General features: G+C 35.1%; 3 long non-coding RNA genes across 7 annotated transcripts in view; 2 read left to right on the forward strand and 1 right to left on the reverse strand.

Annotated features, from left to right (window-relative positions):
- Positions 1-1,518: 1,518 nt before the first annotated feature.
- On the reverse strand, positions 1,519-25,172 carry LOC127149123 (uncharacterized). Its single transcript, XR_007820521.1, has 4 exons — positions 25,086-25,172; positions 5,868-6,098; positions 5,670-5,738; positions 1,519-1,776 (listed from the first exon to the last, which is right to left on the reverse strand). It is a non-coding gene; the product is annotated as an uncharacterized LOC127149123 (long non-coding RNA).
- Positions 25,173-63,322: 38,150 nt separating this feature from the next.
- On the forward strand, positions 63,323-65,728 carry LOC127149124 (uncharacterized). The gene is made up of 2 exons (XR_007820522.1): positions 63,323-64,195; positions 65,525-65,728. It is a non-coding gene; the product is annotated as an uncharacterized LOC127149124 (long non-coding RNA).
- A 750-nt stretch (positions 65,729-66,478) lies between these two features.
- LOC127149125 (uncharacterized) overlaps positions 66,479-69,640 on the forward strand; it is a 4,385-nt gene continuing 1,223 nt past the window's right edge. The window contains exons 1-2 of one of the 5 annotated variants that reach the window (XR_007820527.1): positions 66,490-68,054; positions 68,330-69,640. The exon at positions 68,330-69,640 is cut by the window's right edge and continues 819 nt beyond it. This is a non-coding gene — a long non-coding RNA (uncharacterized LOC127149125). The other 4 variants (XR_007820526.1, XR_007820524.1, XR_007820523.1 and 1 more) reach the window with 4 other exon arrangements.

Raw genomic sequence — 69,640 nt, forward strand, 5'->3', positions numbered from 1 at the left:
AGGACAGACGGGCCTTGGCTCTATTCATTGACCACGCTTCGTCTTCTAGTCAGTTGAGATAATTAGAAAGATCGATAATGTAAACCCGAGATTCTCTTTGGATTCTTTGCTATTGTCATACAATATAAGAAGTTGAATTTGAGTTGTTGAATAAGAAAATGGAAAAACTTTTGGTTCAAGTTGTGTTAATCAATTTGGAATAAAAAAAAAATGAAATGAAAAGAAATCAAAGGAAAAAGAAAAAAAAAGTGAAATTATATATATATATATATATATTTGTTTTTAAGAAGAGAAAAACTAAAAGGAAGAAGGAAAGTGGAAAAATATCATTTGGTAATTTTTTTTTCTCATTCATCTTCTCGACACCAAAAGGATTCTTCCCCCCATTTCTTATCATTTTTTGAATTATTCAACTTTATCTTTATGTTGAGAGAAGATTTTTAAACATTGAAAGCAAATATTCAACAATTTGAAGGTTGAAAAGGATGGGGAACATCAAGCTCAATTCAATTTCTGGACAGATTGAATTCACAGAGACATCTTTTAGTTTTTATATCGATTTGAACTCCTAAAAATTAATTAGAAGGTGAGGTTTGTTTTTTTTTTTGGAAATTTCATTCGATTCCTAACAAGTTTTGTGAAGGAAGCATGAGCAAATTCTAATTTTAGATCGATATTTTTCGAATAGGCATTCAGGTCATAAATTTGGGTACGAATTCGTGAAGGCTCTGGTTTTTCAAGTTTACCAGATTGTATAGAGGGAGTTATAAGCTCTATTAGGTATGGTTGAAAAGCATATGAAATTTCCTACAACTTTTATGAAGAAATTGTAAGCTAAATATGATTAGAAGTAAGTTTAATTTCAGGAGCAAATCAAGGGATAACAGAAGACTCAATTTTTAAACTCTTTCTATTTCGGGAAAATTCTATAGCAATCTATTAGGAATCACATTTTTCATCCTTTAATAAGTTGTAGAGGAGTTAAAAATGAAGAGTTTGTTATAAAGTACATTAATGTTGGTGAAGTATTGAGAAAGTTATGAATGTTTGAAGTTAAGCCCTTAAATCTGGAAAATTATGGAAAAATAGAAGAAATACTCTTTTATGCCTAAGTTTAAAATAGTTGAATGTCATCGTTTGTGTGTCATCAAAAGTTAGTATAAGGATACCAAATTATATAAAGTTTTGACGCTCAGTTTTGGTTTGTTTGACAGGCAAAGATGAAATAAGTCGAGTCTATACACTAGGGAACTAGCCTAAGGTTGTGAGCAACAAAACAAATTTCAAAACAGATTTCTAAATTGTTATCTATAATTATATTTCTATGAATAGTACATGATTTCTATGAACGATTTTAAGCATAAGTTCAAGCTTAAGTTTTATGATGAAATTTATATATGAGCACTTATTATCAACTTTCTGAAAAGTAGCTGAAAACATATCATTTTAAGCAAGTATTGTTTTTTAGATTTTCAGTTTTCTATGAACAATCTAATTAAGCTTGAGCTTTACGAAAGATAAAGATATAAGGTATGTTTTAATGTTTTCGTATGATTTTTTTATGTTTCTATTAACTACATGATTGAGATGTTGAGCCCGAGGCTATGTAGTACCGTGTGCACACAATTAGATTCTATTGTTAACGTTGAGTGTACTCCGTAACAATGATGCTGTCGTGAGTGCTAGGCAGGCCCCACTACGAAAAAGATGATGGAAGTCTCGGGCGAGCTCCACTACATCGTACCGTTAGTAAACGTTAGTTGTACTGGGCGTGCCCTACACAACGTAGATATGTCATGTTAGTTAAAATGTTTTGATATACTTAACATCTTTTGCTAGATTTCAATGACGTACATGCTAAGTATTTGAGAAAGCTATTATTATTATTATACGTTTATATTTACGGCTTGATTAAACATATTTATATTTGTAAAGTTTTCACGTGCTCTTATCTTTAAATTTATAGTTTTAAATTGAGTCACCCATAGAGCTTTATAGCTTATCTTTCAAAAATGTTTTTCCCACTTTCCAAGTAGAGATCGAGCTCCTAATGCCTGATAGTCCGCCTTAGTCTATTGAAGCTTCAATATCGATTCCAATACGTGGTTAGAGTTGTACACAGAGTTTGTTGTGTTATGTTGTATATGTCTTTGTACGATATAGATACTCTATAGTTTGTGTAAGCTCTAGGAGTTGCGGTTGTGTAAACCTTTGTTAGTTAAGGTGTCTCCATTAGGTTTACTTGCAAAATCAGTTATTTCTGGGCTACACTTCATGTATGCATATGATTAGTCTAGGTTTCTTTGTGTTGTGTTGCATGTATAATAGTTTATATACTAGATTAGCAAGTTTATCACGTTCAAGAGTTCAACAGAGTCGGTAGATATCGTTAGAGGAGAGCGATATCGATCGGCTTCACGTTGTCTTTTGGTCTAAGCTAACAAGTAGTTTGGGAGGGGGTATGGTAGATAACAGGTAAGGGGCTTGTCTTCTTTCTTCATTTATTGATTGACTTATAGTATAGATCTCAGCCTTTGGAATGCGGGAGAAACAAATACCCCATTCCATTAACTACTTCAGTTAGGAAAGGAAAGTATCGCTAACACTGCCTAGGCGTCTAGCAGGAGACTGCTAATTACCCTGTACCTTCCACCAATCCAAAAGAGTGCACATTGACCTAAGAACCCGGTATATAATGAAATGAAAGAAGGAATCAATTTTTCTCTTTTCCTTTTCGAATTAGAAGGATAATCAGCCTTGGTCTTACCTAGGATTAGGAGTAGAAGTCGGAGTGAGAAGCTAACATAAAACTAAGTAGCAGAGATACCGATTGGGTGGGGTGGGGATGAAGATGACCGTATCGTACCAAAGGAAGCGAGTCCAGGGTGAGTGGAATTAGAGAAGAGTAGATAAGAGAGGCGGAAAGAATCCAATATAATTAGCCTTTCTAAACTCGATGTGGGCATTTGAAGGTCCTTTCTTTGTCCTCTAACCCTCATTACATCCTTATCAGAAAGAACCTTTACCTTTTTGTATCAATCAGAAGAGGATTAACTTTCTTATCGACTTATATCTTATCTTTTCAAGAATCAGTAGAGATTTCACTATTAGATTACTCCGTTGCAGAGAAAGAGAAGTGAAGATAAAGTAATTATCTGAATATCAGATTACCCTCCTCGAAAGAAGATAAAAATCTATTCAAGCTAAGAAAAAGAGAAAGGCAAAGAAAATCAATACATTCATATTAAAAAAACATATTAGATAAAGAGGCCTAAGCTCAATAAACCCCTTCAATCCTATTATATCGGACATAAAATAAGATAGAGAAAATAGAAGAAAAATTCTTATTGATAGAGATGACTACTTATATTTTGTAATATCAACTTCTTACTTGATTTCATAGAGAGCTGGACAAATCAAAAAATGGATCCTTCCTAGCTCATCGAGCAGCATACCGAACTTCTAAAGATATCTCATAAAGAGCTCGAAATACGGGTGGAATTCATTTACATCTTTGCACTGAGAAGTTGTAGTTTCCATTCTCAGAATTAGTCCTCTTCATGGGAAAGTTCCACTTAGAAATTGAAATAGGTTAATCAACTAGTCTACTTTTCGTATAAGCTATCACAATGAGAAGTTTTGGTGAGAAAGGATCGAGAAGTGGGATATACAGCAAGGTTAATCCTTTCTTTCATGAAGATAATTTCTCATTAGTGATAGTCTATTTACATAGTGGAAGAGGTAGGCGTCTTCTACGAATTGCATTTCAATGCTAACCTTTTTAGAATTTCAGAAACCCACGGGTTAAGTAGTATTTTAGGGCTTTCCTTCTGAAAGGATATTATACCATCAATGAGAGAGAAGAGATGAAAGTCAAGGTATTAGGCTTTGAAGATAGGGAATGAATCAGACAAATAACCTCTACTCCTCTTCTTATTTAGTAGCTCAACTTGCATTTCTTAATGGTCGCTTTGCTTCGCGCCTAATCCACCTCCCTCTCTTGCTCCAAACTACTAAATAAACTACGATTTTTGAGTTTGTTGGTTGGTTCTTCCTTTCCCTCTCCCGCTCAAATCCGCTCAAATCCAAACAAAACTAGAACAAACTACGAGTTTTTATTGTTGTTTTCCTTCTCCTTAAATTAGCTTAGTAGTCACTTCAACAGTTATGCTTCAAGCATTAGGATAGAAGGAATGAAAGAACTTGCTTTCTTTCCTAAACAGACTAACTCACTGTCTTCTTTAAGATCCCTAACTTAGCTTGAAGGATGGATTGCACCTCTTCAAGGGTGGGTCTAATTCTGATCTTGATACAAGGTGGACTTCTACTTAGACGGGGTCTGTGAACTACTAGTACACTCCAACTGAATGCGTATAAGGGAAGGCAGTCTCTCATAATCCATCAAGTTCTTTTAGGCCATCCACCTATTTCCCGCCCTATTCTTGCAAAGAAAAAATTGAGACTACTTGTAAACCCGATATTTTTCTTTGAATTTTTTTTAATATCAAAGGAATAAAAGAAATTGGAAATTAAGTATATAATTAATGGCTTGTTTTTTATAAAAATAAAAAGGAATAAAAAAAAGAAGAGAAAAGAAAGGAGATAAAGGAAGAAAAATTCCATTTTTCTTTTCTTCTTCTTTTTCCCTCCACCACCAAATTTCCCTCATTCATTTCTTCGCCATTTTCTTCAACATTTCTGCACCAAATTTCAGAGGAGATTTCAAAGGGTAGAAGGCTGAGAAAGGAAGAAGAAGAAGTTCAAAGATGTATGTTGAAGAAGAGAAGGAGTTTGCAAGACAAACTTCTCTATAGTTTATTAAACACATCTTTGGTGTTCTGATTAGTTTGAGCGACAAAAAAAGAATTACGAGGTGAGGTTTAAATTTACTGAAAGCTAATTCATTTTCAAACAAATTTTGTGAAGAAAGCTTGAGCAAATTCTGATGTTCATTAGGTGAATTTTGATAGAGAAGACAGGCCAGATTGTTTTGACGTGAAATCAGAAAATCTCTAGTTTTTTTGTATTTCAGGGTGTACCAGTAGAGTTAGGATCTCTATTTTATATGGTTGGAAAGCTTATTTAATTTACTACAACTCTTATGAAGAAATCATTAACCAAAAATGACTAACAATACGTTAAATTGTAGGGACAAGTTAAAGGGGTTGTGGTATATGCGATTGTTGGAGTGGTTCTGTTTCGAGGGATATCTAAGATTATACACAGGGAATCATAATTTCATGTCTTTAGATAAGTTTTAGAGGGCCTCAAAATGAATATTTTGACATAAAGAAATCTTATTTTGAATAAGTATCGAAAGAGTTATGATCATTTGAATATCATGCTGTGAATTTGAAATTTTTTTAGAAATGTGTGGAATATGGTTTTATTTCTTAAAGTTAGACTTTCTTAAGCATCATCTTTAGTGAGCCATATCAAGCATAACATTTGAAGATCATAATATTTAGGTTTCTAATACTCAGTTTTGGTTGTTTGACAAGCCAAGAGGAGATAGGTCAGGTTTACACACTGGGAAACTAGTCTAAGACTGTGAGTGACAAAAACAAGTTTTGAAAATGATTATTTAAAAAAAAAAACTGTTTCTTATAACTGAATGTTTAACATGCTTGACTACAAGTTTATAAATGATATTTGATTTCTATGTTTACCTTTCGAGTATGAGTTTCGAGCTTAGATTTCGTAATGGAATCCACATGCTAGCACGTAATTAATGAGTTCTGAAAAGCAATTAAAATGACATTTGTTTAAGTAAAGCATAGTTTAAGCAAGAATTATTTTAAGATTTTCTTTTTTTCCACAAACAAGCTGAGTAAGTTTGAGTTTATGCAAGATTAAGATAAACATACATGTTTTAATGTTTTCATATGCTTTATGATATTTCCATTGACTACATGATTGAGATCTTGAGCCTGAGAGGATATCGTGTGCACACAGGTTACATTTTGTTGTTGACGTTGAGTATACTTTATGCAACTCGTGAGTGTTGGGTAAGCCCCACTACGACAAAGACGATGTGACTGCTGGATGGGTCCCACTACATCGTAGAACTAGTAAACGTCGGTTGTACTAGGCATGCCCTACATAACGTAATGAAGTCATGTTAGTTAAATAGTTTATAAATGGGAAATGTCTTGCTAGATTTTATAGATATACGTATTAAATGTTTAAAGGAGTTGTTTTATGAAAATATTTACAGTTAACGCTTTGCTTGTTAGATTTATAAGTTTTCAATTATTATCATGAGTTATGAATTACAATTTTAAAGTATTGTCACTCACTAGACTTTATAGCTTATCCTTCCAAAATGTTTTACCCATTTTCTAGGTAGAGATCGAGTTCCCAATGCCTGATAGACTGCCTTAGTCTGCTGAAGCTTGGATATCGATTGCCAGTACGTGGTTAGAGTTATGCATAGAGTTTGTTGTGTTATGATGTATATATCTTTGTATGATATAGATACTCTAAAGTTTGGGTAAGTTTATGAGCTGCTATTGTGTAAACCTTTGTGGGTTATGTTTTGGTTAGGGTGCCTCCATGTTTACTTGCGCAATCAGTTATTTTCGACCTACACTTCATGTATGTTTATGATTAGTCTTGTTTCCGCTGTATTGTGTTGCATGTATAATAGTTTCTATACTAGATTAGCAAGTTTATCACGTTAATGAATTCAGAAGAGTCTATGGATATCGGTAGAGAAAAGTATTGTCGATCGACTTCACGTTGTCTTTCGGTCTAAGCTAGAAAGTAGTCCGGGTGGGGGTGGAACACTACTACTGCTACTAGTACTAGAAAGGGTTCTAGTGAAGCTAAGCAAGTTATTGAGGGGTTTACTTGTCGTAAAGAGCGAACGATACAAGAAGTACGATTTTTGCTTTTTCCCATTTCAGGGTTGCAATGGTATAGAGAAGGTTATGCTGGAAGTTAGGGGTTGTGTACGGTATGGTGGTTTCAGTAATAATCAAAGCAGTACAGTTCTAGCAAGCATGTCAGCCAATTAGTGCTGCAGTTCTGTTCCTCAAGGTGGTTCACCCGATAAAGGCATAGGCGATACAGTGATAAAAAGTCCTTCCTTCAATCCCTCAATCATGTCTTCATTTAATATTATTTAGTGCCTTTAGTCAGTTAGAAAAGAGTACGAATACCAGCTCTAGTAGTAATACCAATACCAGCAGCATGGCATTCAGTAAACAAACTACTCTTCCTTGTTGGGAGAGGGGGATTTCGCCTTATTGATGGAAAGCATATGAATTCAGCGGAAACAGGATCAGATAATTACTCTAATTGCAATTAATTAACAAAATAACCCTAAACCGAAAAAAGTTAAAATTTGGGTTTTTAGGAAAAACTTACGCTTGAAGCTCCGATTGATGTTTGAACCACCACTAGGGTTGACCTACTATCCTCTGGACTCAGAACCGGGTTGTGAGACCCGTTGAATGAAGGAAAATGGGAGAGAGAAAGAAAGATGGAAAAATATGGAAATGGGTTGGGTTTGATATATATTTTTTTAGGAAAAACCAGCCTAATTATACTCTTTAGAAAATAAGCCAACAACAAGTTTCCCTTGAGGCCCTAAGAGCCCAATTTATAGAGGCTTTTCATGCAAGGTTGCATGCAAACACATGGCCAACAATACATAACCCACTAACCATTAGTGGACTCAATGTCTTTATAGTTTGTTAACACCTAGCCCATTATAGTTAGTGGGTTTATTCAACAAAATGTTGGATTTTCCCACTAACTTTAGTCAAAGGGTAAAGTTCTCATTTGGTCAAAGTCAAACTTTGACTTTTTAAACCAAAAAGTCAACATTTTGACTTTTTACAATTTAGTCTGTCTTGACTAATTTTGACCTTTCGAGCATGAATCCGCATTTATTTTCTCAAGATTCAAATCACATTGGAATATATTATCGATCAAAGTTTGATTTTTCAAAGTCAAAAGTCAACATTTTGACTTTTTACAACTTTGACTATTTCCATCTTTTTCGAGCTTTCGGGTATGAATCCACATTCATATCTTTAATATTTAAATCCCATTTAAGCATAAAGCTCTATTAGTAATGTAAAACCGACAGCTATATCACATATACTTGTCGGTCTCTCTCTCCTTTCCTAGTTCAAATAATTCGACTCATTCCATTATACTGTTCTAATCTTAAATCCAATACTTGTTTTGTTGCTCAGCTGCTTTACCAAGTTTTGAAAGAATGAGATTTTCTGCTTTCTCATCTAGTCATCCCAGATCTCTTGGAAGAGGGCTGGGAACAAAACCCTTAATCGAAGGAGTCAGGATGAGAATCTCACATGGTGTCGTTCCTGCTTGTTCTCTTTGTCCAACTTGTTACTCAATTGACATAGTAAACCTCTCGCATGATTCTTTCAATGATGTCTTCAATCAAGCCAAGAAAGATACGTCGTCAAAAGATCGGGTTACATAATGGATATATGAAGGAAGATTAAGAAAGAGGATCAAACTTGATCAGTTCAGGCTATGTGAGTCGTCTATCTTCATCTTCACAGCTGGAAATGCGCAGAAAAGGGCATTTCTTTCTCTATTGAATCAGTTTAATGTGGAAATGTCAATATTTTCAATTCATTCCAAAATCTCGTCCTTATTAGTGTATGGTGTCTCGTACAAAGTGAAAGGAAAGCTGAGCTTGCTCCAAACCACGAGATCAAAGAGAGTGCCCAGTCATCACCATTCTACTCCATTCTGGGTCTACTTCGACTACAACTTGATCTCCGGTGCAATCAGACCAAGTGCGAGATTGGATCGAGAAAAGAAGCAGGAAGGTCAGCCCTTGATTGTTAGATAGGCACCGACATAATCTCATAGTTCATAGCTTCTTCTTTGCATCAGTTACCTTTCATTTCAAGGCTTGGGCGCTTTAGTCAACAAGTTATCAAACCGACCCCAAAGCCTATTCTTCCTTATAAGGGTTAGATCGCAGTTGGCCATTTTATGGGTCTCTTTGAGCCTAAAAGATTAGCCTCGTATTCTGCAACGTTATTGGAATAAGGAAAGTCGAGCTTATAAGTGTAAGTATGGATTTCATCTCCATGTTCAAGAACAATCATAACTCATCCTTTGCCATTCATGGAGGAACCATCAAAGTCTAGGGTGGCGATCACTGTTGGTAACTTGGGCACACTTAGCCGCTGCTGGGACGAGACAATCTATAGTGGTCGCATGGGCTCCACCAATAGTGGTCGCTTCTTTGTCCTCTATTGCATGAGCCTTTTATGTGTCATCTTCCCAAGATGCATGGCCATCAAATTCATATGATAAGGACACATATCCTAAATGCTACTTATACACAGAATTCTTTCACTTTGATCAAATTCATTTCTTGCTCTTTCTTTTTCTTTTTCTATGTCTTTCATAGTTGCCTCTTTGATTTCACTTGTTTCCCCAACTTCGGAAGGTATTTGTTCACTGATCGGTAGGTCATTTCCCCTTGGGAATTGAGCCAAGAAATCCACGACTGCTCGACCTTTGATTGTTGCTGGTGTAACGCACACTATATCATACTGAGGTAATGCTTGCTTCCAGTCTTCTTGAGAGTGTTGGGCGAGTAAGCAAGTAACAGATAGGGTGTGACTTGTTCATGAGGTGAATGAAATGTGCAAGAAGATAATGATGCAACCTTTGAGAAGCGTAAATGAGGGTTCAACATAACTTCTCTATCTAAGGGTACCTTTTCTCTGGCCCTTTCAGAATTGACTAATATAAGAAAGATCTTGCTCAATCCCTTCATTATCAAGTTGGGCAAGGAGGCCATCGATTGATTGCTTCATCAGTCATTGCCAAGTACAAGCATATAGGTCTACCAGCTACGGGCGTGCGCATTATTGGCAAGTGCATGAGTTGCTGCTGTAGCTTCTTTCAGGCAACTATACATGTCAGGGTCCATGAAAATGGCAGATTCTTCCTTAACATAGGCATAAAAGTCGTAAGGTTTGCAGCTAAATTGGGTATGAACCTTTGGATGTCAGACAATTTGCCCATGAAGCTTTTGAGTTGCTTGACTAAAGTCGGCCTTGGCATCTCGGATATGGCTTTGAGTCTAGAAGCATCAACTTTGACCCCTCTGTTATGAACTAGAAAACCTAGAAACTTCCCAGCAGAAAGACCGAATGCACACTTAGCCAGATTCATGCAAAGGTTAGTAGCCCGACATTGGCAAGCCCTAAGGAAATTTTGGTTTTACCATGAAAATGTGGTTGAAGCGTAGACACAAGAATAGCCAGCATTTTCCATTGATGAAGAACTTCTAGCTATCTTTACTTGAGAAATGAATAAGACCTATCTTTGGTTACTACATTTTGTGCTGAGTAAGAGCTTGGAAAACGTCAAGTTAAGACGTTGCGCGCTAGTAGTGAATCTTCAGAGAAATGAAACTCTAAGTCGATCAATAGGTCTGTCTTCCCAAGAAGAGTTCAAGGACTTCATGGTTCGTCAGATGCTTTACCGGACGAGTTAGCGCTTCACTGATTAGTTCATACTATATCTAACTACTGAACCTAGTTGCTTATCTTGTTCTAGTGACTTACTGTACGAGGTACAACTGAAACTTCCACTACAACTCTATCCATCGAAAAATATCCTATATGATAAAGGGATGGCATGAAATTAGGAAATAGCAGCAGATCTTAGTTAGAAAGAGGGGTTAGGGAATGGGTAAACTTTGTAAACCCGAGATTCTTTTTGGATTTTTTTTAAATATAAAAGGAATAAAAAAAAGAAAATTAATTATATAATATTTTTATATAATTAATGTTTTTATTAAAAAAAAAGGATAAAAGAAAAGATAAAAGGAAAGATAGAGGATAAAAAAATACTTTTTTTCTTCTTCTTCTCTTTCGGTCATGTTGTCCTCCACTGTCAAAACAACCTCTTCACCATTTTATTATCTAAACTTTCAGAGCTTTCTTTTGAGAGAAGATTTAGAGAGAACCTGAGGAAGAAGAAGAAGATTTCTTAGTTCTAAGATTGAGGAAGAAGGGGAAAAAACTCAAAGGAAGTTTCAATCATGGTAGATTTTGACCCACTCTGCAAACTTATGGTTTTTTATTCGGTTTGATCTTCTCAAGAAGAACTAAGAGGTGAGATTTGAATTTCCTAAAAGCTAATTCATTTTTAAACAATTTTTGTGAAGGATGTTTGAGTCAATTTTGTTGTTAATTGGGTGATATTTGACAGAGAAGGCAGAGTAGGTGTTTTCCACGAGAAATCAGATATCCTCTGGTTTTGTGAGTTTTTCCGTGTGTATACATTGAGTTAAAACCTCTAATGGATATGATTAGAAAGATTATTCAATTTCTTATAACTTATATAAATATGCTAAGAGCCATTATGACTGAAAGTGTGTTAAATTACAAGGACAAGTTGAAGGTCTGTAGAGTGCGCGATGTTGGAGTGGTTTTGTTTTGTGGTATTTCTGAACTTTTCGACTGGGAATTTGGGTTACATATCTTCCTTTAGGTAGGTTATAGAGGACATCAAAATAAAGATTTTGACATAAAGAACTCTCATTTTGGTTAAGTATTGAGGGAGTTATGGTCATTTGAAGTTTGTGTTAGAAATCTAGAAAATGCAGAGAGTTGTTCAAATAGGATTTTATTTCTTAAGCTTTGTTTTCGTGAGCGTCATCTTTAGTGCGACATGTTAAGTCTATCTTTAGAAAACTAGAATATTTAAGGTTTTAATACTCGATTTGGTTGTTAACAGACCGAGAAGAATTAAACCGAGCTTGCAGACCAAGGATCTAACTCAAGACAGTGAGTGACAAAACATATTTCAAATATATTTCTAAACTATTATTTATGACTATATTTTTATGAATAGTACAAGATTTCTATAAACAGTTTCTAAACTGTTATTTATGATTATATTTCTATAGATAGTACATGATTTCTATAAACGGTTTTGAGCATAAGTTCAAGTAGAAAGTTTTATGATGAAATTTATATATGAGCACGTTATTATCAAATTTCTGAAAAGTTCAAGTAGCAAAACAATGAGAGTGCTGGGTGGGCCCCACTACATCATAGAGCTTGTAAACGTTGGTTGTACTAGACGTGTCCTACACAACGTAGATTTGTCATGTTAGTTAAAATGTTTTGATATACTTGATATGCCTTGCTAGATTTCAATGACGTACATGCTAAGTATTTAAGAATGTTATTCTTACTATTATACATTTATATTTACGACTTGTATAAACAAATTTATGTATGTAAGCTTTCATGTGCTTCTATCTTTAAATATATAGTTTTAAACTGAGTCACTCACTGAGCTTTATAGCTTACCCTTTCAAATTTTTTTACCTACTTTCCAGGTAGAGTTCGAGTTCCCAGTGCCTGATAGACTGCCTTAGTCTGCTGAAGCTCTAATATTGATTCCAGTACGTGGTTAGAGTTGTAAATAGAGTCTTTTATGTTATGTTGTATATGTCTTTGTACGATATAGATACTCTACAGTTTGTCTAAGCTCTAGGAGTTGCGGTTGTGTAAACCTTTGTTGGTTATGTTTTGGTTAAGGTGTCTCTATTAGGTTTACTTGCGAAATCAGTTATTTCTGGGCTACACTTCATGTATGTATATGATTAGTCTAGGTTCCACTGTGTTGTGTTGCATGTATAATAGTTTATATATTAGATTAGCAAGTTTATCACGTTCAAAAGTTAAGTAGAGTCGACAGATATCATTAGAGGAGAGTGTGTCAGTCGGCTTCATGCCGTCTTTCAGGCTAAGCTAGTAGGTAGTTCGAAAGGAGGTGTGACGTAGCTTGTGTCGATTGAGGGAAAGGTCGTGGCATTGCATGTTAGCGCACCGAAGTGAGAGATTCTATGTACTAAAGTAGCAGGTATATGTAGAAAAGGGAGCGAGCGCTTGGATAATCCATCAACTTAGCTAGCAAAGGTTCTAGGTATCCCACCTGCCTTAGAAGATAGGTTTAGTCGTTGCGTTTGGAGAGCTAAAAATCCAAAAAATATTATATTTGTGATCCAACTTAGACTGATGTGATGCCAACGCTCGAGAGCCCTCACCCTCAAATGGTTAGGACCCTTCTCGAATGCCTAACATGAATATGAAATTTAGGAGTATGCCTTTTTTACTAAGTAGGTATCTTTTCCTCAGAGCAGTCAAAGTGTGCAGGCGAGGAAGTTGGGGTAGTATTTACAGAGCAATCGGGCCAAGGTTTCCTCAGTAAGCAGGCTGTGCAAAGAAGATGTTGCGAACATAGCGAATTTTTGAGCATCGGTTTTGTCCAAAACCCCATCACATGGTCTTTATTAACGAAAGAAAATTGAAATTTTGACTATTATCATCAAATAAGAAAGAGAAAAGCTTCAAGACTGCTACTCTTGCAGCAAAAAACTGAGGTTAAGGATCAAATTGGTGAATGCAATCACCATCCAAGTTGGAACTCAAGGCCCAAATCTTATAGGATTTCTCTTTTCTCACTATGTGGGTCATTGGTGGTCTGCTGATTAAAACTCTCTCTCTATCTATAATCTAAAGTGCAACTTGACCTGGTCGGAGAAATGTATACCCTTTGGTCTCTCCCCCTCATGAGCAGCCACCCGCACTTACATGCCATGAACTAAAGGAGGGGTCTTGCATACTTACACAGAGATGGGAATTGGGCCTTTTCTTGAGAATGATTCTAGGCCTTTGTCAGAGGGTCCCAAAGTGGGAAGCAAGTTTTCTTAGGCCTTTCTTAGAGGAGGAAGAAGGCTTTTTAGCTTGAAGAAGAGAAGAAGGAATTCTTTCCTACAGGGGGGAAGGTTGGATTTCTCTTTTCTCACTATGTGGGTCATTGGTGGTCTGCTGATTAAAACTCTCTCTCTATCTATAATCTAAAGTGCAACTTGACCTGGTCGGAGAAATGTATACCCTTTGGTCTCTCCCCCTCATGAGCAGCCACCCGCACTTACATGCCATGAACTAAAGGAGGGGTCTTGCATACTTACACAGAGATGGGAATTGGGCCTTTTCTTGAGAATGATTCTAGGCCTTTGTCAGAGGGTCCCAAAGTGGGAAGCAAGTTTTCTTAGGCCTTTCTTAGAGGAGGAAGAAGGCTTTTTAGCTTGAAGAAGAGAAGAAGGAATTCTTTCCTACAGGGGGGAAGGTTGGAGATATTCTTTCCCAACGGTGGTGGGTATTGACCTCGTGACAACTGTTTTTTCTTTATAGTAATAGAAAGAGGTTCCGAAAGTAGGCATTTCATAAGACAATCTAAAGTCATACAAGAAAGAGGAGAGTCTTCGATTTAATTCATGAAAAAAAGGGAGAAATTGTGGCTGAAGCTTTCCCCTTTCTGATCTGGGCTTGGTAGGTGGAGATAATAAGGGCTTTTCAGGCAAGCCAATTTTGGAGTTGTCTTGTGATAATGAAAGCAACCAGTAAAAAGCATTAAGGCTGCAAAGACTAATGCACCAATTGTGGTACAATAGAGCTGTAATTCATTAGTTCTTCAGATACTCGCTTCATCTGAAAAAATTTAAAGGTTATTTGTATTCCTCGAAAACCCCCGCCTACATCACCATGAAATCTTTCTTGGCCCACTATTGACCTAACCACTTAGGCATTATGGCCAATGTGAGTAGGTCAAGCAAGACCTTAAAAAGAGTGAAAAAGAGGTGCAAAAGGGCCTATTAAGACTTTCTTTTGTAGAGCTCTAGTCATTTAAGGAAATCAAAGATGATCGACTAAGGGTTGGAAAATGGAGTCTGTACTCAGACTCAGGGGAAGAAAACTTGGCTTGGGAGGACATATGCAATGAGTTCAACAATCAAGATAGTTACAACATCAAGGTTGATGTAACCAAGTATGACTTAGAAAGAACCCAACAACAATCGTGTAGTGGAGTTTCTTTAAGTACATTACTAGATAGATTAAGGAAAAAGGGCATCTTAAATGACAACCAGACCCCTGGACTGGACATGATAGTGAAAAACCTCTTGCCAGAGTATCAAAAGCATATGTTATGTATGCCCAATACCTACTCGACTTCAAAGCTCTCATAGAGATCGGTTAGAGAATTTAGGATTCCATCTAATCAGGCTTCGATGCATGAATCCTTCCCTCAATGAGCCAGTCTACTACGATCGACCAAGGTAACCTATTAGCCGCGCTACGGTGGAATCAATACCATCAAGGTCAAAAGGAAATCCTTTCCCACTACATGCCCATGGAGCAGAAAGAATTGCATTTTGATGGAAAATGAGTGCACATTCGGAAGAGAAAGAGAAAGCCTATGGATGGGGTTGAACGAATAAGATCCCTATTTTCGAATATTATCTATAATTCCATTCTTATATTGTATTAAATAGTTTCTTTCTTTCTTCTTCTTAGTTGTTAGAAGATCGAGAAACCTCTGCCCATTAGTTCAATGCCATGATAGGACTACGGTCCTGTGAAGCCAATAAGTGGTAGGGTCAGAACTCTGACAATCGGTTTCTTTAGGAAAGAATATCTATCAATTACGGTTTAGAGTAATTTTCACTTCACTGATTAATATGTATAAACCATAATCATTGACTTGTTCATTGAGGTGGTGCAAAGGAGCGAGACGGAGTTCACGAAGTCGAGAAAAAGAGCTCGACCCCTATGTTGAGAGGCCTAGTAGTGGCCTCATCCCTCTCTTAAACTCAGAGCTACTTTCATTGAATTCTTGGATTGATTTATGGGGTCGACTGACTTTGTCCTATTGTTCAGGCATGGCACAGAGCTTCTCTTTGAGATCTAATTCTTCTGATGTTCTTTCTTCTATCGTATAAGGGGTCCTATCTGTCTTATCATCTTTACGGGAATGATATCCTGAGTGTTGAGAATTGCTATAGATTCTGAGACTTTGTAGGGGTGGGGAAAGCCTTAGGAGGTGGCCTCTTTCTTTTCTTGCACTCGAACTTGGTTGTGCTATGACTTGAATCCGTATATCTGTTTCATCCTCTGGTTTCGAAAGAACCACTACGTGGAGTCGGGCGTCTAATTCGCGAGGAGATAAATGAACTACATGGTTGCCTTTTCCTCTTCGGAGGGATGAAAAGGGGTTTGCATTCAGTTTCGCAAATCAAATCATAGTTATTCTCACTTTCGTGGACATCTCATTCAAAGAGAGTCAAATAAAAGCCTTTAAGAGTCGCAAATGTGAGACCGTAGAGTAAGAGTCAAAGAATGAGGATAAAAGCCTTGATTTAGCGATTCGATCGAAGAACAATAACTGAAATGGAATTTCTCGCTAGAAGAACTAGTATGTAGGCGGAGAGATCTGATGGTGCTACTTCCCTGTATTCCTTGAGATTGAAAACTGCCTATCCTAAAAGAAAGCTCCAGATGAGTCATAAATCCATATAAAGCTGAAAGGTGCGAATTAGCTAAACTAAGAAGGAAAGATTCGACTAAAAAGGTAAGGCGGAGTAGGGGCAACAAATTTGAGAAAGTGAGGCTCGATTAAATTAAACTAGAGAGGACCAAAAAGTTTTCAAAGGAGAGGATCAAAGAATTTGAGACTGTAAGGAGATGAGTTAAAAAAATTTGAGTAACAGGCGCAAAGCAACTCGACTAAGAAGGAGAGGAGAGCAAAAATGAAATTCCACACTCCAAAGGAAGAGTTCTTTCTTTTCTTATGGCAAAGCAGTTATTAATAGATTGAATGAAGGAGTAGAAAAAGGCACTCTACTCTCCTACAATAATTAGTTATTAATAGATTGATCTTACTTCCCCCACCCGCTGACTTCTTCCTTTCTTCTTGATCTCTCTCTTTTGATAACCTTTCCTCTTTAAGAGTTAATCTGCATACAACAAGATGGAGCTAACTCCCTTTTTCAAAATCCCATTTTTCAACCTTTTGGCAAAGGCCAGATGGAATTGACAACTCTTTCACTTCTTTTGCTCAACTGGAGAGTTTACATATCAAATCAAAACCTATACAATCGAGCATAAGCCTTCCACCCCTTTCAGCCTCAGAGGTAATAGTTACTAATTCTAGTTGTTCTCAACCTGCATCATGGGTTTTCAGAGTGTGAAATCGTACATTTCCAGCCCAAAAGACTGGTTTTTAGGAAAATGATCCTGGTCCCCCTTTCTAGATGATAAAGGATGACTTTGAACTTGTTTCGTCCTTGAGTACCTTTATCTCTTCCTAGTAGAGTTTCTGAGCAAAGGGAGACTTCATTCCCCGCTGCTATTTAATGGAACCTCCCTAGTGAGATGAGTTTGGAGCAATGAAAGTGCCCACTCCATCAAATTATAGGATGTTAGCACCGGTGGGTGGGGTTGGTTGGCTTCTTCTGAAATTACCTGAATAGAAGGGTTCTGCTCATTCAACATTTAATCATGTAGTGGGAAATCTTAGATGGGGAACCAAAAACACACCTTTTTTTTCATCTCACCTATGTCCCAAACCACAGAATGAGCTTTTTCACATTTGACCTCCCTCTGGGAGTGGATGGGTGGGTGGTTCATATTCTCATTCAAAGGAGAAAGGGAATTAGTCTATCTTAGGATCTGAATTCATTAGGTTATCTTAATTGGACAAGTTCATGGTGAAAGACCAGTCTTGGTAAGGGAAAGAGTCTGATTCTGATCAAGGATAGTTGGCTAACTCTAAGAAGCAGCTATCACAAAGCGAACCATAGGCGCTCGGTAGAAAGGGGGAAACATGGCCCAATTTCAAAGGAAAAGGATCAAATAGCGGAGTAGGGATCTCAACAGCTTTGGAATGAGTAACTTCACTGATGATTAAGCTTCAACATCGGACATTCCCTAGTGGATAGTCAGATTCATATAACAATGTATCAAAGTCAGAAGACTATAAAAGAGAGGAACCTACTAAAAGGGCTTAAAGGAAACGGAAGGATAAAAGGTTTTCAATTCAAGGAAGAAAAAGGTATAAGGAAGACAAAGGAGACAAGACTCCTAACCTCTAATTTATGGGAGTCTTCAGAGCTTACTAAGACAGAGAAATCCTATCCTAGATCAAAGAACCTACTATTTGGAAGAAAGACTAAAGAAAGAGAAAGCCTATGGCTTGCATAGTAGGACTCCAAAGGAAACTTCAGTAAATAAGTGGAACAACATCAAAAAAGAATATGATTCTCTTTCTAGTACGTAGAAGGGTTTATATTCAAGTAAGGAAGATGGAGCGGGAACTCTAATTCTTCTTATTATCTTGTTTTTTGATTCCTTGAAATTCAAGAACTTCTTCTCCTAAATTTCTTCCGCCTCATCTTCTTAGTTGAGTTGTTTCGCACCTTTCAGTCGAGCCTTTGATTTCATCTTTAGGCTTTCTTTTCTTAGAGTTTGAATGAATATGGAACCTATAGCTCAAATCGCCTCAATGAACAAGCGGTCGAGCCGTCCGAAGGACTAGTCTTTTAGTGACTTTATTCGTAAATTCTTTGCGTTTTTATTTTTACTGGGCCTCTTTCTTTAGACAGCTGTGAGGGCATTAAGGCATGAGAGATCCATTAAGTGATCTTGGTGATATGATAGCACAATATACCTACCATGTATGAAAGTGACCAGTATAGCATCCCTTGATTCATTCCTAAAACCTTAAGTCCTTATGCCTCTCCCTTGTAAACTCAATCTATTCAAACTGCAATGTAGGCCTGCAATCCGACTTGTGGGTCAAGCATGTGTGTCCTACCTCTTGTTGACTTTCCGATGTGAGCACTTCAAAAAGAGAAAGCCTAGAAGTTCATGCTTTTCATTGATAACCACGTAACGAATAAAAAGGAAAAGGTTTGAAGACTACTCCTTCGGAGGCTCAAGAATTTGAGAGGTTCAAAGAATATTTTTCTTTCTTGAAGAACTATACAGAGGAAAACCTATCTGTAGGACGGAATAAAAAGGTAAAGGAAGAGGATAAAGGCATAGGAAGAAGAAGAAGAGAAGACTACTTCGCTACTGAATATGGAATAAAAAGCCTAGGATTATGAATTCCACTCAAATTGATGGCCCGCTCTGTATTCATTTCATTGGCTTTGTTCATTAAGGTCGATCCATAACAATCAATTCCATAAATCAATCCATCTAAAGAAAGCACTACGTGAGAAGGAATTGCATTTTGATGCATCTAGATCCCTTATAATTGAATTGATTCTTTAAGTAGGTTTAGTAGCTTTGTTGAAAAGCAATTCTTCATAATATAATGTATTCACAATCAATGAGAGACCTAATGTTAATATGGATTGCTTTCGTTGCACTCTTAATCCAAATAAGGAATAAGGAAGGAGTTTCGCTTTCAAATTCTTCTCAAATTCTTTAATCCTTATTGTTTGGAGTCGAGTTATTTCTAAATATAAGGACTCCTTCACAGTTATTTCGCTTCGCGCTTACTCCACCTCTCTCTCCTTCTGTGGACCCTTCCTTACCTCCTTAGCTAAATAACCTACTATCCGTCCGAATGACTTTGAAATCCATATAAATCTATGAAAAAAGCTGTTGAAGGAAAAATCCTTCTGAGTACCAGTGTTTTCATGAATACCTTCTCTTCAGCAAGTAAGGAAGCAAGAGAACTAACCCAACAAAGAAGGAAGGACCAAGAACAAAAAGAAAATAGAAATGACAAAATCTAAGTACAAACCAAACTGGAGCTTGGATTATTGTATCAGAAGGACCACTTGACTTTTATTGATTATCTTATGAGAAGTTAGAAGAAGGAACTACATCTTCCTTTCGATATCATGCTCAAATACATTGCTTCAAGTCTCTTTTGTTCTATACTTATTTGCTTCGTCTGAAATCCACCTTTCTACCAAGAATTTTTTTCAGCACTTGATAAAGGAATGCTCCTTCTAATAAGACTTGAAAATAGATCTATTTTGGGCTGAGCAGTAATCAGTGGTCTGGTGTGAATTCTCGCATAAGCAGTTTGTCCAAGTTTAGGCACATAGTCGCTTGGAGTTGCTAATTCGCTTGCTTAGGTTGGTCAAAAGCAATGGGGCAGGGGCAAGATCAATAGGTCAAGTTTGTTATCTTCTGGGTTGCACCATCAATAGCTTATCAATCACCGTCTTGTCCAAGATCCCTTCCAGGTCGGTAGGCAATAGCGGCACTCGTTCTTTCTTGATTTTCTTTATCAATACACTAGCATGATTCTTTCCAAAAGTGGTTACATGAAGTAGTTTCATTCATCGCCTATTAGATTCACCCAAAAATCTTTTAGTGAATCAAGTTGATTCTTTTAGGCTAGTACCAACCAGAAAGTTCAATCAAAATCGAATGTTTCTTCGCTCGCAACTCATATTGCATTGAGCCTCTCCTCGCAAATTCTTTCCGCCTCTCCTTACAAATTATTTCTACCTCTCCTTCTTAGTCGAGCTGCTTCGCATCTTTCAGTTGCCTCAAATTCTTGAGCCTCTAGACCCTTCAGACTGATCGATGTTCTTGGCTGGAGATTTGTGGTTTGAATTTCAAGGTTTTTTATTAGAAAAATAAAGAAAAAGGTAATAAGGAAGAATAAAAATAAGTTTGAGCAATCCGATAATAAGGTAATTCAACCCCAGGTCATAAGCGAAGGAGAAGTACGAGGCATCTTGCCCATGAAATCAGAACTTCTCCTACCTTCCATAAACCTGGATGCACAAATGTGATATTTTAGGGTTTGATTCTTTATTCAATGACTAGACATTCGATTGATCCATCCACACGAACTTCTCGTGCCAAAAGAGATGAAATCAGTTCAAGTTGAAGTGCCAAAGAGCGGAACTGCTTTTCTGAGTTTTCGAGGGAAAGGAGAAAAGTGAAGAATTCATTCTCATGTGGTGCCCCATCCAACTACTAGGATGCCCCGTATTGAGTCATAAAAGAGTTGGACCATTTACTTAGTTTTAGATTCATAATAAGTGGTTACGGTTACAGTCACTCTTCTTCATGCATTCTATTCAACATAACGAATATAACACGTATATAGAATCAACGAGAATTCAACTTTTATCTTATATATTAGCCGACTTGTTTATGGAGCGGAGCCTATAAGAAAGCTCCGAAAAAGTTGAGAAGAATTTAAGTTCTTTAAGTTACTAGTAATCCACGGAGTGGGTTTTCTTCTTGGTATAAAAAAAGAAGCTTGCTTTTCTTGTTAGTGGATCTGACTTCAAACCTTAAACTTTCTTTTCTTATGTGAGAATTCCACTTTCACTTTCTAGGATTTTTCTACTGGTCTCCTCTCTTGTTGTCGAGCTATTATCCATCCCTTCCTTCCCTCTATAACTAAGATCTTTCACTCTTTCCCCTATCATTCGATCGAAAAACTCAAGATTGAATTATGAGAAAATGAATTGTCAGTTTCATTCTGAATTGAGAAATGACTTTTTTTAATTCGAATGAAGAAAGCTAGCTAGGCATTCATTCCCAACTAGTACATTCACTCATTCACATCGAACTCAAATGCATTATCAAATAAGAAAGCATGTGATTTCACTCATTCTAATCCCAATTCATTATATAAATTTAGGCAATACGAAGGAGACAATCTAGGTCTGAGTCACTCATTACCCTACTACATGGTTTCAGAGTCTGAGATTAGATGTTTTTGTGTACAAGAAGTCCTTTCCTTTCTTAAATGGGTTAATGCGAGAAGAGGTGTCAGGCTTCTTTCTCAATTTACGAACATAGTAGAAATCCTAGGATTTCTTGTACAAAGTAAGGCTAAAAGCCTTGATCTAGCTCAAGAGCTTTTCGAGCGAACAAGAAGAAGAGCCACAGCAAGGGATGCCATGGTAGGGATGCTACAACCTCGGAGTGAGGTGGAAGAGCTACTAACGGGGTACTTTCTCTCGTCGATTACCTTCTTTCTTCTTAGAGATCAGATTCAAGTGGAGACTTTCTGCCTTGTGTGTGCCTCCTTGGTTAACTTTCCTTTGTCTCTTCGTTTGGGGAATGGTGTGATCTTTCTATAAGAAATTAGATTGAAAAGAAAGAACAAGAGAAAGGAGACTGAAAAACTAAACTCGCTCGACCCAAGGATGTGAACCCACAATCACCCACACGTGATCTCATTCCTGAGGGACATGATTCTTCCTTTCTTTTCATTGTCCTTCATGAGTTTCAAAGGGCATGAAAGGCCTTTCATCCAGTAAGGCCAATTGACTTCTGTCTTGGTACTTACTAGCCTCTTTCTTTTGACCTTCTCCTTTAATCCATGGTACTCATTTATTAGCTAAAAGATGAACATTCTTTGAGCCTTGTCCATTGACTCATTCATTGATATTGATTCAAAGAAAGAGAGAATGAGAACTCATATTTCATTAAGCCTTGTTCATTTTTTTCTTTCTAGTTCTAAAGAAAATCTATTGAATTGAGAAAAAGAGACAAAAAAATGATAGGTAGTTCTATATTTGTTTTCCAGTAATAGCATAAGAAGAAGTTCATATAGAGAAATCAAAAGCTCTAGATGAGGGGTCCAAGGCAAACAAAGAGGTTGCGAGAGCTACTTGTCGGTCGGTTGAGTGAGGTTTCAATTGTTTTTTAGTTCTAAAATCGAGAATGTTAAGGCCTAACTTAAACGAGAAATCCTTTTTTCTAATAAATAGGTTGATTAAGCTATCCCAAAATAAGTGAATACGAAAAGATAAGAAAGATAAAGAAGGAGAGGCGAGAAAAAGAAAGAGTAGGAAAGAAAAAGCCTAGTGGAGAAGGCTCGAAGAATTTGAGTTGAACCTCTGCTTTCATTAGTGTCCATTGTTGAGTCAGCAGGAGAGGAATCAGTTCTCGTCCCTATCGAGGTTGCAACTTTTAGTTGAAATAATATTAAAGATGAATGAGTAGATCTCGAACTTAAAGAGAGAAACTGAGTGCATGAGAAAGAGTGGTGATCAAGATCCTAGGCTTTCTTCATTTGGATGGGAATGAGGAAGTCACTGGGGAAGCTGAAGTTGGTATCGTCCCCATGTTGAAGTCGCTTAGTTGGCATTGGGAGAGGAGTTCCTTTTCGTGTACAAAGGCTTTTCTTTCATCTCTTTTGACCTGCAGTTCTAGGGTTTGAATCCATGAATGAGATCAAATGAGGCAAGGACGTGGCTGATAACCCTTTTCCCTTTAACTTAGATGTCTGAGTTTATCCATGAAAGGCCTAGCTAGTTTCCTTTCCAAATAGGTTGATTCTTGGATTTCTTTATCCTTATTATATTAGACTTTTGACTGAACTTAACGAAGAGTTCCCGGGCATTAAATCTATGAATGAGTTATATGGGCATTCCATGGCGAATGATAGCAACTCAACTTCCCACCGTGGTAGTCTGCGTTTGTAGAAAGTCTTTGGCCTTAGCTCCTCAAATTCTTATATTTCTATCTTTGCCCAAGACGACGGGGAGTGGCTGATGTCCTCAAAATGGTTTAGTTTTAAAACAAAATAGGAGTCGCCACCAATCCTTTTTATGGTGTGATTGGACACCATAATATAATAAACACTTTTTAAATAAAATCATTAAAAAATTGTTTACAAAAACTAGAGTTGAGTTCGGAGTCATTTGTGTGTGAGGAAGGTATTAGTACCTCACAACACCAGTTTAGAAAATAGTGGCCAAATTTTAAATCTTGAATTGAAATATTCTTTAATTTCTTTTAAAACTAATGTCTTATTTTACCCCTCATTACTCCAATATTTGAAGCAATGATCTCATAAAATAAGTGTGGAGAGTATTCCATCAATTAGACTATATTGAAGAATATCTTCTCACCTCAAGAAAGTGAAAAATTAGTACAATTTCTCAAAATCCGTCATAGAAATAACCTTCTAATAAAGAGATTTTTTAAAAAACATTAATTAAGATCATTTTTTTTTTGGATCAAATCTTAGACTCCCAAAGATGTGATCCCTCACCTCAAGAACTAGAAAACCAAACCTCTAAATTTCTTAGATTCCGTGGTAGAACTTTGTTTAAGAAAAACGGTATAAGTTATTAGAAAAGATTGATTAAGAAACCTTATGAAATCATATATTAAATTTTGATCGTTTAAAAAACATAGAAAATTATAACTTTAAAAGAAAAAAAATTCCAAAATGATTTAAAAAAAAAGTTTTGGGAAAGATTTTAAAACTTGGAGAATTTTAAGCTAGAAGGATTTTAAAACATTGAAAATTTTAATTAAACAGAGTTGAAAAATTTAAATAGGAAACAAAATGAGGCTTAAAAGAAAATTTTAGATAAGTAGAAACAAGAGTAAAGGAGCATCATCATAACAACTTATGTAAACATAAAATAACATATTGAGATTTCAATAAAAACATATAGGAGAACAATCTTGGACTTCCAAAGAATTGATTTCCTCACTTCAAGAATTCTAAGAAATCAGACTCCCAAATTTCCTAGATTCCGTCGTCGGATTTTTTAAAGAAAAATAATTTAAAATGTTAACAAATTTAAACAAATATTAGCAATAACATATTAAATTAACCACAAAAGAAGAGGGAAAAAATATTAAATAACATATAAAAGACAAGAACATATTAAAAAACCAATAATCAAGATGAGAAAAATATTAAATAAGCAATAATCAATATGAGAAAATACTAATGAAGCAATAATCAGCGCTATAAAAAGAAAAAAGAATTAAATAAAAAATGATAATTATATATATATATATATATATATATATATATATATATATATATATATATATATATATATATAAAGTAAAGATACAATATATAGAGAATAAAACTTAAGGATAAATTAGTTAAGGAAAGACATAATAATAAATAAATAAGAGAAAACAACAAGGTATGAAGAAATATGTAATAAATAATAAAAAAAAACTATAAAAGAGAAACTCACACGATAACAAATAAATAATTATAGGAGAAAAGACAAGTATAGAAATAAGAACAAGAATAATAAGCAAAAAATTTAATCAATTAGTCTTTCTTTTTTTTTTTTTTTTTTTTTTTTTTGCATTTTTTTTGGAAGCTTGAAGAAAGATAAAATAATGAGAATAGTAAGAATAATAAAAAATAAAGAACTTTGAAGGAAAATAAACCAAATAAAAAGAAGAAGAGGAAAAAAAAAGAAAAGAAAGAAAGGTTGAAATCAGAACACACTTAACTCACTTGTTGTTTGAGGTATGACTCATTGGGACCAAACTCCTACCATACACCTCCAACTAAGTTAGAGTTTTTTTTTTTTTTTTTTTTTGTGTTGGATTCTTGGCATTGTAAGGAGAAAGATGAAGATTTAGGTGGTTGTTAGAAAAGAAGATAAAATGGATGTTGTAAATCTTTTGATTTATTTAAAGAACATATGAAGGTTAAGAGAAGTAGGGGCTATGAAGGGTAGAGGTTTAAATGAAGAAGAGAGGATGGAAGGTTGTAAAAATTTCTAGGAGTTTTTTTCTTCTTTGTGTGGCCTTTTTTTTTTTTTAAAATTTTTGTGTTTCTTTTATGGATGAAGAATAAGAGATTATTTATAGCAAAAAATGCTTATTCAAATGGCTAAAAATTCAAATGGTGGGATTTTTTGAATCTGAAATAATGCTAACTTTAGCATACATCTTAAAATGGCATGGAGCCTTTATTAACAAAATCAAATTAAAAAAAGTTTCCATATTTGGTATTTCCTACCTTAGGCTAACTAATTGGGTTACTCTAACCAAACTACCCACAAACTTTAAAAGTAATTAAATAACACTTTATTTAAAACAAAAAGGTAGTTAATCACAACATTAAAAATAAGTCAAATCAAGACAAAAATAAACCTAGCAATTAAATTGATTTTAAATAATGTCGGACAAAATTAGGTGGCTACACTTGTTATACTAGACTTTTGACTGAACTTAGCGAAGAGTTCTCGAACATTGAATCTACAAATGAGTTCTATGGGCATTCCATGGTGAATGATAGCAACTCAACTTCCCACAGTGGTAGCTTGCCTTTGTATAAAGTCTTTGGCCTTAGCTCTTCAAATTCTTATGGTTTTATCTTTGACTTAGTGGATCAAATGGAAAGCTAATATATATGGAATCCTCTCCTTTCAGTCGAGCCCTCATCTTTCTTTTTTAGCCTATTAGTTCCATCTTTGATATATCTACATTGTTCAAAGCCTATTTTTTTTAGTGTCCTTATCAATGAGACAGAGGTGAATGAATTTCATGAAATTATAAGGGCCAAAGAATTTGAGATGAACAAGGTCATATTCATTTGTCTGTCGTTCTCCGTAGCTTAATTAGGAGTTCTTAGTTGCACTCCTGTTAAGGAGCTTCTCTTTGTGCTTCAATATTCGTTTCACCCTTTATTCACTTTGTTGCACTCCTTTTAAGGATAAGGATAAGTCTTTATTCAATGAGTTTCTCATTTGGTCCTCTCCTTCTTAGTCGAGTTGCTTTGCACCCTATCGTTTGAGTTGAGTTATTTCATTAATGCACTCCTTCTAATTGGCAGAATAAGGAATTGACTTTCAAATTCTTTGAACCTCTCATTATGTTTTGAGTCGAGTTATTTCAAAAAATAAAGAGCTCTTTCACAAAATAAGGGATAAAGACTTCGCTTTTAACTCCTAACGGAGCCTCTCCTTATTATTTCGAGTCGAGTTATTTCTAAATATATAGGCACCTTCACAATCGTTTCACTTTGCGCCTCCAGACCCTCAACTTGTTCATTAACTTTTTTTTACTGGACCGTTCGCTCTAGATTCAAACCTTTTTGCCTCCCTCCTTTCAATCGAGCCTTATTCATTGACTAATTTTGATTCCTTTTAATGAAAACTGCCCTGCTCCATAAGACTTCCATTGACTTTTTCTTCCTCTTTTAAACCTCGAAATAATACGAAAGCCTATGATTTTAATGGAACTGAATGACATAAAAATAGAATATGATCCTTCACTGAAGTTTCTTTTCTTTTGTCTCAATCCACTTTCACTTTCTGGTTGATACTTGTCGATTTCCCGAAACTGTTAGAGGAGCAAGGTTCAAACAATATTGACCTCTTGCTGCAAGATACTTCACTGTACGAAGAGCAATCATGCATAGTTAAAATTCAAGGATGATGGCATGAAGCCTGATTATTGACCATAGCAAAGCCCCTGCCTCGAGTCCCTTAGTGTGTAGCATGTCCATATTTATGGCATAAACCGTATTAGCGAGATATGTCCACCTATTATCAAAAGCGGACTCTAGTCCTTGCTTGAAATGAAAGGAGGAAAGAGCCAATTCCAACTGCATGTGTTAACCATAGTGAGATCGAGGATTGGGTTGTTACGGAAGTTGTTGTTGGAAGATAAGTGGCCAAATCTCATCTATCAAAATGGACAAAAAGAAGGTTCAAAGAATATTAAATGAAAGTAGCACAAAGCAGGATATCCTATAAGAAGTAGAAGACAAATAGCATTTAGGCCATCAATGAACAAGACTCAAAGAATGTTCGTTGAAACATACCATTTTTCCTCCAATGAATCAATAGTGAGATTCTCTAGTGGAAAGGAGATAGAGTAGTGGCAAGTCAGAATCTAAAATAAGTACGAATTGCATTTTGATGCCTTTGCAACCCTAGCTTTAGTAGCTAAGCAAGATAGCTAGATCATTCTTTGATAAAAGAGAAAGGACAACAGCTCCAATCTAGATTCACTAAACCAATCTAGATAGAACTAAACCAAAGAAACTAAATCTTACACTAGAAGTCTGATGAAGAAGAAGATCTGAACTAATAGGTTCCCACGTAGTGATAGCATTAGAATGAAAGAAGGAAATCTAGCTCTTGAGTTAACTGCATAATCAGCAAGAGAGCACATCCATTATAATTTGTCCCAGTTTCAAGAGACCAATCGACATCAGTGGAAGCCTATGTAGCGGTATTCATACCCGAATAGATAGCTGGAGAAATGTGTATGAGATTCTACTCTTTCAGTTGTTGGAACATAGTCTCAGATGTCTAAAAGCTTGATTACGTGAACGGGTCGAGCCTCTCATCCACTTTTCGATGTCCAGTAGTTCTTTGGCATGCTTATACTTTTCGTTTAGTAATCTTTCATCATTATATTACAATTCTTGTTCATCCTAGGTTTATGCTTTAAAGCGAGTTCCAAGATCCTTCAATTATGGTTAATAAGTTGGGAATATGAGTGAATTCATAACCTAAACTAATGCAAGAACAAAAGCGGCTTTCTCAACTTCAAGACCGACAGCAAAAGTAGTTATCTAGTGATCGAACTCCGTGATGATAGAGAGGAGAAGAATGGAAAACGACATTATCTCTAACTCCACTGAGTGATCCAATTGCCCCGTAGCTGGGCAGTTTAACTTATCTTGTCTTGAAGGAGCATAGTCTCGAGAGGTTTTAGAAGAGGAGCCAATGTTGACCCGTCCTTTAGACTTGTTTGTAAGTCCACTGTTTAAGAATCTTTTTCCCCTACTATCCTTAAATAAGGGAAATGAGTGTAACAACTTTCCAGAGTTTCCTCGGGCAAGGAGTTAGTAGGGGCAACCCTTCCGCCGTTGAGTCGTTGATGCCTATCTTCCCTTATCTCTGGTAAGGCCAATTGGTTGATTTTCGTCGAGTATGTTGGTTCAGTAAGTAAACACAAGGTTCCCCTTTCTGGTAAGCCCATTACTGACTTTGATGTGTAAGCAAGATTAGTACTGAAATTAACGAATAAGGTCTCCATGGTCAACCAAGACCTAAACTACACAGAAAGAAATCTATACAAATTTTTCTAATATTAAGGTGATTTCCTCATGCATTCGGATTGTCAGAACGAAGGCCCCAATCACCACAGGTCATATTAGAGGGTTCGAAAGCTACATGCAGTTTCAGCCTACCTTTCCCTTGTTTAATTATTCATTTTTGAAAGGTCTCTTTGTTAGGACTTGGGTGCACAAGCAAGAGAAAAGCCTGAAGAAGGGATCTCCTTTCTTATACGTTGAAAAAGGTTAATGCACTCAATGAAGAATCTCTTATTCTCTTTGATTCCCCAAACAAAGAAAGCATGAAATAAATTCATAATCGAGTAGTAGTAAAAGAAACGGAGCGTTTACGAGACCAATTGCAGGCTAGGTTTCGAGGGAAGCAGTCTTAGTTGTCTCGAAAGTCATTCAAGTTTTGGATGCTCGATCGGTAAGCTCGTTCATGCATGATTTACTGTCTGATTTTCTTCTTTCTTTATTTACTGGGCCTTTCTTCTCAAAGTTGATTCTGTCCACTAAGTTGGACCCCTTATAATTGGATTTTCGTTCTCCTATCTTCTTCTACTGAAAGAGAGAAAACTCCTCCTTCTACTCTCAAGGTGCTTGGTTTGTTTGGAGGAGAGGACGAGAAGAATGATTGTAAAGGGGCAAAGAATTTGCGAGTGGATTCTTGAATTCTCATTAATAAGCTCTTTATGCTTTCTTTTATCAATAACACATATATAGGGAAAGCCTATAAGAAGAAGACAAGTCCCTACTAGTTTGATTTGAGTCGCTCCGCTTCGTGTCTTCAGAGGTGTAGTGCTTTCTTTTCTCATCAAGTTTATTTTCTCAAAGTGTTTTGAGATTTTCTTAGTGTTTTTTTTAATCTACCCTACCATATAGAAAAGAATGCATTGGATGGATGCCCGGGCATTGAGAAGGAAAAACGTTTTTAGAGGTAAAAGGCCATGAGGAGATCTCATCTGTGATCCATGGATCTCTGATCGGGAAACCGTATACAAACTATGTGGCTAACTTATGCTCTTTGAACTTTTCAAACTTAGCAAATGGAAACATCTTAGTAGCTAAAGGAAGGGAAATCAACCGAGACCCCGCTAGTAACGGCGAGCGAGAACAGATTGGGGGTTTTCACAAAAAGAAAGATGAGGCTTTGTTCATTGACTGAAGTCGATCTTCTTCGAACCACTCTGTGGGGTCGAGTGAGTTCCTCAACAAAGTGTGAATGTGAACTTATTTTTCTTTTTCGCCACGTTTCATTCAATTTTTTGTGGATTGGATGATAGAAAAACCAGCAAGTCACTTGACCTTTCATAAGAGGTCAAGGGTCAAAGAATTTGGTTGTGAAAAGGTTGGAAGATCTGGAAAAAGAAGATGGTAGCCTTGTAGATTCATTCCCATGGTTTGATCCTTCCCAGTCAAATGCGGCATGTTCGAATTCTGATCGCTTTTACGTGAGAAAGGGGGACTACCTTCTAAGCCTAAGTATTTCTCAATGATCGATAGCGTACAAGTACCGTGAGGGAAAGGTGAAAAGAACCCTATTTAGGGAGTGCAATAAAGAACCTGAGATCTGATGCTTTCAATAAGTCGAAGGAGCGACAAGCCTTGATTTTCAATTATCTTAGTCAAGCTATCTCACTCTAACGACGTACCTTTTGCATGATGGGTCAACAAGAAAATGGGAATTACAACTTAAGCCATTAGGTGTAGGCGCTTTCCAGAGGTGGAAGATTCTTGTTCTTCCTATTTGACCCAAAATCGATCGATCTAGCCATGAGAAGGTTAAAAGAGAGCTCTAACAAGCCTTGGAGGACCGAACCCATGTATGTGGCAAAATACATGGATGACTTATGGCTAGGGGTGAAAGGCCAACCAATATCGAATATAGCTAGTTTTCCACAAAATCTATTTCTATAGAGCGTATAATGTCGATAGCCCGAGGTAAAGCCTTCAATCGGCTAGGGTGGCCCCATTTGGCCTTACCAACCCTAGGGAAACTCCAAATACAGGCCTAGATTGTTTGTAAAGACAAACTTTTGGGGTGCTAAGATCCAAACTCGAGAGGGAAATAGCCTAGATCATCATTAAGGTCCCTAAGCGATCACTTAGTGGAAAAGGAAGTTCTCGAGCGATGACAACCAGGAGGTGGGCATGGAAGCAAGCATCCTTTAAAGAAAGCATAATAGCTCACTGGTCTAGCTCTATGGCATTGAAAATGTCTCTGGGGTCAAGTGTCAATAGCGAGACATTCTGTCAATCGGGAAAGGTTTTTGGTGACAAGACCTGGAGATATCAGAAGTGAGAATGCTAACATTAGTAATGAGAAATCCTATGAAAAACACGATCACTTGCCAGTGGAAGGCTTTCTACGTTCAGCCAATCTATGCAGAGTGAATTGATCCCTAACGAACCCCCAAAAGGACTACCGTTCGATGGGTACACAAAAGTAACGAAGTAGCTTTGACTACAGAACCATGCTTATCTGTTGGAGTGAATAGAATGATCGGGCCAAGGGCATCCCCCTCTTTCTCTCACTCTACTTTCTTGCGTTGTGGGATTCACCTTGATTCATCAAAGCCTTTCTAACTTGGCCTAGTTCGGTTACCCTACAAGACTGGCATGGCTGAAATGCGAAACTCTTATCTCCGTTTGGTGACTGCTATATGGAGGGCATACACCTTTTTTTATTATCTAAAGGCTTTACTCGGTCCAGCAGGTGAGGCAGGCTTCGGCTCCGTGCACATGTTAACAATTTCCTCAGCACTTGAGAGTGTGCACTTTCATTTTCGAATGTCTCGTTCAGCCTCACGAGTCTACAAGCCTTTCTCATTCCAATGCTTACCTTTGAGCAAGGGTCTCGAGAGAGCGTACCGCCATACTCGTGACTTTGTTTATAGTCACGATTCTTGTCATAGTGAACAAGGTTTCAACTTCCAATAAAAAACCTATTTTTGGAAGGGCAATCCTCTTAGTGAACTGATTGTACCCCAAACTGACATAGGTGAACAAGTAGAGTATACTAGGGCGCTTGAGAGAACCATGTCAAAGGAACTCGATAAAATGACCCAGTAACTTTGGGAGAAGGGGTGCTCTCTTATCTTTTTCTTAGGAAAGCGGCACATATCAGGGGGTAGAGGCTGTTTATTAAAAACACAAAACTTTGCTAAGTGGTAACATGATGTATAGAGTCTGGCACATGCTCGGTGCTGGAAGGTCAAAAGGAGAAGTGTGATAAGCTTTGAATGGAAGCCCCAGTAAACGATGGCAGGAACTCTAACTGTCCTACGGTAGCAAAAATTCTTGTCGCATAAGTAGCGACCTGCATAATGGTGTCACGATTGCCCCGCTGTCTCCGACATGGACCTGATCAAATTGAATTCTTCGTGAAGATGAGGAGTACTAATGGCTAGATGGTAAGACCCTGTGCACCTTCACTATAACTTCGTAGTGACAACCTTGATCGAATATGTAAGATAGGTGGGAGTTAGTGACACACAACAACGAATCCTGAAAGACCACTCTTTCATCTAAGGATGCCTAATCACCGTATCGAGTTTTCAAGGGGGCGAGACGCTGCAAGGTGGGTAGTTTATCTAGGGTGGACGCTTCCTAAAGAGTAACAGAGGTATGCGAAGGTAGGCTCAAGCTCAGATTTTGCTCGTGAGCATAATGGTATAAGCCTACCTGACTGTGAGATCGACTGGTTGAACAGAGATAAAATTAGCCATAGTGATCGAAGAGCTAAGTTGGTATGGAAGAACTGTTGCGTCGTGGGAAATCCTTCTCTATACAAGTTCTCAAACGACGTTTTTGAACATCACTTGGATAGGCGAGAGGTGTAAGCACTGCGAGCTATCCAATGATCTCGTACTAAATGAAAGGACTTTCACTTTCCCATAACCAAAATGAAAGAAAGTCAACCTATTCCTGTAATTGTGGTCAGTATCGCTACCTCCTTAGTTGCTGCCCCCTACTTGCTCATTTGAATACCTCAAGAAAGTAGCTTCTATCTTTAAGGGGGCTTATGCACTTCACGAATTTCTTATGTTATGGTCTTAAAGGCTGAATTTAGCTGCTAGTTCAAAAGCCCTTTCTCTCTAATAATCAGGTCCGCTTTGAAGCTTCAACCTATACAAGGAGCCTTGGCCTAGCTTACTAAGCGCTGGAATCAAGAGGTCCAACAATAGAAGTAGAAGGTTTAAGGAAGCAGAAGAAGAAAAAAGACAAAACTACTCCGTTACAGAAGTTTTGGAATTCACGAGTCCGACCAATCCACAGATTCATATGGATCAAAGAGGTCATTCTGACCCGTTGAACTTAATCATTCCGAATCCACTCCAATTATGGCTCCACAGTTTTCATTGAAAGGAAGAAAAAGCAGAATGAAAGTTAGAAAAGTCATCCTACGTCTGTCCTTAGGTATTGAATGAGTGGAATGAAAACTAAAATTCTTCTAAGCATGAAATTCAACAAGAATTTGGGACTCTCATATTACATTGAGCCTCTCCTTCTTAGTCGAGGTGCTTCATACCTTTGGAGGATTCCACGAATTCTTTGCGCCTCACCTTTCAGTCGAGCCTCTTCTTTTAGTTGAGCCTCTTCTTTCAATCGAGCCTCTCCTTCTTAGTTGAGCTACTTTGTACCTTATTTAGTAGCTCAACTTGCACTCTTTAACAGTCACTTCGCTTTGCGCCTACTCCGCCTCTCCTTCCTAACCTCACTCAAGTTCAATAAGCTTTGAACCTCTCCTTCGCAAATTCTTTGCTCCTACAAAGCCTCTCCTTCTCCTTTGATTCTCTACTTACTTGAGCTTCTTTGCACCTTTCAATCAAGTTATTTCATAACCTTTAGACAAATCCTCTAGACTTCAATTATAAGGGGTCTAGATGCATAGAAGGAGTTATAAATCCATTTTCACCTTCAAGGTGCGAAGTAGCTCGACTAAGAAGATGAGGCAGAGTAGAAGGTAAAGAATTTGAGAAGCGACTTCCAAGGTGCGAAACAACTTGACTAAGAAGGAGAGGTAGAAAGAATTTGCGAGGAAAGGCTCAATGTAATATGAAAGTGTGAATATGAAATTTCATGACTTCTAACGGAGTGGTCCCCTTAGATCCTTATTCTTGAAAAAGAGGCCTCTTATTTTATTCGATCTATCAAATGACGAAGCCACCGATCGCTACGTTGTGCAGGAAAAGGGAGTTCCACAAGGTTAAATAAAGGGCGAAGCCACCAATCGAGTCGGGCCTATCCTATTCAGCCTAGCCAAATCCTATTCCTTTACGGCAAAGCCACCCGCTACGCTTTAAGAAATAAGAAAGTGGTTTCGAGCTGTCCGATATGCTACGCTTTAAGAAAGTGGTTTCACCACTACGATCTGGATACAGGATAGAAGCAAGGCAAAGTAGTTGATTGTTCGCTACGCTTCAAGAAAGTAGGTTAACTGCTACAGCTCTGCCTCCACTACAGATACAAGTAGTTGTGTCAGATAAGAGTTCTGGATAAATATATCAAGTGGTTCTGGATAAGAGTTTAGGATAAATATCTAAGTAGTTAGACAACTAAAGGAGAAAGTGGTTTCATTGCTACTTTACGGCTCTGCCTTTACCTCTGCTGCTTGGATTTGATTGAATCTGATTGCTTGGATCTCCTTAGAGCGACCTCAGAGCGAAGCGACTTCGTCATATCCTGATAAATATCAAGTTGTTCCAAATAAATAGTAGTTAGATAAATAAAGGAGGTAGGAGGTAGTTAACTGTCCACTATGTTACAACTCCACCTCTGCTCCAGAAGTGGGGAAGGTTGTCCTGTCTGCATGGCTAAAATCAAGTGGTTGACAGCTGCTATTAATCACGACCATCAATCAAGAATGTACGATTTTTGTACACAATTTTTGTACACGATTTTTCTACTTTCTTTTGGACACGTCTGCTACTGCCTTGATTCATTTTCCTCGCTAAGCTAAGAAAGAGGTACGGTCATACATCCAGCTTTTCATTGTCAGCGATATGGATATCAATTCGGTTGCCTTGCCATGGCATCACCTTAAAGTTTAGATTGGAAGCAGAACTGGATAAATACTCGAAGAACCGTAGCGATTGAATTTGCTTGGAAAGATAGCTACCCCAGAACAAAGGTGGAGCCGTAGCGTAGCGGTAAAACAACTTTCTCCTTTATTCTCCTTTATTTATTCGAGGAACTAATTGATATTTATTCTTAGTGTAGCGACTGAATCTGCTTGGCTTGGAGAGATAGCTACCTCAGAGTGGACAACCTTAAACCACCTGATTTTGATTCGAAACTATTGAATATTTATCCCTTTTATTGGAGCATAGTGGACATCCTTAAACTAATTTAGCGGAGCGTAGAGACTAAATCTACTTGGAAAGATAACTACCCTGAAGCGGACAGCCTGAAACTACTTGATATCTGAACCATAGCAACTAAATCTGCTTGGAAAGATAGCTACGCTGTAACTGAATTTGCTTTTTGAGATAGCTACCCTATAGTAGTGGATAACTGCCAACTCGTTCAGCGTAGCACGTAACAGAGTGGTGGCTTCGCTATATAGGAATAAGATTTGGCTTGATTGATTTCGACAGGCCCGACTCTCGATCGGTGGCTTCGCCCGCTCCGTGGGTTTGATATTTTTCAGCGTAGAATAGCCTTCTTCTATTAATCTAAGGGCTCATTTCAAATTCTTCTCAACTCTCATATTACATTGAGCCTTTCCTTCTCCTTTAATCCTCTCCTTCTTAGTCAAACTGCTTCACACCTTTCCATCTCGTCTCAAATTCACTAATGAAACTAATCTAGACCTTTGTTTTGATTTGTTTTCCAGCTTTTCCTTTCCTTTTTTAGGGGAGCGGATACTAGAAGCTTATTTCCACCAACAGAGGAGCGGACACTTAAAGTGTATCGTAGCGGTGGCTTCACCCTGAACATTTGAAGTGTAGCAAGGAAAGACTCTCAAACTGTATAATGAAGTCGCTTTGCTACAGGGTAGCTATCACTCTAAGAAGATCAAAGCAGTTTCAGTCACTACGCTCCTTCTCCGGGGTAATTCAAGCAAGAGGTTCAAGCAGATTCAGTCGCTACACTCCACGGCAATCCAAGCAGATTCAGTAGCTATGCTCTGAGAAAGCAGATTCAGTTTCAAGGGTATCATCTGGGAAAGTTGATTCATTTTTAAGGGCAGATGAAGTCACTACGCTCCTTTTCCAGACGGGGTAGCTATCTCAAAAAGCTGATGTAGGAGAGGAAAAGGCTAATGTATCAACTTTCACACCTTAATAATTGCTTCGTTTCGCGCCTTACAGAGCCTTTGTTTGGTGTATTCATTAAATAAGTTGGCTAGTTGGCCATCTCCGGACAGGCTCCCCCCGTTCACTTGTCCTCCCCTCCACCTAGAACAAGAAGGAAGACTGACTTAAACAGTTTAATTTAGTCGCTATGCTCCAAGGGGAACTACTACTAAAGTAGCTACGCTTCGGGGTATCTACCTCTCCAAGCCAAGCATATTGAGTTAGAGCCAAGCAAGCAGATTCAGTTTCAAAAGCAGATTCAGTCGCTATGCTCTAGGGTCGATATCCCTGTAATTTAAAGACATTTTTTGCTTCGCTCCACCAAGGGAAGGGTATGTTTCCATCTCTAAAAGAGGGTCCCCTCATAAATTATTTGCTCTTCCACCTTAACTAGGAGTAAAAAGGAAGACAGACTTAAATAGTCTAATTTAGTCACTATGCTCCGGGGTTGCTATCGTGAACATTGAGATACTTTTTTCACTTCACTTCACAAAGGGATTTTTCTTCCATCATCTCCGAAAGAAGGTCCCTCGCAAATTCTTTGCTCCTCCACCAGAAACACAATCAAGAAGGAAGGGGAACTACTACTACAGTCACTACCTCAATGGGGAACTACCTTCTCGGGACGCTCCAAGAGGAACTACCTTTTTGAGGTAGCTTTATCTTTCCAAGTAGCAGATTCAGTCGCTACATTCCAAGGGGAAAACTGGTAGTCTATCTTTCCAAGCAGTAGATGAGGTCGCTACGCTCTTGAAGTCACTGTGCTCTAAGGGGAACTAGTAGCTCTATCTTTCCAACTTTCCAAGCCGTAGATGAAGTCACTATGCTCCAGCCAGTGAAGGAAGGTTTTCTTTTCTCATATATTGATTGATGAAATGGTGTATGCCCGAAATCGAAAGATCGCGACTAGGGGCATCGTTGTAAACGGGCATCAATCGGTAAGTTGTTTCTAAAGCCGAGAGATCGTGGTCCTGGGTGGCTGTCAAAAATAGTGTCTCAGCCTACCGCCATTAACTGAGTCTTCTCATTCCGAAACGTTGATTCTCGTGATCAATCCTCTATGGGATTCGTCCAGTCTTTCTGGTAATTCTGACTCTGGATGTCTTCTATTCCTCTTCTCTCTCTCTCTCCTAAGTGGAGTCCCTATCTAGCCCTCTGGGAAAGCTGCTCCAAGACTCTGCCGATTGATGTACCCTTCCCCTTGTTCATTGACTCCTTTGGAGACTTGTTTCTAATGGCACATTGATGAAAGCGACGGTGGCTCCATACCTCTAAGATAAGAGAAGAGACTTTTAGTTTCTCTCTCTACTTTGAACATTTGGACCTTTGTTTTTGGTTCTACATAGCTTAATTAGTTCGAAAGACTCTCAAATTCGAAGGACGGTCCGAAGCACTAGTCTTTGAGTGGTTTTTTTTTGCAAATTCTTTGCTCGTAACGAAGGTCTCGACTGAAAGGAGAGGTTCATATTTCATTTATGTACTTGCGCTCCTTTGAAGGAGTAAAGAATCAATCTCCTACTCCGCCTTCCTAACCTCACTAGAAAATTCTTTACTCCTACTCCGCCTCTCCTTCTTAGTCGAGCTGCTTCGCACTGCTCCATGGGAGTCTCAACTCCTACTATGCCTCTTCTTCCTAACCTTACTCGAGTTCAACAAAGATTCTTTCTGCCTCTACTTTTTAGTCGAGTTGCTTCACATCTTTCAACCGACCTATTTGAGTGGAATTTCATGACTCTTTTGAAGCGCTCCATAAGAGTTGAGAAGAATGATCAAAGTGACTAAATTTGGAATTTGAGGCGAGACTGAATTAATGAACAATGGTTGAGACAAAAGTGCAACTAAGGAGGAGTCGTACTCATGAAATTCCATAAAAGTTGTTGCTTTCCATTGATAAGGACTAAATATAAACAAGTCAAGAGGCAGAGTAAGGCGTGAAGTTAAGTGAGTGTTAAGGAGTGCAAGTTGAGCTACTATATAAGGAGAGGAGTCGTAGTTAGGAGTCTGAAGACTTGGATGTAGAAGCAAAAACGAAGGTCCTCAATTCACAAGGTTTGAAAAGTGACTGAAAGTTCGCCTTTAATGGCCTAATTAATTAATATGTATTTCTTTCATTACATTTTTAATCCTAAGGGATAAGGAAGCAGTTTTCTTTCCAATTCTTTAAACCTCTCCTTTTTGTTTTGAGTCGAGTTATTTCTAATTTGAAGGGCGATAAATAAGGGATAATGACTTTCACTCTCAAATTCTTCTCAAATTCTTTGATCCTTATCATTTGGAGTCAAGTTATTTCAAAAATAAAGGGCTCTTTCACAGAATAAGGGATAAGGACTTCACTCTCAACTTCTAATAGAGCCTTATCAGCCGAGTTATTTTATAACCTACGGATGGACCCTTATTTAATCCATATTCATCTTCAAGGAGAGGCACAAAGAATTTGCGAAGGATCAAATAATTTGAGAAGAAGATTTTTCAGAATCTGAGACTGGAAGGTGTAAAGCAGCTTGACTAAGAAGGAGGGACTCAATGTAATATGAGACCCCCCTTTTTATGTCGGAAAAGGCAAGAGAAAGAAAAGTCAGGACCGCTCCGTGGGAAGACCTCTCCCTATGGTTCATTGGACTTCTTCTACACAAATTCTTTGCGGCTTTGTTTTTTGACCTTTATTTTTTTTACGAACCGCTTTGTTAAGAGTCTGAAAAAGGAGGACTCGTTCATTCCACGAGTGACTTCGAACATGTCCTCCGAACATGTGAATTCCACTAATATTTGATAGAGGATTCATTCACAGGTTAATATGGAATAGGTTAATATGGATTTCTGAGTCCTTTGGACGGAGGACCCATCAAAAGTTAATATGGTAGATTTTAGAGTCCCGTAATAAGAGTAATTTAGTTGACTTTATTCAATGAACTTTGAGCCTTTTTTTTCTAAGTCAAAGATGGAACTAGAAGAATATTGACGAATGTTCAAAGTTCGAAGGATCTCTTTGATCCACTAAATCAAAGAATGAAAGTCTAAAAAGAAGAAAAGAGAACTACTCCGTAGAAGTCCAGAGGTTATGAAATAACTCCACTGTAAGAATCAAAGAATTTGAAAGCGAAACTCTTTCATTATTCTTCAAATTAGAAGGAGCCCTTAAGATTAGAAATAACTCAACTCAAAACAATATGGTGCAACTCGACTAAGAAGGAGAGGCTCCTTAGGCATAAAGAATTTGTGTGGTTCTTATCCTTTCAATTTGAAGGAGTGCAAGTCAGAACCATTAATTTGGCCTACATAGTCGTCCTACGTAGCTTAATATACTTCCACCTGTCCAATGATGAAAGTGAAATAAAGAAAGCCTATCCAACAACAAGAAACTTCAGGATTCAAGGAAGATAGACTTGATGATAAATAGTAGAATAATCAGATATAAGAAGATTCAAGGCATAGGAAGAAGAAGAAGACAAGACTACTCCGCGGAGTGGGCTTACTAGTAATATTGTAGTTTATGCTCCACTTGTTTGTGGAGCCATAGGCTTAAATCTTTTTAATAGGTTTCAAGTCAAAGGCTATATTCCATAAATTAATTAGAATATATGAGGGCTTTCAAGCCCACGGAGTGGATCAAAAGCGAGGTAGAGGAATTGGTCGACTCATCAGGCCCATGACCTGAAGATTGCAAGTTTGAATCTTATCTATGCCTAAGAACTTGAGATGCATTTTTTGTATCGGTGGTACTTGACAAGGAGGGAATAACGTCTTTCTTGTTTATACCTTTCTTTTGCTTTCCACTAAAAAAGGTCTTCCAAGGCTATCATCTTCTGACAATACGACTAGTCGCTGACCTTCTTTCTTTCTGAGGAGAAACTTCTCTTTCATCACATAGACAGAAATTCAAAGATCCTTCTTTTCAGGCAAAGCTCAGTTTCTCTTCTTAGAAAGTCTCATCTCCCTACGCCTATTCATCAAGAGGTGTGTGAGTACGTAGTTCTGTTGCGTAGAAAATGAGGTCATGCAAATATTTGTTGGTTTAAGTCGAAAGGGTTGGGGTAGATTAACTTTGTACAAAATGGCTGAAATTCCCCCTATTCTTTTGACCTATGAACAATGTTCTAATTCGAGAAAGCAATTCTTTTATTTATTATGAGAGATGAAGTCTTAGGACTAGACCATAGCTAAACTACAAAACTAAACCAAAGATAAGAAGTCTCATTTCATTCTCCTTGTTCCGAAAGGGGAAATCTGGACTTATAGTGTACTTCCTTCCAATGAGAAGGACAAAGCAAGAACCTCCCTATAGTTCATCATCTGTTAAAGTCTTTGTACGGATGGAAGGGAGTCAATCCTAAAGTCAAAGATCAAGACCCCGGAGTGGGACATCTTTTTTCTTTCCTTTTTCCTATTTCATCTCTTTCAAGTAGCTATATAGAAACTCTTCCCCAATCCTACTTCGTATTAGTACTACACAACCGATGGAGCCTTCCTTACTGTCGCATATCTACTGTAATAATAGCTTTAGCTAGAGAAAATATCCCAACCCTGGGAAATGACAAATCTCAAAATCGTCTCATCCAATATATATAGAATCAGTTCTCTTTCATAAGTAGAAAAAGGTAAGGGATCCAAGTGAAAAGAATATTTCATGTAGATGTAGAAAAGATGGAACTTAGTCAAAGATTCCACTAATATTGTTTAGGAGAGTTGGGGAAGTGAAAGTCTGAGTTTTTGCATTTATAGTTGCTATAGTAGCTTCTTTTGTCGCTTAGATTATCAATCTTGCTATAATCCCTCAATGAGAAACTCAGCCTCCTATGACCCTAGTTCCCAGCTCGGATCGAGACTAAAAGCTAGACAGAAAGATCTCCAGCAACCTTACCTCCTGAATAGAAAGTAGTGGTTAGGTCGCTGTGGCAGAAAGAGAAGTCACATCCGTCCTTGGCATCAAGGGCAAAGGTAGTTTATGTCGTTGTCTCCCTCCCTATTGCAGGATGTGTGATTTGGGGAGTTAAAAGAGAAGCCCTTTTAGGGAAATTCAGTAGCTTCAGTTCTTGCTAAAGAAGTTTCCATTTCAGCTCTTGAATGATAAAAGGTGCCACTCTAAATCCATACTTTCGACACGAAAGAACATAGTAGTGGTTCTTAAATGAGATACTACTACTAATAATTTACTACCTCACAAATAGTACCCTGGGGTAGCCACTGCTCCGTCTTCCTTATTTATTATTCATGCTAGGTGCTTAGCAGTTCAGACCCTCTGTTAGACAACAAGAGAAAAAGTAGCTTTAAAAGAAGCTTTTCAAATTCTTCACAAATTCTTTACGCCTTGTTGCTTAGTTGTAGAGTCGCTCAGCAGCTAGAGTTTGAGATCTTTTTCCTTCCAGTAAAGACATTTCTTTCTATCTTATGATTCTATTTGAATCTTTTGCTTTTCTTGATTAGAATATAAAAAAAAATGAGTAAGGAAAAGAACTAGTCGATTTCACATCGAGAACAATGGCTTTCTATCTAACCTCTGTCCCTATACAACTCTGCTGCCTCAGCTACTTTCAGTGGATAGTCGAACCATAAGTTTGAGCTCCATGAATAAGTCCGACCTATTCATCTCATTGATAGGGACACGAGTTCCAGAGGAGCGAAAGAGGCTCGACTATAAGGATCAAAAAATTATCTCAGGCAGTTATACGGGGTTCAGATGTTATGAAATAGCTCGACTGAATCTTTTTTTAGTGGAATATACTCAAAAGGAGGCACAAAGCGAAGTGACTGTAGAGAAGCCCTTAGATTAATAGCCCTCAATAAAAAATAAAGTCACTAGACTTAAAAAAGGAGGCACAAATCGAAGCGACTGTTTAGGAGTGCAACTAAAGACTTTCCATAAAAGCCTAGGCTTGATTTTCATTCCACAAGTCTGGAGGGTCAAAGCCCTCAATAAAAAATAAAGGACTCAACTGAAAGAAGAGACGAAACCATTAATTCATATTCCATTTCATGACTCCTTCGGAAGGAGGGCAAAAGTAGCTCGACCATAGGAAAAGGGACGACTTTCTTATTTTCTTGTATTTTTAGAGTGATCGCGCAAAACTCATCTCTTTCATCAGGAGTGAATTCCTCTCTTGCTGGATTCGAAGGAGTCCGAGAGGCAAATAAGCTTCCAAAAGAATGAAAGTCAAGGCGGAGAATTGTTCATTGAGGCAGTTTTCCGGCTTCCTCTATCATCATCCTCAGTCCTAGCCTATTGAAGAAGTCACTGACAACTGGATTGATTGACTCCCCTTCTTGAAGAAGATGATCGAGGTAGCGCAAGGAATAAGTTGATAGATCTCTGTCCGATTGGGCAAAGGAAGACTACTAGAGACTCTTCAACCTTAGGCTTTCTTCTTTCTAGAAGTCAAGAAGGGAAGGGAGGGGAAGGGGCAGTTTCCCTTGAACATTCACGGTGCGTGCAAAGTCAATCAATTAAAAAATAAGACAGGCCAACAAAAATAGGATCTGATCGATCCACGGATGAAACATCCTCCACTACTACTAAAAGAAGAACTGAAAGAGATAGACTATTATGGAATGACCTTTCATCCGTAACACCGACTTAGCTTTCCCGATCCTAGGCTTTCTCGCTCCATGGGCATTGATTGCCTTGCCCGGGTGGGACCTTTCGCTGAGAGAACTACATCTTCTACAATACCTGCACTATCGGCTCTCGCTGTTGGGATTATTGAGTTAGGGGATTATGTATGATGATTGAATGGGGAGAGTTCTTTTCTCATTATTCATGATAGACAAGAGAGAGAAGGTTCCGATCTATATGGGTTTCGCTTCGAGGCTTTCTTCGTTTGTGCTTATGATTGATCTAGTTCATACGGAGTCTGACTTTAAGTCTAACCTAGAATCGAGAATGAAAGCATCTAATTGGACTAGTTATATCATTGAACTTTCCTAGGGCGGTTCATTCACTTGGCCATGTGAAAAAAAAATTTATATCATCTGGTATCAGAAAGATAATGAAGAACTTGAAGTCTTGAAGAATCATAATTTTTAGAAATAAGTGCACTTATATCTTTACTAATTTATACACTACCTATTGTAATATCTTTAGTAATTTTGTAACATAAAAAATAATATTTCTCCAAAAATATTGAAGTAGAATTAAAGTATGTATGTTTAATTTAAGAATCATTAGCTCACATTAATTTATTTTATTCTAATAGACCTAATTGTGATCTAGTTGATTATGAAGATGTAGGTTATTTATCTAACTCATGCGAGCTAGACCTTACGTGAGTTACTTAGTACATATAGAAGATTTTTTATATTATGGCAGCTTATGAAGCAGATCAGAACAACTACTTTAAATCATGTGGCGATATTGATGATGTACAAAACTAGCCAATAGTGTTCTTATATGAAGACAAAGCATCAAATGATGACATCAATATTCAACAAAATTCTTCAAAAGACAACCTGGCAGACTTATTTACAAAGGCAATTACTAACTCCAACATTTGAAAAGCTTAAGCATAACATTGAAATGTGACAACTTGAAGAATTCCAAGTGATGTACTTATGAGGAGGAGTAAAAAAATAATCCACTCTTTCTTGACTATATGGTTTTTCCCATTGGGTCTTTCTAGCAATGTTTTTAATGTGGAAATTTTTAAAGTATATAAAACGATGTACTCTTTTTCCTTCACTAGGATTTTTTTCCACTAGGTTTTTTCCTAGTAAGGTTTTAATGAGACATTTATTTTATATAATATGGACATCTAAAGGGGGAGTGTTATGAATATTCTACATTAAAGTCAAATATTATTAGATATCCATAACCTCCTTAGGTTATAAATTCATCAAATAACCTCCCCATCAATTTCCATAACTTTCTTGTCTCTTATTTATGTTTGGTTTTGTAACCATTATTCTCATAACCCTATAAATAGAGGTTGTAGAGATCATTTGTATACTCACCACAATTGAGTTAAATTGTCTTCTCTATTTCCTCTCTTCTATATTCTTTTCTTTGTGTTGTTTTTATTCTTCTCTTTGATTGTTTATTTGTTCTTTATTTCATAACATTTGACAATATTTTAGAGAAATTTAGTTCGATGAATGAATTTCTTGTATTTGTACAATCTCTAATAAATAATTCTTTTATGCTTTTCCAAAAAAGTAAACGTGTTTGGCAACTGCCCTTGCAATTTATTCTCAATTTTGATTTATTCAAATGACTTTTCAATTTCTTCTCAATGTTGATTAGTTTTAAAGTATCTATAGCTTGTTCTCGTTGGTGAATTTATTTTCAGGGATTATGTCAGCTTGTTCTTAATGTTGAATAGTCTTGAGGCTTTGCAGCTTGTTATCAAAGTTATAATTCTTAGGTTTGAAAGTTGTCTGACATTCAAAGTGTTGTCTTCAAAGGCTTGTTTGATTCTCAAAAGTTTTAAAGTAATGTGATTTTTTTTTCTTTTGTTCTCTCTAGAATTTCCTTAGGAGTCTATGACTTTTGCTTTAAATCGTCTATGGACCTTCTTATAATTTTTTAATCTTATGGAAATATTTTGAGGTTAAGGTTTTTACATCTTCATAGGGACAAAATGTGATCTTTGATTGAAGCTTTCATTTTGAAAACTAGCTTTCGTCTTCAGAATGTGAAAGCTTTAAAGTCTCGACCTTCAAAACTCGAAAGTAGCAAAGTTTCAACTAGCTTCGATCTCTATAACTTATAATCTTCAAATTCTTAGTTTTCAATACTTGAAAACTTGAGAACTTCAATTCTCCTAATCTACTTTTCTTTTTTAAAAAAATGAATGTTGGTAAGACCACCATGGTGTTCATCTCCTCACAAGTCAAAAATCCATTGGCTAGGCTAGTGCACATCTAAAGATCGTAGTGGGCTGAGGTTCAAAAGTTTAGAAGGGTTTGATAAGGCTCTTGTGGCGAAACAAACTAAGAGGTTATTAGTGGACTCGAATTACTTTGTTGCTAAAGTGTGCAAAGCTAGATATTATCCTCATTGTTCATTGTTTCCAGGCTAAGTTAGGTAATAATCTCTGTGTAGAGAAGTTTATTGTGGGGAAGGGAACTGCTATCGTTAGGTTGTTCGAAGGTGGTAATGGGATTTCCATGTTTGCATTTAATGATAGATCCTTGGATTCTACAATCTTATGGATTCTGGTCGATCACCCCACCTTGACAGGAGTCAATGATATGATGGTTGATGATTTAATTTTGGAATATGGGCTGTGGAATGTGCCATTATTGCATCATATGTTTTAGGAGGAGGATGTCGAGATTAATTTGGCATTTGACTGAAGATCGGTGGTTTTCAACAAAGAGTGCGTATAAATTGTTTTTGAATTATTTCTAGCTTTCTTCAAGTCAATCAATTGAGTGTGTGAGGTGGTGGAAAATGCTTTTAACTTTCAGAATCCCAAAAAATTTAAAATCTATATGTGGCAAGCCTAATCCTTCCACGATATTTTCCCATCTAATACTAATATGTTCAGAAGACATATTATTGGCTATGTTGATTGTATGTGTTGTGGTGCGGATGTAGAGAGTAGAGAACATACCTTCCTTAGTGTAGCATAACAACGGTTTGGTTACTTCTAGCCTTGAAATTGGGTTTGCGTTTCAAACTAGGCTAAAGTTATGTTTGTTAGGGGAGGTGAAATATGTTAGAATATGCATGTTAACTTACACCTCAACTAGAGACAATATACACAAAGCATACATAATAATGTTCAAGAGTAAGCCAAAATAGTATAACAAGGCTTATTTATTAATTGAAATAACTAAGAACTTATAAGCCAAAATAGTATAGTCGATACACACTTCTTACAAGTGTTGCCCTGACACTTATAAATTTGGCCTTTCTTGACGCACATAAATTTTGATTTCTTGATGACCATGACAAAAAGATCCATCAGGAAAAATATTTTCCTTGATACAATATTTATCTTACATTACGTTCATGTACGTCAAGAAAAGTTCCCTCCTTTTGTTGAACAAATACGAAAAAACATGGATTCTTGAGTCGTGGTTTCCTTGATGGTCCAAAAATGTCAAGCAAAATATTTTCTCAATGGACAAAGGACATCAAGGATATTTCTCTTTTCTTGACATTAAAAAAACATCAAGAAATACCTCTCTCGATGGTCAATACATATCAAAAATATCATATTACTTGACAGACATGATTCATCAATAAAATGTCCCACAAAACCAAAAGAAATTTTACACCCATTTTAAATTTTTGGCGTCAGGAAAAATGACGTATTTGCATAGTTTTCTTGATGTGAATCGGCCATCAAGAAATATATTTAAATTAATATTAGTTGTTCATCAAGTAAAGACCCATGGGCACAAAGGCACATGGGATGTCAAAGATAAATTCAACTATTTCACATTTTTTATTCGTCAAAATATTTATCAAAAAATAGACATAAATAATACATAATATGTATTTGATATTTATTGACAATTTGAGTTTATATTTTATACATATCTCGTCCTAAAATCGTTAGCTTGAATTCAAATTTTATACCATATCCTTAAAATGATCCTATTCCTTCGCCTAAAATTGTACTGATTTAATAATAATTTCATAAATAATACATAATACATATTTGAGATTTATTAAAATTCTGATTTTAGATTTTATATATATCATCCCTAAAATGATGCTAAAGATAACAAACTTAATTTACGGCATTTTCATTCCCCCAAAATTATGTTGATTTAATAATAATTTCATATATAACACATAATACATAATCGTTACTTTGAATTCAAATGTTAACCTTATCTCTAAATTGATATTAAAGATAACAATTTGAATTTACAGCCTCTTCATTCTCCTAAAATTGTGTTGATTTAATAATAATTTAGGATAACATTTTTTAATTTATTTTTATTTCAAACGTTTTGAATCAACTTGAATTTAAATTCTTATCATTCCCCTAAAATCTTACTAATTTAATAATATTTTAGGATAATAGTTTTCAGTTAATTATTTTCGGAAGGGGCCATTTTTCTGTTAAGATTGTAGATTTCAATTCGGTGGAAGTAACGGAAGGGACGAAGGGACAAAGGAAGGTTGAACGAATGTTGAACGAACACTAAAGGGACAAAATCTTGCAGAGAACGCAAAAGGAATGAACGTTGAAGGAACAATTTTGAAAGGAACGCTCAAGGAACGGTGGAAGCAACGGAACGCTGAAGATTTCGGTCGAAGCAACGATCAACCAGAGTGCTAAATGAAAGATTCGGCTTGAAGAAGGTGGAAGATGCGAACGGAAGGGAACAAACGGTGAAATAAATGGGAATGTGAAGATTAGGGTTCAAAATGGTGTGAAGACCTTTCAAAATCTCCTAGTGTTTCCAAATGTGAAATAAGTGGGAATGTGAAATAGTGGAATGCCAGCACAAATTGAAGGAGATGTGAAAAGCTTGCAGAACTTAGATGGAGATTTGCTGTGTTATTTTTTTGTTTTGGGAGAAAGTAGAATCTTCGATTGTGGGGTGGAGAGTTTTATTTAATTATAAGGTATTTGGGGGTTTATTAAAAAATTGTATTTAGGAATCAAGTTTGTCACTTTGGTAGAGGCATTTAAGGCATTGCTCTCCCAAATTTTTTCTTCAAATTGTTCTGTTTTTCTAATTTGTCAATTTAAAAAAAAATTCATTTATCCAAAGTAAACCTTATTTTATCATTCTTTCTTATCAACCCTCTAACCAATTGTTTCATTTCACATGGGCATTCTAAGTTCTTATGGATTCAACATCTAAGCTATAGTAATTGTTCTTGTACTATTTTACTTCGAAAAAATAATGTTTACTTTGGAAAGATAGCAAAATATTTATTTTAATCGAAAAATGACAAAAACTGAAAAATGTAATAAAACATTGTTACAAAAGGGATTTAAATGTTCCTATCAGTAAATCACAGCTTCTAAAATACAAATTGTTGGAACAAAGATTCGGAAGAAATGTAAACTTCAACAGAACGATACTCATGATATACAACCTTATTTGTTATAAAGCCACGGCAAAGAAGAAAAAATCCAAAAGGTAGAGGGAATCTTCGATTATAAAAATGGAGAAAATAAAAATTTTGTTACTAATTTAAACTTTAGTCAAGAAATACGTTAGGTTTCAACTACGCAAGAGGTTTAGATGAATGGTTTTTTTATATTTTAGGTAAATGAAACTCAATCAAATAAAACGTGTTCAAAATAGTAAAAAAAATAACTAAATATTTACTATTTTATAAAATTGATTAATGAAATATTTTGATGTTTTTGGATTTTATTAAACCTATGTATTTTCGAAATCTCAGATAGATATTAAATATTTTTTTTTTTTATTTCAGAAAGTAAATATATAAACATTTATTAGATAAATGATTCCATTGATATAGGAAATATTTGGTTCAATATTCTACTACAAATAAATTTTACATTTATCTAATATAATATATATGAGTTTGCAAAATATATTGTGTTTGGCAAATCCGGTCAAATGTCCAATATATTCAAAATAAATAGTACGTGAAAAATCATAAAAAAAATTTTGCTTTCACAAATCCAATCACCATAACAATGTCTAATACATTTAAATAAATTGTACATGAAAATCATAAAATAACACTGAATCAGGAACAAAGTGAAAATTATTAAATTGGTTTTTGAACCAACAACCCAAATTTTGTCATTTCATCTTATTCGAAAAAGTAGTATTGAAATTTTTAGGGTATGTTTGTGTAACGACCCAACTTTTCAAACTAAGTTGAGGTCATTACTTCACTATTCTCTACTCAGACACATCACCAAAACGAAAAGTAGTTTCATAAATCTTGTTTAAATTCGAATATCATCCAAACTATAGAAAAACTGTTTTCGGGCCCTATTTAAAACAAAATTCAAATGTTCACATAACCGCCTAGGAAAATTATCAAACAAAACAAATAAATATCCTAAAATTTGACTCACTCCCATCCTCAAAACAATTTCAAGATAATAAAACGAAACGAAACAAAAGAAACGTCTAGCGGAAGCATTAAATTAGACATCACCATATGGCATTCATGAATCTTTCTTGCCTCTTGTCGGTCTGCCTCGCATGTTACCTTTACCTGAAAAAGTTAAACATAAAAAGGGTGAGTATAAAATATACCCAGTAAGGAACCCACTACTGGTTCCGTTAGGGAAAAATAACGGTTAGCTTTCTATTAAGGGGTACCCTGCAACATAACAGTCTAGTGATTCCATGGGATGCACATCTCAATCAGTCTAGTGATCCCGTCGAATACACATATCAGTCTAGTGATCCCAAAGGATACATCTATCAGTCTAGTGATTCCGAAGGATACACAACATGTGGTGATCCCCTAGGACACCGTGCCTGCAAAGTACGCTACCCCATAGATAAAGCTAACAATTACTCCTAGATCCGATCTAAACAGTCGACGACAGCCATATACAAAACATCTCAACTAATGGTTCAATCTCTGTGCATAATCAGTCAAGCAATCTAGGTGCATAATCAGTCAAGCAATCTAGGTATAAACACAATGCCCTTAGCTAGTATATGCAACTAAACTATATATCACAGCAAATTCTATTCCATAGTACAAATCATCAATATGTAAGTACACTTGATAGTCTGATCATCATCTATATTCAACTAACAGCACGACCCATCAATACAGCTAAATTACAAACAACAGTTTAAATACATGTCGCCATGTACCCGAGACGACGCGGAGCGGCCGACATCTTTAAAAAGGTTTATTTTTTAAAAAAAAAAAGAGGAGTCGCCACCAATCTTTTTTATGGTGTGATTGGACACCGAAATAAAGTGAATCATTTTAAATAAAATAAAAACTGGTCTACGAAAAAATTAAAGTTAAGTTCGGGAGTCATTTGTGTACGGGGAAGGTGTTAGCACCCCATAACACCCGTTTTAGAAAACGGTAGCCAAATTTAATGTCTTGAATAAAATTTATTTTTTAAAAAAAGAACTATGTCTTATTTCATTGCTCACCACTCCAATATTTGGATCAATGATCCCATAAAATAAGTGGGATACACTCATTAATTAGACTATATTGGGGAAAAATCCTCACCTTAAGAGAATGAGAAATTGTTACAATTTCTCAAATTCTATCATATGCTAGTCTTCGAATAAAGTTTTTTTTTTTTAAACATTGATTAAATATATTTTCTCTTGGGATCAAATCTCGGACTCCCTAAGACATTGATCCCTCACCTCAAGAATCTAGAAATAACGAACTCCCAGAAATTTCTAGATTCCATCGTAGGATTTTTTTTACCGAAATCGGCGTGGTTATTATAAAAAAAATGTAGATTAGGAAACTTTATGAAATATCTATTTAGTTTTGAGTTTTAAAATAAATAATTTTAAAGCAAAAAAAAAATTCTAAATGGTTTAAAGAAAAAAATTTAAAAACAAAGATTTCAAAATTAAATACAATTATGATTAAAAGTATCTTAAAATTTTCAAGAAATTTTTAATGAAAGTCAAATAGAAATAACAAATATACTAGACAATAAATTAGACAAATAATTTATAATATCAATGTATGCATATACTAAATATAACAATAATAATAAAAAAATAAGTTAAAAGAAAAGGAAAAGAAAAGATACATAATAACGATAAAGAAAATAAGAGAAAAATGAAAAAAAAAAAAAAAAAGAACTAAATGAAATAATAAACAAATGAATATGTAAAAAAGAAATTAAATAAATAAGTGAAGAAAAGAGGACATAGGGATGATAGTAAGTTAAATGAGAGAGGAAAAAGATTATGAAAGGAAATAATGATAATGGTATAAGAATAAAAAGAAAAAAATTTAAAAAAAAAATCATAAATATAAAAAAACTAAATAAATAAAGTTATATATATAAAAAAAAAATAGAAGGTTAAATATATATATATATATATATATAATAATAATAATAATAATAAAATTACAAATAAAATTAAATTTAAATAAGTAAATAAATTAATTAAAAAAGAAAAAAAAAGAAACAGAGGGGTGACGACAAGGTTTGCTGCCACCCTAAAAGAAAATATATATATATATATATATAATAATAATAATAATAATAATAATAAAAAGAAAAATGATAATAATAGAAAATTTTTTTTGTTTATAATTTTTCTTTTTCTCTATTGTTTTAGAGAGAAGAAAAATGTTAAAAGATCTTTTTTTTTTCTTTTAGCACGATGATAAAAAGGTAGTAAAAATAAAAAAAAATTCCTTATACATCTTTTTCTTTCTCCTTACATTTGAAAAGAGAATAACAAAAATAAGGATTCAATCTTGAAAAAAATTACTTGTTGTATGAGGTGCAGATCATTGGGAGTAAACTCTACCTAATGCAACCTCGAACTAAGCTTTTCCTTCCTTATGGGAATAGAATTAGGGTAAAAAAAAAAGACGACATGAAGATAAAAATAAAAACAATAAAGTGAAAAAGCTAATGACCCACCTTTTTGCAGAGGAATACGTTTCTTCAAATTCTCTCTAAACACTTTTTTCCGTAGAGATTCTCTCTAAAACAATTTTTTCTCAAGAATTTCTCTAAAACAATTTCTTCTCCCTCTTTTTCAAATGACAAAGGACCCTATTTATAGACCCGGGGTGTGCCACAAATTAGGAAAATTTAATAAATATAAAATCAAATTAGATATTATGTAATTTTATTAATTTTCTTTTTTCTAAAATAGTAAAAGTATGATATTGAAAGATTTTGTCCAAAATAAATTTTTTGCTTTTTTCCTAAAGTGATAAAGATAAGTCAAATATGGTATTAAAATTTCTTGTATAAAATAAATTATCTTGCTTTTCCTAATATGATAAATCAAAAAAGATTTTGTATAAATAAATTAATTTGTTTTTTTTCCTAAAGTGATAAGTCAAAAGAAATTATTTGATTTTTTTAAAATAATATATATTCTCATTAATGACTTTATTTTCCATTTTAATAAAAAAAATAAGAAAAAACATAAGATTTCATATTATTACAAAAAGATTTTACCTTTTTCTTTTTTTTAACAAAATAAATTAATGAAATATCTTAACCGTTGCTGCAATTAATAATTTAAAGAATAATAAAAAAATGTAGGATAAAATTAGGTGGCTACAGCATGCCCCCCTTCGTGCATTCTTATAGAATTAGAAGGTGGACGAAGGTGTAGCCACTAACTCACCAAACTAAGATATTTTAAATATATTAACGGCGTCAAGGGCCAGGGATAAAACAAGTGCCTCATTACAAAAGAATAATTAAGCTAGAGGCCAGGGATAAACCAAACGTCATCTCACTAACATGGTGTCAAGGGCTAGGGATAAAACAAGCGTCATCGCAGCAACATGGTGTCAAGGGCCAGGGATAAAACAAGTGCCTCATGACAAATGAATAAATAAAATGGAGGCTAGAAATTAAACAAGCGTCATCTCAGTAACATGGTGTCAAGGGCCAGGGATAATACAAGCGCCTCATGACAAAAGAATAAATAAGCTAGAGGCCAGGGATAAAACAAGCGTCATCGCAGCGACATGGTGTCAAGGGCCAGGGATAAAACAAGCGCCTCATGACAAAAGAATAAATAAGCTGGAGGTCAGGGATAAAACAAGCGCCATCGCAGCAACATGGTGTCAAGGGTTAAGGATAAAACAAGTGCCTCATGACAAAAGAATAAATAAGCTGGAGGTTAGGGATAAAACAAGCGCCATCGCAACAACATGGTGTCAAGGGCCAGGGATAAAACAAGTGCCTCATGACAAAGGAATGAATAATCAAACTAAAGGTCATATATTAAATTATTATATCAATAATGTATACCATGCCACCTATGGAAATGTAGACAATGTGAAAAGTCATGTATGCATGAACAATGTTTCAAAAAAAATTGAATCATTGTTTACTTTTCTCAAGAAATAAAACCAAAACATGCGTAATAGCCCAATAACGTTCATGAGTACTAAAACCTCAAGTACAAGCCCATATCCTTGAAATATTAATGACTTGACGAGAAAAATGCTAGAACCAAAAGTTAATCGTCACTCCATGCATAGTATTTCTTCACATAGTTTGCACTTATCGGGTTAGACAAGTCATCTCTGTCCATATTTGTCAAAATTAAAGCTCCTCTTGAGAAAGCCTTTTTTACTATATATGGTCCCTCGAAATTAGGAGTCCATTTTCCTCTGTGATCCTTTTGAAAAGGCAGGATACTTTTTAACACTAGATCTCCTTCTTGGAAATGGTGATGTCGAACTTTTTTGTTATATGTTCGTGCTATTTTCTTTTGGTACAACTGTCCTTTACATAGTGCAGTCAGTCTCCTTTCTTCTATAAAATTCAGTTGCTCGTACCTTACTTGAGCCCACTTTGCTTCATCTAGTTCTATCTCTTGGATTACCCTGGCACATCAACTTCAACAGGTAAACTGCTTCGAAACCATACACTAGTGTAAGGGGAGTTGTCCCTGATATTCTATATCCATATAATGCAAAAGGCAGCATTTTATGCCAATCTCTGTAAGTGACCGACATTTTCTCAAGAATCTTTTTGATATTTTTGTTGGCTGCTTCCACTGCCCCATTCATCTTAGGGTGATAAGGAGTGGAATTATTGTGTTTAACCTTGAACTGACTGCATAACTCCTCCATTAATTTATTGTTCAGGGTTTTTCATTATGGGTGATGATGCGCTCAGGTAAACCATACCGACATATAATGTCCTTTCATATGAACTTGACAACAGCCTGCTTGGTGACACTTTTGTATGAAGCAGCCTCTACCAATTTCGTGAAATAATCTATGGCTACCAAAATGAATCGATGGCCATTTGATACCTTTAGCTCAACTTGTGATAGGTTTACATTCTAGTTTAAGTGGTAATCAATGTGTTACAATCTCTGTATCAAAACCAGGCATATTTCGATGAGACCATGCAAAATATCTTTGAACTCGAGTAGCAAGGTCACCAGATCTGATTGGTCCTACTCTAGAGCTAAAGTGTCAATTCACACTTCTTTTACTTCTTTTGGTATTCCCAAATTGATAACCTTCAAAATCTCTTGATATGACATAGTCTTTTTTTCTTGCTCTATCAATCTTAGTAATTCAGGAAATATACCATATTCATCCTCTTCAATATTCTGCTTAAGATTATAGATTGAAATCTCATAATCAATAACATCATCGATGTCACCTTCAACTTTGGTGCCCCTAATACGAATACTAAATTGTACCGGTAAAAAGCAAAAAGGGAGAAACAAGAGGAATAGACACGGTATTTGAGATAGAATCAACATTCTTCATTTCTTAAAAATAAAATAAAGGAAGTACATAATGACTAGGGTATTAAAAATGCAACTTTGTAAAAACAAGGAAGGATGCCCTTATTACAAAAAGAAAAGAAATCCTGTAACCTTAGGCATAATCAGAGGGTGCATAAAACACTATTACTTTTGTGATCCTTTAAAGACTTTTAGCGTCCTCTTGATCTCCCAATTGTTCAACTCAAATTTTGGTGTACATTGATAAACCAATAGATTAGGCGAAATAGTATTCTCGGAGATAACCGTAATTGAGGTATCATTTGAAGTTTTCTTATCAATAATTATATCGACCTCGATTTCTTGCATGCTCATTTGTCCTACCAAGAGAATCTTTGCATCCATCAATTTTTGTACCTCATTCTTGAACTCACAACAATCTTCAATGAAATGGTCATCTATCTCAGGGTGGAATAAACACTGTTTCTCGTTGGCGCATCCAAACTTCTCCCCCTCATCATTGTTAAACCTTGGTGACAAATATCCAGCTCCACGAAGGATTTGGAAAAGTGTATTCATTGAAGTAGTCACATCACACACCTTATTCTTGTATCTTTCTGTGAATGTGTCAACAATATTTATGGCGGGACCCTCATGATTTGGTAAAGGGTTCTGGTTAATGTTAGACTCTTCTCCTGTCTTCTTGAATTTCAACCATTCAGCCTTGACTAGACTCTGCATTTTACGTTGGGGTCATACCACTTAGGATATGGTGGTTGCAAAGGCTCTTGTGGTATGATAGCCACTTGATGACTCTTTAAAAGTTTAGGCAAAAGCTCTGTATGACATAGGTATGGGATCAAAATAGGTTTGCTTCCAACTGTTCCTTGCATTTCTCTGAGTTGCCTGACCGAATGGGCTTTTACCTCCATTCTAATAACTAGGGGAGTAATTTGTCTGCCCCACAGTTGGTGAGGATACATGCACTGCTCTTTAAGTCGAGCTCAACTCATGTATTTCTTCTTCTTTTTTCTTTGGGGTCATCATTCTTCTTATCTATGAAGCGGGATAAGAGATCCTTCCATTCTTCACTCCAAATTCAATCCTCTCTCCAATGGTTATGATGTCCGAGAAATTAGTTGAAGCACTTCCAACCATTCTATCATAGTATGGGGCCCGAAGAGTGTTTATGAACATAGCCATCAATTCTTTATCGGTCAGGGGAGGTTGCACTTGTGCAGTTAACTCTCTCCATCGATGTGCATATTCCTTAAAAGTTTCAACATTCTTTTTTTCCATTCTCTGAAGATCCAGGCGATCGGGTGCCGTATCAATGTTGTACTTATATTGTTTTAAAAAAGAATCAGCAAGATCCTTCCACCTATGCACTATGAACCATCCAATTGCATGTACCAGCGAGAAGTCGGGCCGACTAAGCTGTCTTGGAAGCAATGAATCAATAATTTATCATCATAAGTGTAAGCTGACATTTTTCGACAGTACATAACTAGATGACTTTTTGGACACGTGGTTCCATTGTACTTCTCAAAATCTGGAGTCTTGAATTTAGGAGGGATCACCACATATGATATCAAACATAGTTGTGTTGCGTCGATACTCCCATACATGTCTGCACCTTCAATGGCGCGTAATCTTTCTTCTACGAATTCCAGTCTTTTTCTACTACCCTGCTCTTCTAAAATTTTCTTACCACTTTCTGTAATTGGAGTAGACATTGAATCGCTCACATGGTTTTCCTGTTGGGTGATCGGATTAGGATTTTGTGTAGAATAAGTCATGCGAGGACTAGACGACCCTAGCGGAGTAAAACCTAAAGGGTATGCAGGCATGTCTTCTAGCACCTGGTTCAGATCTACTTCCACTTGTGATGAAATCCCCGTAACACTCTTTCCTCTTCCAATAGTAAGCAGTTCTAAGATCTTTGCCAATTGATCTTTCAATCCTTCAACGTCTTGACGAACTGCTTAAACCTGATCATTGGTTTGCTCATCCATTATTCGAGCCTCTCTCTTGTCCAATATGGATGCTGAAGAGGTGAACCTTAAGCTATTTTGCAAGTTTTGGCTTTAATCTTTTCCAAAAAGAGAATAATGATTCAATTAGGATGAGTCTAGATGTAAATGTTAAATGTGAGAAAGAAAATCATCAAATAATGCAATGGCTCAAACAAACTTAGTGAAGTTAATGCTAGTATCCTATCTGATACAGGCCCTCAAAATGGTGTATAGTCTACAACCAAATTGAGTGAGAATTTTTCGTGTGCCTGCACGGGAGCAACAACTCCTCGAAGGTCAAACACTACTACATCCTCGAATCTAATCCTACAGGTACAACCCGGGTAGAGGGCTTGTGCTAGTGTGTGAGAATAATATAATAAGACAAAAAAAATTAAAATTCTAAAACATATGAATTAACATGATATGAGAATCATAATGAGTGAAGCTGAATATAAGTCCTAAAAGATAAAAGGTCCTCAATTTGATCACAACCGTCACATGTGATTGTATGACTAAATTGAGTGAGAATTTTTCGTGTGCCTGCACGAAAGCATAAGCTCTTCGAAGGTCAAAACTACTCCATCCTCGTTTCTAATTCTATATGGTAGAGTCCGGGCAGGAGGCTTGTGATTGTGTGTGAAACAATTATAAACAACACACTAAAAAGAAAATAAAACAAAAAAAATGTACAAGATCAAGACGAAGAAAAGGCCAAACTCTCAAGGTGGAACCTCATGTCCCCAGCGGAGTCGCCAAGTTGTCGCCACGTATCCGAGACGACGCGGAGCGGCCGACATCCTTAAAAAGGTTTTCTTTAAAAAAAAAAAGAGGAGTCGCCACCAATCTTTTTTACGGTGTGATTGGACACCGAAATAAAGTGAATCATTTTAAATAAAATAAAAACTGGTCTACGAAAAAAATTAAAGTTGAGTTCGGGAGTCATTTGTGTACGGGGAAGATGTTAGCATCCCATAACACCCGTTTTAGAAAACTGTGGCCAAATTTAATGTCTTGAATAAAATTTATTTTTTAAAAAAAGAACTATGTCTTATTTCATTGCTCACCACTCCAATATTTGGAGCAATGATCTGATAAAATAAGTGGGATACACCCATTAATTAGACTATATTGGGGAAAAATCCTCACCTTAAGAGAATGAGAAATTGTTACAATTTAGGGTTTAGGGTTTAGGGTTACAATTTCTCAAATTCTATCATAGGCTAGTCTTCGAATAAAGTTTTTTTTTTAAACATTGATTAAATATATTTTCTCTTGGGATCAAATCTCGGACTCCCTAAGACATTGATCCCTCACCTCAAGAATCTAGAAATAACGGACTCCCAGAAATTTCTAGGTTCCATCGTAGGTTTTTTTTTACCGAAATCGGTGTGGTTATTATAAAAAAAATGTAGATTAGGAAACTTTATGAAATATCTATTTAATTTTGAGTTTTAAAATAAATAATTTTAAAGCAAAAAAAAATTCTAAATGGTTTAAAGAGAAAAAATTAAAAAAAAAAAAAAGATTTCAAAATTAAATACAATTATGATTAAAAGTATCTTAAAAATTTCAAGAAATTTTTAATGAAAGTCAAATAGAAATAACAAATATACTAGACAATAAATTAGACAAATAATTTAGGATATCAATGTATGCATATACTAAATATAACAATAATAATAAAAAATAAGTTAAAAGAAAGGAAAAGAAAAGATACATAATAACGATAAAGAAAATAAGAGAAAAATGAAAAAAAAAAGAAGAACTAAATGAAATAATAAACAAATGAATATGTAAAAAAGAAATTAAATAAATAAGTGAAGAAAAGAGGACATAGGGATGATAGTAAGTTACATGAGAGAGAAAAATATTATGAAAGGAAATAATGATAATGGTATAAGAATAAAAAGCAAAAAGTTTTAAAAAAAATCATAAATATAAAAAAACTAAATAAATAAAGTTATATATAAAAAAACAAACAGAAGGTTAAATATATATATATAATAATAATAAAAAAAATTACAAATAAAATTAAATTTAAATAAGTAAATAAATAAATTAAAAAAGAAAAGAAAAAAAAAAGAAACAGAGGGGTGACGGCAAGGTTTGCTGCCACCCTAAAAGAAATAATATATATATATATATATATATATATATATATATATATATAATAATAATAATAATAAAAAAAAAGAAAAATGATAATAATAGAAAATTTTTTTTGTTTATAACTTTTCTTTTTCTCTATTGTTTTAGAGAGAAGAAAAATGTTAAAAGATCTTTCTTTTTCTTTTAGCATGATGATAAAAAGGTAGTAAAAATAAAAAAAGAAATTTTCCTTATACATTTTTTTCTTTCTCTTTACATTTGAAAAGAGAAGAACAAAAATAAGGATTCAATCCCGAAGAAAATTACTTGTTGTATGAGGTGCGAATCATTGGGAGTAAACCCTACCTAATTCAACCTCCAACTAAGTTTTTCCTTCCTTATGGGATTAGAATTAGGGTAAAAAAAAAAGACGATATGAAGATAAAAATAAAAACAATAAAGCGAAAAAGCTAATGACCCACATTTATGCAGAGGAATACGTTTCTTCAAATTCTCTCTAAACACTTTTTTTCCGTAGAGATTCTCTCTAAAACAATTTTTTTCTCAAGAATTTCTCTAAAACAATTTCTTCTCCCTCTTTTCCAAATGACAAAGGACCCTATTTATAGACCCGGGGTGTGCCACAAATTAGGAAAATTTAATAAGTATAAAATCAAATTAGATATTATGTAATTTTATTAATTTTTTTTTTTTCTAAAATAGTAAAAGTATAATATTGAAAGATTTTGTCCAAAATAATTTTTTTGCTTTTTTCCTAAAGTGATAAAGATAAGTCAAATATGGTATTAAATTTTTTTGTATAAAATAAATTATCTTGTTTTTCCTAATATGATAAATCAAAAGAGATTTTGTATAAATAAACTAATTTGTTTTTTTTTTCCTAAAGTGATAAGTCAAAAAAAATTATTTGAATTTTTTTTTAAATAATAGATATTCTCATTAATGACTTTATTTTTCATTTTAATAAAAAGATAAGAAAAAACATAAGATTTCATATTATTACAAAAAGATTTTACCTTTTTCTTTTTTTTACAAAATAAATTAATGAAATATCTTAACCGTTGCTACAATTAATAATTTAAAGAATAATAAAAAAAATGTAGGATAAAATTAGGTGGCTACAATACCCATCATCTATGTCAAATCCCCATCATCTAAATTATGTCGACAGCATGACCCATCAGCCAAGACAATTTACATAAAAATAGCTCCAAACATCCATACTCCATCAACAGCACAACCCTTCAAGATGCATATACTACACATGACATCCCAAACACAATTTATGAACTATGCATAACAATTAGATTGTATGTAATCAGTCAAGGCGTATACTATTAATACTCTCTATATAAACGCACATCATTCAGTCCAGTACAATCAATATAATCTAATTTTGATATCAATTACTATATTCTACATTTCAAATAGAGTCCAGTAGTAGGAATTCCCTTACCTCGAACTTAGCTAATTTCCTTGGTTGAAAGGTAAATCTTGCAAATGAATCAGTCCTAAACATATAAAGGGTAAGAAGTTAATAAAATTATTAAGTATCATCAACTAAGTTTTCCAATTCAGCTTACCAAATTAAGTTTGAAACCAAATCGCTCCTTGATAGCAAGATCCACAATCTGCTGTAAAAATCTCTAATTGGTCCCTTTAAGAAACTCTAAATAAATTCCACTACTAATTAACTTAATTACCATTAACCAAACATTAATGGATAAACAAAACCCATCTAAACGCACATCAGAATTGGCAAAAGAACTCACAATGACTCACAACAAGATAGAGGCGGCGGCTAAGGTTTGGGCTTCGAACACGACTGACCAAGCGTCGTGGTGCACGAAGAGAGGACAACGTTAGCTACGAATCGGCGGAATGAAGAAGAAGAAAGGGATCTGGCGGTTACCTAAGACGCGACGACGCCAGATTTGTGCGAACACTCCAAAATTGGATGATACTGCGCGGAGTGGTTGACGGCATTCGGCTGAAGGCGTCAACTGAAGCCAAAAGCGGCCGACGTCAACTAAAGGCGTCGACTGAAGAGATCTGGGATGGGTGTCATGTACTTGGACAGGGAAGGATGGAAGAGAAGAAAAGATTGGAGGCAGAGGACGACTAAAAGGTTCACGGGGAGAAGAAGAAGAAGCTGAAACTTGGGGGGGGGGGGGGAGGTGTTGCAGCTAGAGTAAGGAAGAAGAAGATCTTTTAGGTTTTATAAAAAAAAAAATAATATACTTATATTATTTTATTTTATTTCATTATCACCCAAAACATTTTCCTTTCCCTTTTCTTTTTCTTTTTCTCACCAACCCAAATAATATAACACCCAACAAAATAATTTTTTTTTAAAGAAATTAGGATAAAAGTGTCAATAAATTACCTCAAATTTTTGAAGCGTTACAATTTGTGGTGGGGTTTTAGGAGGAAAAGGGTTAGGAAATTGGCCCAAGGGTTATGATAAATGGGAAATAGGGTTATCCTAATCCCCAAATAACCCTATATTTTCTTCTCTTATCCTTTCTTACAACCCTACATTACCCTATCCAAATAACTCAATGCAAATTCTACACTCATAACCTTTTTCTCCAAACACATGTTATAATAACACTACAATCATAACTCTTTTCCCAAACACATATTTGGATGTGTTTGAGGGAGGGAAAGGATTATGTAACTCTTTCCTTGTTTGGGGGAAGGGTTATCATAACCCTTCCTCAATCCCCTCAATCTTTTCTCAATCATTACTCGATCCTTCCTTAACCCTTCCTTATTTATAATTGATCCATTTAAGTTTAAATACTATTTAATCAATTTTTTGTCTCATTTATAATTTCTAAGTTTTGTTAATTTTAATCTTTTTATTTAAAAAAACATAGCTTGTTTTTAAGTTATAAATTTGGTACGATTACATGAATTTAAAATTTTTATTTCTTCTTTTACTCTTGAATTAGGTAATTCTTTAGGGATCTTTTCAGAAATATAAAAAAGCGGCAAAATATTTACACTCTATAGAACAATTTCAAAAACGAAAAAAGCTCATAGGCCCACCGTGTAAAATACCAAAAATGGTCAACCACGCCGTCAATAATGCGCGCGGAATATATTTGCGATCATTTAGATATGGCTACAATTTTATGCAATCGTTTAGATATGGTTCAATATATACGCGATCGTTTAGATATGACTATAATTTATACGTGATCGTTTACATATGGCTATAATTTATACGCGATCGTTTAGATATTGCTACAATTTATATGCGATCGTTTAGATATGGCTACAATTTATCTTTTCAATTCCATTGTTTAATTTTGTTACACGATTGTTTAGATTTGGGGACCCAAATCTAAATGATTTTTTTAAAAAAAAAATTGGACACGATTTTTTTAATTCTTTTGGTACACGGTTGTTTAGATTTCTTTACACGATCGTTTAAATTTATTTACACGATCGTTTACATTTGGCTACTCCAATCGAAATGATTTTTTTTTCAAGATTTTTTATACACGGTATTTTATTTTTTTTACACAATCGCTTACTTTTTTAAACGATCATTTACATATTGCTACTCCAATCTAAATGATTTTTTTTCAAGATTTTTTACACACAATCTTTTATTTTTTTTACACGATCATTTACATTTGGCTACTCCAATCTAAATGATTTTTTATTCTTCATACACGATCTTTTAGATTTTGCTATTTTATTGTACACAGTCGTTTAGATTTGGTTACCCCAATGTAAACGTTTAAAAAAAAAAGAAAAAAAAAGAAGGATGATGGAAAGAAATCGCAGCGAAAAAAAGAAGAGAAAAAGTAGAAAGACGATGGAAAGAAATCGAAGTAAAAAAAACAAAGAGGAAAATAAGAAAAACAATGGAAAGATTAAACGACATAAATAAAGAATTGAAAAATAAGAAAGATGATGGAAAGAAATCGCAGAAAAGAAAAAGAGAAAAGAAGAAGACGAAATCGCAAGGAAGACGGGGAAGACGAAATAACAGGAGGAAGACGAATTGCGACAAAGAAAAGAAAGATGGAAGAGCAAACCAGGAATATATTTAAAAAATGGCTAACCTTATGGGTTTTGTTACACGGGCCGTAAATAGTTTATAGTTTTGTTACATTTATGTAAGTTTTCCAATTTATTATGATTTCACCACCTGACCCATATTTTTCTTTTTTGCTCATGCATTATGAAAACTAGGATAATTTGGTAAATTAAATATACGAAATTTATGTATTGGATTTAGAATATGAATTTAAAAAACTTAATAATTTAATCACACGTAACGATTACATAAAAAAGGTTGAAAATGAATGTAGTATTTAAAGAAATTACTGCAAATTGTTTTATGAAAATTAGGACAAATAGATAAATTAAATATACGGAGTTTGTGTATTGGAGTTAGACTATGAATTTAAAAATAAATTAATAATTTATTCGCACGTAACGACTACGTAAAAAAGGTTGAAAGTGCACGTCGTATTTAAAGAAATTACTGAAAATTATTTTATGAAAATTAGGATGATTTGGTAAATTAAATATATATAATTTTTGTATTGGAGTTAGAATACGAATTTAAAAAATTAATAATTTATTGATACAGAACGCTTGCATAAAAAACGTTGAATATAGACATCGTATTTAAGAAAACTCATGGAACTTGTTTTATGAAAATATGACAATTTGGTAAATTAAATGTATGAATATTTGTGTATTGGATTTAGAATACGAATTTAAATAATAATAATAATAAATAATCTTCATAATCCTTCCTACGTAATCCTTCCTCCAAACAAATATTATCATAACACTTCCTATTATAATCCTTCTCCCAAATACATAATATTATAATACTACTAATATTCATAATCATTTCTCCAAACACATATTATCTTAACACTACCAATAATAAATCTTTCTTCAGATACATATAATCATAACACTAAGGAGGCGTTTGGTATTAATGTTAACACTTTAGGGTTAGGTTACCCTAAACCTAATCCCTGTTTGGATTAAGGGTTATGGAAACCCTAGTTTTAGGGTTTTCTTAATACCCACTTTACCCTCAAACCTCTCCCAATCATCTGCCAATTTGTCTCCTCCATTTTTGCCTTCAAGCCCTCTTCATCCCCTTCGATCCCTTCTCTTCCTTCCTTTTTTTGTTGTTTCTTCATCTCTCTCATCTCCTCCATTTGCATTTTCTGTTCACAAATCTCAACTCTCCCACCCTTATATGTCGATTTATCTCCCTCATTTTCTCCCTTCAACCCGTGTATACCATGCATCCTTAATCCGTGTTGAACCCCTTTAATCCCTCATCTTCCTTCCATTTCTTGTTGTTTCTCGGTCTTCCTCATCTACTCCATTTGCATTTTCTATTCCATTTATGTCTGAGATTCGGGCGTTGCATTTTTCCAATGAAAAATACGAACCCCTTTTGCATGGAAAATGGGTTTCCTTTCGTGACGTCGAATACCCATCTACATCTCTCTCATCTGTCTTTCTCGGTCCCCAAAGTGATACTCGTGTTTTATTGAAGGAGACCCTTCAACGGCGTTGCCTCCAAACACGTTTCCATTTTCGGATCTATGGGTCTCGTTGAAAGGTTGGGTCCAATCCTTGCCTCCGAAACCATTTGATGGGTCTTCTATGTGAACAACCATCTTCCTTTTGTCCCTCAAATTTTCTCCTTGCCGCTCAAAGTTTCCTTTTTGTCGCTCGGTGTATCTCTTGCCATTTCTAGTTTTCCTTAACTGATAAGACATACACTTCACATCGTTTTATGGCAATGGGTGCCTATCGAGCATGGTAGGGAGTGATTGGATTCTTTGAATCCTAATTTTTTCTATAAAATCCGATGATGAGTTCTAGGTGTTTTCAATAATATCTTATTTTTCTTTTTCATATATGTATGTGTTTGCATTTTCAATTTTGTTATGGTTTAGTTTTGGTATGTTGTTCTTTGTTTCAATCTCTTTGATTTTGTCTTGTTTAATGTTTTACATAGTTTGCTTCATTTTTTATGTTGCCAATGACTTGTATGTTTCCTTCTATTGACCCTTAATTTCATTTATGATCAATTGTGGTGCCTTATACAGATTGTTCTTTCCCTATTATGTTATTCGAAGTTTTTTAAAAAGTTTTCTTGCATCACTGATCTTATGGGGAACATATGTGACTGCATACAATCTCTCAGTTGCAAATTGTTTTGTCTCTTCAATCTTTTGACATTGTTTTGATTTCCCCTATATATATAACTTTCCTCTTTTGATTTATCACTTCCACTTGTGCTTGCCTGCATTCTTCTAACTGTTTGTATTATCTCCTTGCGTAGGTTTTTTTTTTTGTCATTCTCCTTTCTCTCTGTCATCTTTTGGATGTACTTCCCATGTTTTCCTTTACTTTATTAATGTATGTTGCAGTGTATTACTTCCCTCTCTTTTTTTTTTTTTTTTGTTTGTGTTCATTAAAGGCATCATAACTTCCCTCATCTTTCCCTATATATACACCTTTTCTCTTTTGATTTATCACTTTCACTTGTGTTCGACTGCATTCTTCTCTCTGTTGATATATTCTCTTTGATTAAGTAAATTTTTTTTATCATTCTTCTTTTAATCTAGCTTCTTTTGTATGTACTTTCCATGTTTTCCTATATTGTATTTATGTATGTTGCACTATATTACTTCACATTGTGCACCACTTACCAAAGAAGATGAAATTGTCCTTATGTGCTTCTATCTGATTTCTCACTTCCTTGGTTGTTTCTAATGTATTAGCATTGTCCATCTCGTTGTGGCTTATTTTCTATTTATGCGCGTTCTTATTATTCGTGTATCTTCTTTGTTTTTTTCATTGTCATTGATGTTTCAACAACTATGAAATTTAGTTCATTATTTTGAATGGATTTCAAAACTGTGAGGCTATCAATTTCTAAAAAAAATGACATTTTCTTATCCTTTCCATGCTAATTATTAATGTCTTTACGCATTCAATCTTCATTTGGGGTCGTATTGGTTGTCATAGAAGGTATGTATACGTAATATTCTTTTTCATTCTTTTCTTCCATATCTTCTATTATGTAGAAATCTACCATTATACGTCCCCTGTGTGTTTCCTAATGTTCTTTATCTTATGCAGGACGTCCTCATTCACAAAGATACCCTTCTAAGAGGTACTATTGTAATGGTCGTTTGTAGGACTTCTTTGTTATTTTGATATTTTCTGGTCAGTTAGCGTTAAGACTGTAATTTATTTTCAATTGTTACAAACTTCTATTTTGGTTTTGTAATTTTCCTTTTAATAGGTTTTGTATACATTTATTAGTGCACGTTTTGTTGAACATTTTTATTATGCTTCAGTATAGGCACTATTTATTTTACAAAGTTCTTTACCTATTTTTTCATATGCACGATCAATGTCTATTTTTCTAAAAGTACTATCTCAATATTGTGCATTTAACAACTATGAATGAAATTAGTGTAACAATACTGAACGTACATATAACACAATAATCGACTACTATATTATTAAAATAAATTCACGTAAAATCCTATTTTGCATAATAAATACCAATTTACATCACTCATTAGTATGTACATTTAAAACATGTAAATGACGGATCATAGTATGTTAAAAAGTCAAATAAATAAAATTTCAATAAAAAAATTAATAAATTTTACACATGTTTAGTTCTTGTTAATTATTTCATAGTAGGAAACAAATGTGTAAAATGAATGTTCGCGTTTTAAAATTGAACCCTAATGTGTTATTTAGAATTGAAATTAATAGTCAAACTATAGTAATAGTTTTTAATTTGTTTGAAACAAGTTTTTAGTGTAATCACTACCAGAAAAACCACGTACTATGACAATTGGTTTCATCCCAAATTGAAGGAGGACAATAATAACCGTAATAAAATGTAAAAAAGCGCGTTTTTGGCGGGAAAAGACAAAATTTTTCGGATTTGAAGAATTTATGACAATTTTTAACTATCATGAATCTATGACAGTTTTTAAATGTCATTAAATATAAATTTTTAACTTATATGTATTTATTTTAAATTACATAAAAAGAAAGAAAAAAGAAGAAAGAGTGAATTGGAGTTTTTTTTTTTTTTATTAAAGTGCACCCTCTCATTACTGCTCCATCACCATTTACTTCCTCTTCTTCTTCCTCTGCTAGGGCACAACAACAACATTGCAGCATCCCAAATTTTGTGCTCCTTCCTCTTCTTCTTCTGAACCTTCTCCCTTGTTGATTCAAGCTCTCCCTCGCCGGTTTTCCTCTCTAAAAATTGTCAGCAACAAAGGAGGGATGGATGTTTTGGTTGGTTTTGTTACTCTTTTCTCTCCTTTTAGTTTTTTTTGTGTGAAGAGGAGAACACAACGCCCTTTCCTCTCTTTCTCTCTCTATCTCTCTCTAAAAAACCCACTTACACAACCCATTCTCTTCACCCATCCACCCATTTTCTTCACCCATCTACCCATCACCCGATATTCACAACCGTGGCCCCACCCCTCGAACGTCAAACGGATCCTAAGGCGACTCAGATTGAGGTTGTGAAGCAGATCAATTTGGGGTCATGTGATCCTGATAACACTTCAGTTGAAGTTATTGCCTTCAGATATTGGGTAAGTCTGCTGATTTCTTATGAAAATCTTCAAGGGTTCATAAACTTATTTCTCTAAAAAACTAATAAAATTGGTCACTTTATCCCACAAGTAAGTTCTAATTGTTAAGGATGGTAGTGAAGATTCTTGTGGTTGTTCACAACTTGATCCATACAATTTCATCAAGAACAGACGGAGATTTTTTATTAAGTGTTTCAAAATTTAATTTTCTCCAATTTTTAAATCCTCGATCCTCGAATTTCATGAAATTTAGAATGTTCGAGTTCGATTCTCTTTAGCTAGCATGTTTATCTAACTTTCAATTGGTATTGGAATATTCTTAGAACACATAATTTCATTTGGTGCGGGGTGATTTTTTGGTTGAATGTTCTTGAATATGTAAATTGGAACCCACTGTTTTTGGCAAATTTTCAAAGCAATTTTAGTTGTTTAAAGCTGTAGTTTCTAAGTTGTAATTGTTCTCTTATATGTAATAAAGCTTATGTAAAAGTTTGGAAGTCAATTGTGTTGTAAATGGGAAGTTTCTGAAGGTCAAAGTTGCCATGGTGGTGTTGTCGAAAATAGAGGACAAAACTGGGCTGTACATTGTTCTTCACGGCTTTTTCATCTATCAACTTTAGTTTTTGAGTCAATCAATAATTTAACAAATTGTTTGTTTGATTGATTAATCCAAGATGTACGAATCCTCTATATATCAAGGGAACATTGTGGATGACATTAAAAGCAGATAGTGTATGTGTAAATAGTGTCTTTTCTTTGACCCGTGTGGCAAAGGGTCTGTTGCAATCTATGAAATTTTATTCCTTTTGCAGTTTCAATTTATAGTATATTGTACTATATTCACGTACAATTTCATCATGTTGTATGTACCTTTCCATAGGATGGCCGTGTTTCCTTTATTGGTTTGGGAGGAAGTGTTGAGAGATAAAGTGCGTAAGTATAACTATTGATGAACAACCAATAGAGTTATGAATTCAAATTCAAACTGTGTGGAGTGTTTTAGAAATCAGGGATAGGGTTTCCTTCCTATATTTGAGGTAAATTTCTCTCAATTCCAATTTTGTTCCCTTCCTGTATGATCATAATATGTTAAAACTTGCTTTATTGCTATAACTTATAGGCTTGTTTTATTTTTTCATTATTGTTATAAGCTTTTTCATCAATCATTGGTAACCTGTTCTTTTTAAGTCTTTTATTTTATTTTCTAGATAATTCTTTATTGTCAATCACAATTATATCTTGTCCAGTTATGTTGAAGCTATTTAAGTTTTCCCTTATGCTGACCATATCTTTGGAAATCTAATATTAAAAGGCCAATGGTAATTGTTAGACCAAGTCTTGGTGCTGTTGTTGCTATTCATTTTGTTGTCAATTATCCAGAAGTTGTATGTATCTACCAGCTGGAATTTATGACTACAAATTTAAAGTTATATCCTTATGTAAAATCATTCCAAAGAGCCTTCCATCGAATATAACGAGATTATTTCAGGTTGATAGGCTTGTGTTGATTGATGCAAGTGTATATGCAAAAGGTACAGGAAACTTAGCTACCTTACCAAGATTGATTGCCTATGCTGGGGTGAGACTTTGCTTACTTCTGTGAACATTACATCAAGTGTGCCAATTATTCCTAACACTTTTGATGAGAGATTGATTTTATGCAATTACTATTTACAAAACTACAAAATTTACTTCATTCGTACATCCTTTCCTATCCATTTTACCATACCATTATGGCATCACTACATGTTTTCATGATAATTCTTCCGTTAAAATCTTCTGAAAAAGAATTGTCCTTCTAATTTTTTATCTATAAATTTAATGTTGAGTATTTCATTCCTCGATTTAACTCAAAATGCTATTAACTCAATTGGATTCAAAAGGAAATCTTTGGGTAAATAATTATTCAACATTTCATCTAATATGTGTTATGAGCCCTTATTGAATGATTTCAACTATTATATTTTTGAAGTGTCTTGTTATTCGTGCCACAATTTTTGCTTGTGTAATCTTTGATTTTGTTCCTTTTTTTTAATTCATTTGTTTAATACAAGTGTGTAAGAAATAAGGTTGGAGATTCAAAAGGGAAGTAGAGGACTTAAAAGATGAGTGGAGTACAAAGAAATAAGGTAGGATTTATACCCGTCTTTGATTTTTGTCATCTTTTTGTTGATTTATGTATTGTTTTTCTTGTCAATTTAGGATTAATTCCTCATATTACATTAGTTTTTAATATGGATAAGGCCTTATCTTCTTATGGGGTGAATTGTTGAGATTTAATATTGGTTTCTATTTTCATCTCTATTGGCTATACATGCTCGTAATTATGCAAAGCCCATTTATTTGCCTATGGAGGTTTGTTCTTGTTCTCATAGAGTTAATATTGGTTTCTATTGTAGTTCAACACTCTCAACGTGAAGTTGTGAATTTTCTTTAATATTTATTATATGCTATTGTAGTTCAAAACTCTCGATTATAGATTACAGCAGATTGATAGTGTTGATTTAAAGTGTGTAACTTATGTGTTTTTATTATGTCTTGCACGAATCTGATCTACTATAGTGGTGAAGCTACCAAGTAAGTGAAGTTACAAAGTTTGTGAGTGAAAAATGATATACTTAAA

The sequence above is a fragment of the Cucumis melo genome, chromosome 4, assembly GCF_025177605.1.
Source record: "Cucumis melo cultivar AY chromosome 4, USDA_Cmelo_AY_1.0, whole genome shotgun sequence".
In the NCBI taxonomy this organism is placed as follows: Eukaryota; Viridiplantae; Streptophyta; class Magnoliopsida; order Cucurbitales; family Cucurbitaceae; genus Cucumis; species Cucumis melo.